Source organism: Ochotona princeps, chromosome 22 (assembly GCF_030435755.1).
Source record: "Ochotona princeps isolate mOchPri1 chromosome 22, mOchPri1.hap1, whole genome shotgun sequence".
NCBI lineage: Eukaryota > Metazoa > Chordata > Mammalia > Lagomorpha > Ochotonidae > Ochotona > Ochotona princeps.
Window position 1 is genome coordinate 21,500,474 of NC_080853.1, and position 68,223 is coordinate 21,568,696.

At 50.6% G+C, this 68,223-nt stretch overlaps 6 protein-coding genes across 9 annotated transcripts in view; 4 read left to right on the top strand and 2 right to left on the bottom strand.

Annotated features, from left to right (window-relative positions):
- The window catches only part of CPXM1 (carboxypeptidase X, M14 family member 1), a 6,537-nt gene extending 5,412 nt beyond the window's left edge, over positions 1 to 1,125 (bottom strand). Inside the window, exon 1 of the mRNA XM_004585672.2 lies at positions 770 to 1,125. Coding sequence (XP_004585729.2) covers positions 770 to 944 — 175 coding nt within the window. The 5' untranslated portion in view covers positions 945 to 1,125. The remainder of the gene's footprint in view (positions 1 to 769) is intronic.
- Positions 1,126 to 5,589: 4,464 nt separating this feature from the next.
- C22H20orf141 (chromosome 22 C20orf141 homolog) lies at positions 5,590 to 6,646 on the top strand. The gene is made up of 2 exons (XM_004585671.2): positions 5,590 to 6,295; positions 6,394 to 6,646. The coding sequence occupies exons 1-2, from the start codon at positions 6,030 to 6,032 to the stop codon at positions 6,629 to 6,631; spliced, it is 504 nt and encodes a 167-aa protein (XP_004585728.2). The 5' UTR covers positions 5,590 to 6,029; the 3' UTR covers positions 6,632 to 6,646.
- Positions 6,647 to 7,131: 485 nt separating this feature from the next.
- On the top strand, positions 7,132 to 8,150 carry TMEM239 (transmembrane protein 239). The gene is made up of 2 exons (XM_004585670.3): positions 7,132 to 7,267; positions 7,668 to 8,150. The coding sequence occupies exon 2, from the start codon at positions 7,679 to 7,681 to the stop codon at positions 8,135 to 8,137; it is 459 nt and encodes a 152-aa protein (XP_004585727.2). The 5' UTR covers positions 7,132 to 7,267; positions 7,668 to 7,678; the 3' UTR covers positions 8,138 to 8,150.
- A 7,879-nt stretch (positions 8,151 to 16,029) lies between these two features.
- On the bottom strand, positions 16,030 to 22,072 carry PCED1A (PC-esterase domain containing 1A). 3 transcript variants are annotated; one of them, XM_058679401.1, is made up of 8 exons: positions 21,859 to 22,072; positions 20,838 to 20,991; positions 19,997 to 20,076; positions 19,647 to 19,885; positions 19,395 to 19,545; positions 18,699 to 18,945; positions 16,756 to 17,031; positions 16,030 to 16,403 (listed from the first exon to the last, which is right to left on the bottom strand). In XM_058679401.1, exons 2-8 carry the CDS (start codon positions 20,959 to 20,961, stop codon positions 16,165 to 16,167), a joined length of 1,356 nt encoding a protein of 451 aa, XP_058535384.1. In that variant the 5' UTR covers positions 20,962 to 20,991; positions 21,859 to 22,072; the 3' UTR covers positions 16,030 to 16,164. The 3 variants fall into 3 exon arrangements, with proteins under 3 accessions (XP_058535384.1, XP_004585725.2, XP_058535383.1); XM_004585668.2 differs by lacking the exon at positions 21,859 to 22,072 and adding an exon at positions 21,295 to 21,527; XM_058679400.1 differs by lacking the exon at positions 21,859 to 22,072 and adding an exon at positions 21,075 to 21,244.
- Positions 21,564 to 40,614, top strand: VPS16 (VPS16 core subunit of CORVET and HOPS complexes). The gene is made up of 24 exons (XM_058679399.1): positions 21,564 to 21,820; positions 34,140 to 34,228; positions 34,506 to 34,603; positions 34,688 to 34,816; positions 34,900 to 35,044; positions 35,136 to 35,251; positions 35,347 to 35,469; positions 35,581 to 35,636; positions 35,928 to 36,017; positions 36,135 to 36,229; positions 36,358 to 36,434; positions 36,878 to 37,009; positions 37,098 to 37,225; positions 37,343 to 37,378; positions 37,575 to 37,683; positions 37,848 to 37,982; positions 38,086 to 38,194; positions 38,286 to 38,383; positions 38,490 to 38,597; positions 38,907 to 38,984; positions 39,074 to 39,243; positions 39,323 to 39,419; positions 40,120 to 40,223; positions 40,333 to 40,614. The coding sequence occupies exons 1-24, from the start codon at positions 21,675 to 21,677 to the stop codon at positions 40,475 to 40,477; spliced, it is 2,613 nt and encodes an 870-aa protein (XP_058535382.1). The 5' UTR covers positions 21,564 to 21,674; the 3' UTR covers positions 40,478 to 40,614.
- Positions 40,615 to 47,179: 6,565 nt separating this feature from the next.
- Positions 47,180 to 68,223, top strand: part of PTPRA (protein tyrosine phosphatase receptor type A) — a 106,946-nt gene continuing 85,902 nt past the window's right edge. The window contains exon 1 of one of the 2 annotated variants that reach the window (XM_058679882.1): positions 47,180 to 47,423. The gene's annotated coding sequence lies outside the window, so the exon portion shown is untranslated. The remainder of the gene's footprint in view (positions 47,424 to 68,223) is intronic. The other variant, XM_058679883.1, reaches the window with a different exon arrangement.

Consider the following 68,223-nt stretch of genomic DNA (forward strand, 5'->3'; position numbering starts at 1 on the left):
TCCTGGCGACTCTCTCCCTGGCCACTCCTCCTGCCCAGTGGTTCTGAGGCCAGCTGCTCATTCCTCCCTAGAGGCCTTGGGCTGCTTTCTCCTCTCCCACAACGAGGTGGTGCAACCTTCTTCCCTTCCTCTGTTCCCTCCCCCTCCAGTCCTGGCTCCCAGACCCTCTCCTACTCAGCCTGGCTTTGCGCCCCCTTCTGCCCTCTTCTTAGCTCTGGCCTCAATTTCTTCAGCAGGGAAATGGCGGGGAGAGGGCTGGAGCTGGAGGAGCCCCAGTGCACTGCTGTCTGCCCTGGGACTGCTAAGTCCCTCCCCTTGGAGCTGCTGAGTCAGCAGCCATTGCGAGTGTCTGAGTGTGCATGTGTGATTGAGTGTGTGCAGTTGGGGAGGGGGCGCCCCACGGGCTGGGGCGAGTGATGCCAACTGTAACCCCACAGGCTGGGGCGAGTGGTGCCAACTGTCCGTCTATCTGTGTGTGCATCTCTGTGTGAAAGAAAGAAACTGTGTGTGTGTGTACCCGCGCGCAAACGCATCTGGGGAGGGTGCGCCCCACCGGCTGGGGGGAGTGGTGCCACTCTGTCCCTGTATTCCTGTGTGCATCTCAGTGTGCATATGTGTGTATGAGAGAGGGGGAGAGAGAAAGATGTTGTTTGTGTGTGTGGATGTGTTTGTGTGTGAGGGTTGGGGAGGGGGCGCCCTCCCGCTGGGCCAGGGCCGGAACGTGGGGCAGCCTATCTGCCCAAGAAGCGGCATCAGCTCCACGGCTCACCGTTAGCCTTCTCCATCGGCGGCCGCGCTGGGCTGCTCCGAGGGGCGGGGGTCGAGCCCGTGTCTCCAGTGGTCGTGGGCGGCGCCAGATCTAGCCCGGGGGTTCCGGACGCCCCTAGCCCCTGGCCGACGGCTGGCGCGCAAGCGGCCAAGGCGAGGAGCAGGAGGCCCCGCATGGCTGGCGTCGGGGCGGCGGCAGCCGGTGGGTCTTCTCTTCCTGCCGGAGCGGCGCAGCCCCCCGCCCCTTCCTGCAGCCTCCGCCCGCCCACAGCTCGCTTGCAGGCCTAGGACCTGGGATGAGGGGCGGGCCCGCTGGTGCGAGAGGGTGTACCTCAGCGGCTGCGGGGACCCTGGGGACCCTCCCCCGGCGCCCATGCAGCACCCTTTCGGGCTGGGGCTGTTGGCCTCCCCCGTGTCCACTTTGGGCCAGCTGCAAAACCTCGCACTTCTATGCGTCCCAGGAGACGGTGGGTCCCGCCGTGTGCCGAGCTCCTACAGGGCGCTTTACCCGGGTCCTCCCATTGAACGGGTAAACTGAGGCTCGCAGCGGTGATCAAGCTGGGCAGGGTGATCAAGCTGAGACTTGAGGGGAAGGAAACCACGACCCGAGATGGAAATCCGTCCAGGGTCCCAGTACCCCGCCGCATGCCGGGGAGTGGATAGCGAGTCATGGGGAAACTGTGGCAGCGGGAGGGCCGGAGCTCCAGGAACACCGAAGAACAGCTCCGTGGGCACACTCCCCCACCTCTGCCCCAGACCGTGCGTCCCTTCCCCCACGCGCGGCCCCGCCTCCCGCCCTGCGGCTCCGCTCGCCTGACTGCCACGTTCGGGTTTACATAACAGGGAAGCGAGGCCAGAACCGATACCCGGCGGGGCTGGGCTGGGAGATGGTGGGGCCTGGGACTGGACGCGCCCCCTGCCCTCCCCGAGGAATACTGGCTCGCCCCCTCCACTCCCCTCAGGGAGCTGGCGGCCCTGGGTCTCCGTCCTTCCTTTGACCTTAGGTGGCCCCATCGTCCCTCTGAGGGAGCCCTTTGAGGAGGGTAGGGGTGTCTCTCCAGATAGAAGAAAGCGCATGCCCTGCGTGCCTCTGGCCAGAGTCTGATCTTCGTTGCTGTCCCCATGGAGGGAGACACCCAGAAGTGGCCCCGATTCCTCCCAAGCGCTAAGGGGGCTGTCAGCAGAAATCATTCCAATCACCACCACCCACAACCCCTCCAATCAGTATGCTAACCCGAGATCGCAGAGTCCCTAGAAAGGAACATCAGGGTGGCGCTCCAGGACCCGGTCGATCCCCATCCCCTCCATCCCCTCGGGGACGCAAGTCCTGGAGCTCTCCCCTCTTGGGGTGCCCCAGGAGAAGTGCTCAAAAGGGAGTCACGGCTCAGGGCGCATGCTCTGCCAGCTCCCTCCCTGGAGCTCGTGTCAAGTCCAAGGCACAGGGGAGGGAGACACAAAGGGAGCCACGCCGGAGCCGGGAGCGCGTGGAGGAAAAGCAGCCCAGCCTTGGACCGAAGGAGGGCGGCTGCGGCTTGGGCGGGTCCAACCTTCTGCCACCGCCCAAAAGCTGTCACCTCCCAGCCTTGGCCCCTCCTCCCAGGTGTGAAGGGGCCAGGCTAGCATAAGGAACTCGACTCCGGAGTTCCTCAGAGCCAGAGCGTCCTCCAGGCGGGCAGCAGCCCAGTTGTATCCAGTGTTCAGTGTTTGTTCACCTTCCAGCCTCTTGGGGACCAGGTTTTCCGCAGCCTTCTCCCTCTTGACAGTTCTCCTGGATACCTTGCCCCTGGTCACACTGGCCTTCTAGTTTCTGCTGCAATGCAACAGCCCCATCTAGCCTCCAGTCCCTGCCCTTGCCCACGGAATCTGAGCCGTGGAGGGTCAGACCTGCCTTGATTGTCTCCTGCTCACGAAGCCGCCTTCTTTTTTAAGATTTATTTATTTTTAGTAGAAAGGTAGATTTACAGAGAGGGGAGACAGAAAGATCTTCCATCCACTGGTTCACTCCCCAAATGACTGCAACAGCCTGAGCTGAGTTGATGTGAAGCCAGGAGTTTCTTCTGGGTCTTCCACATGGGTGCAGGGTCCCAAGGCTTTGGGCTGTCCTCTGGTGCTTTCCCAGGCTACAAGCAGGGAGCTGGATGGGAAGTGGAGCAGCTGGGACACAAACTGGCATCCCTTTGGGATCCTGGCATGTGCAAGGGAGGATTTAACCACTAGGCTATCGCACCAGGCCCCACAAAACCTTCTTAAGAGCCCTGGGACTACCGCAAGCCCTGCCCCACCATACTGTTCTCTTCCCCTTTCTCCACTGAGTCTTCAAGGCCTTCAGCATTACCCCAGATGCTCTTCTCTTATTCCCAGGCCCTGTCACCTGTCGAGAGGAAGCTCCCTTCTTGAAGAGGCTCTGTCCCTACATGTTCATGACTGCACCTAGAACAGCACCTAGTACTGAGTTAGTGCTCAGGAAGTCTGTGTAGATGGGCAAAGTTAGAAGGGAGAAAGGAGACTGAGATGGGAGTCAATGTTGGGGTCTTTTCATAAGACCCCTACTGCTGGAGTTATAGCTGCCAAAAGTGACCCACAGTTAATTATTATACTTGCGGCCGGCTGCTGGAAACTCCAAGGAAGATAATAAGACCTACGGGCGCAAGCCACGGTCAAGCGAAGCTTGACGCAGTGCATGCCAGTGCCTCAAAGCCTTTTGTCTTCATGGAAAACTACGTCAGTAAATGGTCACAAGGTAGTTGCTGTGGGGGGTCATGACATGGGAGCTAGACTGCTCGGCACCTGTGGCTCTGGGTGGATGGATTCAGTGTCTAAAAAACAAAGCCATAAGTCACTATGTGTGTTTCAGATTGTTCTTACTGATATCCTGCATTACTATATTGTCTGATGTTCTCCACAAGATCTACACTCACTTGTACTGTAGTCCCCAGACTGCACTTCTCCAGAGGCTTCCCTCCCTGCCTCCACCCCCTTGGTACACTTGGCTTTCCAGAGCCACCCTGCAGCTAAGAGCACATGGTAGCGTGTCTCCCTGCCCTGCGCTGGCCTGCCTCCCTCCTCTCCTGTCATTGAAAGCTGTACTCCAGAGAGTGTTCCCGCCATAAATTTCCATCACAGGCTCTGTTTTCAGGAATTGGGACACAACATTTGGCATAGTGCCTGGCACACAGGAAACAATAAAATGATTGTTGAATGAACAGGGAACTGAGAAAAATCACAAGCCAAATTCTTGCAGGAATGTGGGCAGAGTCTGGCACACAGGAAATCCTGAGAGAGGTGCTCATACCTGCTCCTGCCATACCTTGCCGTGGTGGGGAGCCTTTGCTGGTGTGAGTAAGACCCTCAGCTCTGCATGTGCAGGAGTGTAGTCTTGTGGTTGCATCCAGAATGGATCAGGGCCATGGGGACCAGCAAATCTTTTTTTTTTTTTTTTTTTTTTTTTTTTTTTTTTTTTCTTAAACCTCCATGCTAATTTGCTCATTGACAAAGATTCTGGGAACTTACACGAAGCAACAGTGTTGCTGTCAGAGCCTTTTTCCCCTGGGATGAATCCATGCCACAAGTCCAGTTGCTGGATAAGTGACAAGATCGGGGCAATGGTGCCAGGAACAGTGGCACTGGCTCTGTGGACGGTCAAGCCATCACCTAGGCAGGCCCTTCTGGAGCCAAAAGGCAGCCTGGTGCTTGTTCAACCTCTCCCTCCCTGGTGGTTGAGCGGCCACTGCCTCCCTTGGTCCTCCCCCATCAGTTCTCCTTCAAAGTATGACATGAGGACAAAGAGTAAGTTCTGTGAATTCTGACTCATCCTCATTCTTGGCTCATAGGTCAGTGAGACTGAGACAGACTGGAAGCTCTGCAGGCATCACCCTCTGACAGATTCCCAGTGGGGGAAGATTTCCTTCCCAGGTGGTCATTCCTGCATTCCATGTTTGTTTTCCTTACTTTTGTTCTCAGCAGGTGTTACCTGGTCTTACATTGCTATAGCGAAATACCTGGGGCAGACTAACTTTATAAGGAAGTTTATTTAGCTGATAGTTTTGGAGGCTGTCAATTCAAACAGAAAAGTGAAGGCTCTGGCAAGGACCTGTGGCACATCACTGTGCACCTGCTGAAGGAAGCAAACACATCTCAAAACAGGAAGCCAGAGAGAGCAGTGGTCCCCTATGACCTAAGCACCTCACTTCTTTTAAAATTATATGATTTCATTTTATTGGAAGCATAGGAACAAAGATCTTCCAGTTAACTAGTTGATTCCCTCAAAAACCTGCAACTGCCAGGGCTGGGCCAACCTGAAACTCAATCTGGGTCTCCCACGTGGGTGCCAGGGACCAAAGTATATGAGTGTCACCTGCTGCCTCTCAGGATGCCCTAATAGGAAGTTGGATCAGAAACTAGTGGCTGGGACCCTGACACAGGCACCCCAGTGTGGATTGTGGGAGTCCCAAACGAGGGTATTAGCCACTGCAGGGTCAACCACCTTGCCTGAGGCCTCACCAGTTTGAAGCTCCCACCACCTCCCCACGGTGCCACACCCTGAAAACCAAACCTCCCCCCTTAACCTACCATAAGGGGGGGATGTGAAAACCAGACCCAACCCATCACTTAATTTCCAGTATGGGGTTATTATATTGTAGTCCTCCAAGGTCCACATCCTCTTCCCCATTTCGGGAACTCCAGGGTTCATAACACCTCCCACAAAGCCCCTCCTGCCCCCACCAGAAGGAACGCGCCCGGGGCGTCCAGCCCCGGGTGACTTCCTGGCAGAGCCAGTCTCTGCAGTCCACCGCCACATTCCTGCAAGGCTCCACGGGCACCGCGCCCATCTCAGGAAGACAGCTGGGGACATGGGCATTGTCTTGATCTGAACACCTGGCTCCCTGGGAAGAAGATAATGTGAGGGTAGAGGAGCAGCAAGACAAGAGGGTGAGCATTCGTTCTCTGAAGCTGCCAGCTTCCTGGCTGAGCCTTCGGAGGACTACCAGCTGCTGACTGAGGCCAGGATAGCAGGGGCCCACCTGGTGATAGGTCACAATGGCCTAGCTGTAAAGTCCCCGGAATGGCTGGTGAAGTGAAGGGAGGTGTGAGCAGGGCTCGGTGGGTGAGTGTGTGTGGGGAGGGAGACATTCCCGAGGAGCCCAGCTCCCCACTCTCCAACTTCCGCCTTGAGTGTCAACTGGGGCCCTGCCCCCTTCCACCCTCCCCACACCCTCACTCTCCTCCAGCCCTAGCTCTTCCCATCACCTCCACTGCCTTCCATGACCCAGCTCTGCTTACCCAGGCCCAAAGCCCTAGCAGATGCACTCCTTGTCCCTGCCAGGGGCCTGGGTGCTGGGGAGGGGCCAGGGAGTGCAGTGCGGGCACATATGTCATGCTGGGAACCCAGTTGGCCCCGGCTCCTGGACAGTGCCCTAGGGCTGGGCGCGCTGGGGCTGACGGTTTGTGTCATCTTTGCCATGGTTGGCCCGGCCTTGCTGCTGCTGCTGCTGCTCGGCAGCTTCCTTGCCTTTGACTTGCTCCACAGGTAAGTAGGGCAGCAGCTGGGCAGGTGGACAGACAGGCGGGCAGTGGATAGGCAGGCTGGGATTGCCCTCCCTAAGCTGCTAACCTCTCTCCCTGCAGGCCTGCAGGCCCCACCCTGCCACAACAGCGACTTCTCTTCAGGGACCAGAGTCAGGGAGCCGGTGAGGGTCTGGGATGGCAGGAGACTCATCTCCACCTGTCGGGGCCTGTTCCCACACAGCTCAAGACCCAGGATGCACTGCTTGTGCTGCTCATGGGGCTGGGGCTGCTCCTGGTAGCCCATGGCATGCCCTTGACTTTGCTGGGCCTGGCTTTCTGCCTTCACCCTTGGGCCTGAATGTCCTCTCAAAATACACTGTCCAACCTCCTCCCTGCCTTGATCCTGAGCCATGGCATAGGTGGGGACAAGAGAAGGGCAGGGAGCACCTTCTTCCCATCCTGACCCTTGGAGGACCTCTGGTCTCATACCTTTGGGAATGGCACTCTGGATGTGAGTCTTGGGGCTGTAAGATAAGGTGGGATCCCAGGCAAGGAGCTCCAGGGTGGGGTGCATAAACCATCTCAGAGCCTGGGAGGCACCCTGAGGGCCTCCTTGCTGTTGCTAGAGAATGAGAGTCCCAAGAGAAGGACTTGCAGTGGAATGGGGAGGTACTGAAGTCGGTCAGCCAGCAGAGAAGAGAGGGAGCAGACAGAGACAGGGATTCCTACAACAAAGCACATGGAGCTGCACCACATAGTCCTGGTTTGGCCAGGCTTCCTTCACAGCAGGCTCCATGGGGAGGGACTCAAGTGAGTCCTCGCCTCGCAATGACTCCCTCCTCTCTTGATGGGACCCCACCCGACCCCAGCCCGGGTCACAATGGGGCTCCCCTGGGGAGAGTGGGGATGTTTCAGAATGGGGGACTAGGATCTGGCTGCCAGGTCGTCCTGAGTGTAGCAAGAGGCAACATGACTTAGCAGGCTCTGCCCACAGGTAAGTCCCAGCCCCCAGCCCAAAGCCCAACCCAGCACCCTAGTGCACCTGCATCCCAGGGCCTTGACCCCTGCGCCCCAGCCCACCCAGAGCCCAGGGTTCTGATGCCGGTACCCTTGTCTGCCCCAGGGCTTTGACCCCTAAACTCCAGCTATCCCTGGGAACCTGACCCCTGCACTCCAGCCTGCCCAGGGCTCTGACCCCTGAACTCCAGCCTGCCCAGAACCCTGACCCCTGCATCCCAACCCTCCCAGGGCCCTGACCCCTACACCCCAGCCCGTCCAGAGCCCTGACCCCTACACTCCAGCCTGCCCAGGGCCCTGACCCCTGCACTCCAGCCTGTCTTGAGTCCCAGGTATCTCCAGAGCAGCTCCTGCAGCTGGCCTGGTCCTCCCCACAGGTGCACCAGTCATGATGCAGCCGCCACGAGTGGAGACTGACACCATCGGGGCTGGCGAAGGCCCACAGCCCGCGGTGCCCTGGTCAGCCTGGGTCACCCGGCAGTGCTGGGTGCGCTGGTGTGCATGCTATGTGCCCCGGAGCTGGGCACAGTGGTGGTCCACGTCAGGCTGGCGGCAACCACTGCAGCGTGTGCTGTGGGGTCTGGAGGGCATCCTTTACCTGCTGCTGGCACTGATGCTGTGCCACGCACTGTTCACCACTGGCTCCCACCTGCTGAGCTCCCTGTGGCCTGTGGTAGCCGCCGCGTGGAGCCACCTGCTGCCGGCCATCCTCCTGCTGCTGCTCAGTGCCCTGCCTGCCCTGCTCTTCACAGCATCCTTCCTGCTGCTTTTCTCCACACTGCTGAGCCTTGTGGGCCTCATCACCTCCATGACTCACCCAGGCTACACTCAGGACTTAGACCAATAGAAGGGCAACCCCATTCGCTGCCTGTGTCTATTGAGCCCTGCCCTATATTTAAGGCCCCGGGGTAAGGGAGGAGAGTGGGGCAGGGCCTTCCTGCTGTGACAGATCCAGGAAGGCAGGGCCTTCCTGCTGTGACTCCAGCTCCTAGTGTGGGCTGTGGCACATGTAGTGTGGTTGGAGCCAGCAGTTGGCCTGGTCCCATCTGTTCCTATCTTTGGACACTTTCCTTAAACTGATACTGCAGGTACCTGGTGTGAGGGCCAAGAGGGGACAGGACAGATGGCTTAGCCAGGGGCAGAGTTGGTCTAAACCACCAAGAGCACCATCTGAATGTGGTGACACTGCTGGGGAATCGTTGGCAACTGGCAACATCTCTTCCCTCCCAGGTGTGCAGTTGGCTCAGCCTCAGACTCACTGAAAACTGCTACCTGGGTATCCCAAGCTTGTCTGTCATTCATCCCAGTCATTCCCTCTTTCCACTCCCAGGGGAAGAGTGGGCTCCAGAGCCCTGTTGAAAACAAGCAAGCTGGCAGAGGGCTGGCTGGAACCCCAGTGAGAACCTTCTGCCTACACTTACCTGCTCTGTCCTGACTTCCATCCTGCCTCTAGCTACCGTACGTCTGAGAGGTGGGCCAAGCAGGGTGTAAGTTTTCCAGAGATAAACCTCCTCCCTTTCCCAGAGCTCTGCAGTGTGATACAGAATGTCCCATGAGAAGTCCTGTTTGTCCCACCCACCCAGTGTGTGGCTCTGGCCAATTAATTCTTTTGAGCCTCAGAGTCAAGTGGGTGCCAACTCTGTCTCGAGGAGGTGGCAAGTCAGGGGACTTCCCTATTCAGAAAGTAGTACGTGGAGACCAAAAAGCTAGCCTGTGCTTTGAGCTCTAGAAGTAAAGGTGGTGGAACAAGAAAGGTGCTTTGCTAGGCTTTAGGGATGATGCTTGGTCATAGGGGATTTTTGGTTCTGAGATGGTAAACAGAGGCCGGAGGGTGTGGAAAAGATGTATGTGGTCATGTGCCGTGAAACTGCAAAGTGTACAGATATTGACTTCTTCTGATTATGAAATGCTTGCGACTTGGTGTCAGGAGATGTCTGCCCAGCTGTGCGAATGGGGAGAACACTGTGCAGGGTGTTTCCAAAACTGACCCAGCAAGCTGCCCTTGGCCCCTTCAGAAGGGCCTCGGAAGGTAGTGTCTCTTGATGCTCCAGACGCTGACCAATTATGCATCTGCCTACTCCTCCAAACAAATGCAAGGTCTGTGATGGACAGTTTTACCCCCTTGCTCCTCCACCTGTCTGAGGACCAGCAGCAGTAGAGGCTTCTCCTAGCAGCCGCTGAGACATGCAGAGTCACGGGTCCCGCCCCACATCTGCTGAATCAGCCTTTGCTTGCAAGATTCCCAGGAAATACACGGGAAATACCCTCAGGGGAAGAAAATGACGATGATGGCTGTTATCTGTGGGTGGGGGCAGGGAGATGGGAAGTGTAAGATGCCAGGGGCAAGAGCTGTGGAAAGGCAGCGCTGGTCAGGAGGGGCACAAACCACGTGGGTCAGATTTAACATCTGGGAATTGAGCAACAAGAAATGATACAATTATTTTTTGCACAAATATAAGATGCTTGCCAGCAAAACAAGACATTTCCTTTTTATGTCAAGATCACACAAAAGCAGATAAATGGAATGGAATGGACACTCGGGGTGTGGAACACAGATAAAAGGGGTCTTTAAAGGGGACAAATGACATCTCCATGACTCCCACAACTCCTTGAAATGTACACCAAGCCACCTGGGGAGTATACCAACATATGGGAGACCTGTCCCTCCCTCTCTTTCTAACTCTGACATTCAACTAAATTTTCTCTTAAAAAAAAATATTATTTGTTTTTATTGGAAAAGCAGATTTACAGAAAGAAGGAGAGAAAGAGAAAAAGATCTTTTGTTTGCTGGTTCGCTCCCCAAGTAGCCACAATGGCTGGAGCTGAGCTGATCCGAAGCCAGGAGCCAGGAGCTGCTTCTAGGTCTCCCACACGGGCGCAGGATCTTAAGGCTTTGGGCCTTCCTCCACTGCTTTCCCAGGCCACACACAGCGAGCTGGAAGGGAAGTGGAGCAGCTGGGACATGAACCAGACCCTGTATGGGATCCTGGTGTGTGTAAGGCAAGGATTTTAGCCATTAGGCTGTTATGCCAGACCAAGTAGTTAACTTTTATCTAGTTAAAGCAAGTTCCTTACCACACTTAGTTTACTAAATATTTGATCATGATTAGGTATTGAATGATAACACTGTTTTTCCCTCCTATATTATGAGTATTGTTGGTTGTTCTGCTTCATTTTGTTTGTACAGTAAATCACATTTTGATTTCTTATATTAAACAATTTTTATGCTTCAATATTAAACCACTCTAGCATTCCTAGGTGGGGGGGGAAGCCCTGATTTTTTTCTTAAGTGACATATAATTCAGACACATTTCACATTAATGTAAAATTGTAAATCTTGTGACCCAGCACTGACAGTTAAAACCATCTCCCCGCTCTCTGTAACTCCTTCAAAATAAGTGCTTGGGCTCTTGCATCCATGTGGGAGACCTGGAGGATATTGGCCTCAGCCTGGCTCAGCATTCTCCATTGTGGCCATCTGAAGAACAAACTAGCAAATGAAAGACCTCTCTCTCTGTTACTCATTTAAAACAAATCTTTAAAAAATTCTCGAGTGTATTGCTCAAAAAATTTGATGTGTGTGTCTTCCTAGGTCAACATAGGATTTTCCCATCAACCTTGAAAGTTCCATTATGACACATCTCAATTAATACCTTCCAAAGTAATTACTCTTCTGACATCCAGCTCCATAGATTAGCTTTTTCTTTTTTTTTTTTTTTTAAAGATTTATTCATTTTATTACAGCCAGATATACACAGAGGAGGAGAGACAGAGAGGAAGATCTTCCGTCCGATGATTCACTCCCCAAGTGAGCCGCAACAGGCCGGTGAGCGCCAATCCGATGCCTGGAACCTGGAACCTCTTCCAGGTCTCCCACGCGGGTGCAGGGTCCCAATGCACTGGGCCGTCCTCAACTGCTTTCCCAGGCAACAAGCAGGGAGCTGGATGGGAAGTGGAGCTGCCGGGATTAGAACCGGCGCCCATATGGGATCCCGGGGCTTTCAAGGCGAGGACTTTAGCCGCTAGGCCACGCCGCCGGGCCCAGATTAGCTTATTCTTTAACTCATTCAGAGTAAAAACTACCAAAAGAAATGCTCACTTGTGGACTGGCATTGTGGCTGAGTAAGTAAAAGCTGCTGCCTGCAACACTGACATCACATATGGACACCAGTTGGAATCCCCACTGCTCTGCTCTAATTCAGTTCAGTTTTTTTCGTTGTTGCTTGTTTCTGTTTTTTAAAGACTTCTCTTTATTTGAAAGGCAGATTTTATAGAGAACAGGCAGAAAGAGATCTTCCATCTGTTGGTTCACTCCCCAAATAGCTTCAATAGCTGGATTTGAGCCAATATGAAGCCAGGAGCTTCTTCCAGGTCTCCCATGCAGGTGCAGGGTCCCAAGACTTTGGGCCGTCCTCAACTGCTTTCCCAGACCACAAGCAGGGAGCTGGATGGGAAGCAGGGCTGCTGGAATTAGAACTGGCACCCATATCGGATCCTGGCACATTTAAGGCGAGGACTTTAGCTGCTAGGCCACCGCACCAGGCCCCAAATTTCTATTCTTATTGCTCATTACTAATACAGGAAAATTAAATTAATTTCTTTTGTATATTTACCTTGAATCTTAACCATGACCAGGTACACATTAGCTAAATTGCTGAATTCATGTTGGTAGCTTTTTAAAAACCATTTTAAAAAGATTTTATTTTTACTTAAATGTCAGAGTTATGAAGAGAGAGACTGAGATCAATCTTCCATCTGCTGGCTCACTCCCCCAATGGCTGCAATGGCCAGAGCTGAGCTGGTCTGAAGCTGAGAGCCAGAAGCCTCTTTCTCTCATGTGGGAGCATGGGTCCAAGGCTTTGGGCCATCCTCTGCTGCTTTCCCAGGCCATTAGCAGGGAGCAGGATGGGAAGTGGAACAGCTGGGACATGAACTGGTACCTATATAAGATTCCAGCACTGCAGTCCGAAGTCTAGCCTGCCTTACCACCGTTTTTACAGCTTCCATTGGGTTTTCTACATAGGTGATCCTGTCATCCGTCAAGAAAGGCAGTTTCTCTCTTGCTTTTCAGTGTGTATGCCTTTATTTATGTTTCTGTGTGACCGCAGTGACTAGGACGTCCAGCGCAGTGCAGAACAGAGTAGCGAGAGTGAATGCACTTGTTTCTGATCTTGGAGGAAAACTCACCTTTCACTGTGAGGTCAGCCAGGAGTGTCTTGCAGACACCACCTCTCATGATGAGAACAGGTCCTTTCATTCCTAGTTTTCTAGAGATTTTTTATCAGCATGGATATTGGGTTTAGTCAAATGCCTTCTTTGCTATCTTTTGAAGGGATCTTAACAAATTGTTCTAGCTTGATAATATGGTAAATTACACTAGTTGTGTCGTGAATGTTAAACTGGGGCGTGCTTGGTGGGGGTTATTTAGGGTTGTCCCGACTAGACTGTGGCAAGCCCTGGCTTGCATTAGGACTCAGTCTGTGGTGGTCTGGCTGGCTGGGCTGTAGCACCTGTTGGTTTGGGTGGAACTCATCAGGAAGCTGCATCTACCAGTGTGTGCTTTGGCTGTTCCAGGTTGACAGACTGAACCTGACCCTGCACTGGCTGGTGTCCATTAACAGTCAAGACTGAGGTCACGCCAGGTGAGGTTTCTTGGGGGACTCCCCTACTAAACTGCCAGACTTGGACCCTGGCCACAGGGAAAATCACAGGATGTGTGGTCTGACCTAGGAGTGTATGCATCAGGACTGGGCCTCTTCAGCTGCTGATGCTTGTGCAGTGGACAGCACGCTCAGATGCCAACAGGGGACATGAGGGCCAGCTCATCTAGGCCGGCAGATGAAGTCGAATGCCACATCAGAGGACAAAAAGCAAACTAGGTTGGACATCTCTTCTGGCCAAGCTTTGTAGCATGCTCCTGGGTCTGTGGATGCACTAAGGAGGTGGATTTAGTCAACCAATAGATCCTGAAAAGATTTTCTCAATTCTGGAGCAATGAAACCAACAACTTCTCAGAATTGTCAAAATCACTCAAGTAACATCCTTGGAACACTAGGGCATCATCAAATTACCACATACCCACCCCTGGTGTTGATGTAGTTTGACTACAAGGAGTGGCCTCCTCCTACTTCTCCCCTGCAGATACAGGAGAAGAGAAAAACCAAAACAAAACCATTTGTCCCACTCACCTTCCTTCACCTACTTGACTCCCACCCCCACACGGGTAGGCATCTCTTTCCACTATGTAAACAATATTAAAAAGAAAAAAGGAAACACCAAGATTCTTTGGATTAGCGGGCATCATGGTAAAATTCTTGTTAAATGATACATCAATGTTAAATGTTTTTTGAGACAATAGCTTGTTTTGGCTTTTTGTTGTTGTTGTTGTTAAGATTTATTTACTTGAAAATCAGTTACTGAGAAACAGAGAGGAAACAGAAAGCGATCTTCCATCTGCTGGCTCACTTCCCAAATGGCTGCACTGGCCAGGGCTGGGCCAGGTCAAAGCCAGCAGCCATGGACTTCTTCTGGGTCTCCATGGCTGGTGCATTACCAGGGAGCTATATGAAGGATTATACTATTGTAACAACATGGGGAAAATCAGTCAGGAGGAGGGGAATTTCAGGGGAGAGAATCCTAGACTCTATGGAATTGTATAAAATTCAAAATAATAAATAAATGTACTATCAAGAAAAAAAAAAAAGCTTCCTCCAGCAATGCCAGCATTCTCCTATGAGTACTGGGTAGAATCCCAGCTGCTCCACTTCTAATCCAGCTCCCTGCTAATGTGCCTGGGGAAGCAGCAGAGGATGGCCCAAGTGGGAGACCTAGACAGAGTATCATGCTCTTGGCTCCCACCTGGCTCAGTTCCTCACCTTTGTGGCCACTTGGAGAGTGAACCAGCGAATACAAGGGGATGGACAAACTCTCCTTTTAAATAAATGCATACATCTTAAAAAGAAAAAAGAGGTGGAGCAACGGGGACTCAGATCAGTGGCCTTTACCTGTTATGCCACAATGCTGGCGCCAAGTTTTGGCCTATAAGCAAATATGGGACTCACATAAATGGAACAACATAAGATGTTCACACTTCAAAACAAAGGCCTTGGAAACAATGTAAATCAAGTGATGACTGCATTAAGGCTGCTTTTAAGTTTCATTTTCCCCAGTTATGACTGAGTAAAATCTGTAACAGAGTCAAAATTTTTTAAGGCTTTTGTATTTTATGCCTATATGACCATAAACTGAAATTACCTCCTTTATTTTACTCTTAGGATAAATTTCACATTTAAAGAAATGATGCTATCTTAGTGAATCTGAAGCCATGTAGGACAATTTAAGGACAGAAGGTCTTGGAACAGAGAATAGATGTTATAAAACCTGTATGTAACATCAGTCACAAAGTGGGTAAAAACCAGAAACAAAGAGGTAGAAAGTTGAGAGACTGAGCATAGCAAACAGTCTCCAGGATGCTATAGAATGAGAGTTCTAGAACGGATGTGCTTTTAAGGGAGGAAAAAAGCCTTGAACAGGCCTGGTAGGCAAGGTGCCAGAGAGAAGGCCCTGTGGGGCTGGGAAACTCCTGCTCCTGCTGTCTAAAAAATTAGTCAGCAACTTCGGGGAAAAGGTTGCTGGGGAGGAAAGGCAGGCACGAGTGAGGAGGGACTGGGCAAGCTGGCGAAGCTCAAGACAAAGTGGAAACCGGCTGCTCCAAGGAAAGGATTCTGTTACTGTGAAACAAAAAGTGTACTTTTGCCAATCTTACCTCCCTCCATTCAGTGCTTGCAGTGTTCTCTTCCGCTGAAGCAAGCCAAACCTCTTTGTTTCAAGTTTCTCCGAGTATCTTCACACACTCTCAGCAGGCTTCCTTGTGGAGGTTTTAACTCACTGTGTCTGTACCAGTTTCCTGGCACCAGTGGGTGTTAGCAGCTTCCTTTCATTCGCATTTAACCTAACAGACCGCTGGTCATGGTCGACACCATTCTGATGTCATGCTCTGTCTCCTCTCATGGGATGCTATGTTCTTTGCTGAGGTAAAATTTTATGAGTACAAAGTCTATGCAGGAGCTGCGCATCCCTCACCTCCATCCACTCTACAAGGTTACTTAATGGTCTTCACGTTACCTAATTGTCCTATTCCACATTACTCCTCAGTCACTGCCAAGCTCCACCTTGCACTTCACCCCATTTTAGTCACTCAAAGAGGCTACTGGTAGGATTGTGAACCACCTGTCAGAGCCAAGTTCCTGCCGCTCCACCCCCATCCCTGTTTAGCACCTACCTTGTTCTTTCTCCCCTAGTTCCTTGGCTGTCTCCCCACCCTCAAGCTGCTGCTCTGTGTTCACTTTGCTCCCACTGATCAGTTCCCACTTCTCATTGAGTTTCCACCACTTGCTCCACATCCCCTGCAGACCAAACATTATGCAAGATAAGGCACATGTTTTTCTCCAGGGCCAGAGGAATACTCAGTGCACACACAAATCCACGAGACTAGCAAGTACCCAGATCCAAAATTCCACAGATAATTTCAACTCAGTCCTTTTTGTTTAATCCCAAAGAGCTGCTGACAACAGGGGACCCCACCCAGATCTGTCAAGTACACAAGTTCTGGCGAGGGTGGAGAGCAGTGAGACAGCACAAGAGCACGTTCAGCGATTCCCTAACAGGGGGCTCCGAGGTTCAAGGCAGCTCTCAACACCACAGTTTTGGGGACCCACTCCCTGACACAGGACATGTCACTCTGCTCATCCATGCCTTTATTGGTAATAGCAATGGGTAAGAACAATGCCAGGCCCAGCAGACAGCCTGGTCCAGTGCCTGGGGTGGTGGGCAGGCCCTGCATGGCCACCAGCACATCCCACTCCCAGGTCCAGGCTACCCAGGCCAGGTCCCGGAATGCGCAGACCATCTGTCCAGTTTATATGCCTGGATCAGTTTGTCTGAGTGTTTGGGCCGCTGCCTGCAGGGCACCCCAATTCTTGGCACCTGGTAGGGACTTCTGGGAATGCAGCGTGGCATCCCCCGGTGGACCACTGGGCCCCGGTGCTGAGCCTGGGGGCCAGGGACTGGAGACGGCAGGAGGCCAGGCATAAAGTTTACTCCAGGGCCACATCCTACAAAAGAACCAGCCATCAGTCATCATCAGAGCAGGCTTTGGGCTGGGGTGGGGAGCACAGCTCTGCTTTCAGGCAACTCCTTCATGGTAGGTTTCTCTGGGCTTCAGCTCCCCCATCTGTGAAGCAGGGGTTACCACTTCCCCAACGTGCAGACTGGGAGACTGTGACAAGCATAACCTGACTGATCAGTCTACACATGCTGTACCACATTGGGGACTGCTGTGACCAAACCCATCTTGGGGTACAAGGGGTTATCCAACTCTTCTACACTCATCTGGGAAGGAGGTTGGGCTGAGAGAGGTGTAGGGAAGGCTGGGAGAGGTGTGCGGGCAGCTGCAGAGACACCTACCGAAGTGGGGCGGCATCGAGAAGTCCTCCATTGGTTTAAAATTGAAGAATTCATGGGGTGGGAAGGTCTGGCCTGGGAAAGGGGGGGCATCCTGGGGCAGGGGGGGGAACAGGGGAGGCGGCGAGGGTTGAGGAAGGGAGTAGCGGAAAGATATGGGGGGAGGAAAAGGAGAGGGCAGGGGTAGGGGCCAGGCCAGCTGCTCCCCGAAGCCTGGGGGGTGCTTATGGCTCCCCTGGAACGGATGATTCGTCTTGGGCCAGTCCTCAATCCACGGGTCTAGGAACGGGATGGGTGTTTTAGATAGGTCTGGGCAGCCAGGCTGCCCTGAACTCTGGCCATTCACACTTGCGCAGTTCGCTCCTGCATCTCAGAGAACTGGGCCAAGAGGCCGGAGTACCCAGTTCATCATTCCCTCTCACTCATGCCACGCCCAAGGAGGGCTGCTTCCCTCTTGCCTCTCAGATCTCCCCCTGCGCTGACCTCATCCTCCCTTCCAGAGCTTTCTGCCTTCATCTGCTCAGCTGCATCTTCAGAGCTTTGGCTCTCCCCAGCTTCTCCCCACAGACCAATAAACAAGCTGGACATGAAGACCCCACCCCTTCCTTCTCCCACTAGTGTCCCTTGTCCTTCCTCGCTTCATTAGGAACCTTTTGCTCAGTTCTCCCATTCCCTCACTAGCTACTCACTGCCTCTTTGACCCTGATCCCATGTCCTCAACACTTTTCCTACTGTTACTGCTCCCTGAGCACTTCCACAAACTTCTTTCTTTCCAAGTCCCGTGAGATGGCCCACAGCCTTGCCTTCTTGAAGGGCCTCTCCCTCTTGCTTCTTCTGTCAGCAGCAATGTGAGCACTGTTCTGCTCTCTCCAGCCCCATCTACACCAATACTCTTGACTTCTGTCTCTTGGGTGTCACTGACTTCCAAAGATCTGCTCTGACCAACCTCACCAAGTTATCTGCACACCAAATCCACCCTTACTTTTCTCGTCCCCAATTTCTGTGGCTCCAGTTGCACTTAGAAGGCCTAGGCTACCACAAAATCAGCCTTCCAACCTTCAGCAACCCCTTTCTTTGCTGGAGATCGATTTTCTCATCTAAGGAATAAGGAAAGTGGAGTACTACTGGATCAGAATCCTGATTCACCAATTCCTGGCCACCAAGTCCTCGAGCTCTGCCTCAGTGAGATCCCTGCTCCTCTGTGTCACTTGTGTTCTGTGTAGGCACTGTGCATGCAGCAGCAGTGCCAGCAACCGGGGTCACAAGGGCTGAGCTGAAAACAAGGAAGGAAACTTGCCCGGGGAGCAGCTGACAGGGGAACCATCGGCCATCATGGCCCCTCTGGGAGCATGCAGGGACTGGGAGGCAGACTGGGAGCCAGACATCACAAGGAGCAGCGCCCCCAAACAAGTAGGAGGCTGTCACCAATGACTGACGAGATGGGGCAGAGGGGAGCTGCACCTGTGCTGACCGGTGACCCTGGGATTCTGAGACTTGAACTGAGGTGACTTTTGGAGACTGTCTGTTGAGCCCACCCACACAAGACTGACCTTCCAAGTACCCCTAGGATACACCTCTGTGCTCAACAGGCCTCCAGTCAACCATGCATCCCCAATCCCCCAGCTGATGGGTTTCTTTGCTTCTGCTAAAATGCCTGGGTCTGTCTCTGCCCACTTACACACCTCTATCCCTAACAAGGAGTACTCCAATTTTCCATTCACCTTAGGAGCCACTATATGCGCTTGCTCATGTATACAAAGCAGACTACATGGCCAGGTTGCAGAGAACTGGACTAAAATATCACTCCTGTGACCTAACCATTCTCAGGGGGTGCAGGAGGAGCACTCAGGAGTCCTTGCAGCTCTTGAAGGGACCCCAACTCTGCCTTGTGACACTGCAGGAGCCCTGGGAGCACAGCCACCCTTCCCCCTTGGGGCAGGGCTCACCACGGGGACTGCCCCGCTTTGGCAACTCCACGCCCCAAGCATCTGCCACATGGTTCAGCAGCAGGTGTGAGAGGTGGCGGTGTGCGTGCTGGTCCCAGTGGACACCATCTCGATGCCTGTGTCGTACTGCATGTCGGAAGTGAAAGTGGAGGTCCAGGACATCGAAGCAGTGGTCCCCAGCCAGTGTGGCGCTGTAGAAGTTCCCTTCAACCACGTCCCGCCGCAGAGTGCCCGCAAGGGGCTGGAGCTAAGCGAAAAAGGACAGGGTCTGGTGCCATGGCTCAGTGGCTAAATCCTTCCCTTGCATACTCAAGATCCCATATAAGCACCGGTTTGTGTTCCGGCTGTTCCACTTCCCATTCAGCTCCCTGCTTGTGGCCTGGGAAAGCAGTAGAGAATGGCTCAAAGCCTTGGGACCATGCATTAGCATAGGAGACCTGGAAGAAGCTCCGGGCTCCTGGTTTGGACCAGTTTAGTCTCAGCCATTGTGGACACTTACAGCATGAACCAGTGGACAGACAATCTTTCTGTATCTCCTCCTCTCTATAAATCTGCCTTCTTGATAAACATAAATAAATAAATAAATAAATAAATAAATAATAGAGCCACAGAATGAAGCAAGATCAGGCAAGGGGAGTCTCCTATATCCCAGCTAGCTGCCCCCACTGCCCAGCCTGAGGGGCCCCAGGCACTTGCCTCTGGCAGGAGGAAACCCCCAGTGATGCGCTTTCCTAGGGGCATTGCCATATTCCACACCAGCAGGCAGGAATCCGGCAACACTTGGTCCAACCGCACAAACACTCGCTCCAGGTTCTCCCGATAGCTCTCCATGGAGCAGCGGCCATATCTGTCCGAGAAGGAATAGGTTGGGCAAGAACACGGGGAGAACGGCCTCTAGGCCATTCCACCCCCACCCTGCCTTAGCATCTTCCTCTGCCCACCCCCAACCTGGAGAGATCCCAGAGGCAGGAGTTGATGATGACCAGGTCTGGGGTGGGCCCGTATGTCAGCTCCTCTAGGATGTCCTCCAGGTACTCGGAGTAAACGCGGGTGAGGAAGTAGAAGCGTACAAGGTGGTGGCCGGAGCCCGAGCAGAACTGGCGGACCTCGCGGTACTGTGTCCCGTTGTGCAGCTCACCCAGCTGGCCCCCGGCCACCAGCTGGTCCTGTTCAAAACTCAGCTCCCCCTGCCCCCCCGACCCTGTCAGACCCAGGCTGGCGGGGGGAGGGGTTGAAGACCATGCCAGGCTGGGGTCTGCCCCCGCCCACCATGGGCCTCATCGCTCATTGTCTCTCACCTTGGCTTTCAGCTGGGCAGCTGTGAGCAGGCAATCTCTCTGGAGCAGAAGCACCAGGTCTTTGTACACAGCCCGTTGGACTGTGGGGAGACGGGGACCCCGCTAGGTTGAAGACACCTCCCCTCACCCCAGCTCCTCACCCGTCCAGGCCCCCTGCCCTGCACCAGCTCTGCACAGCTCTGACTTTTAGGCAGGAGAGAGGATGAGAGTAACAAGCCCTGGAGCTGAGCGGGCACTGGGGCCCAGCATGTGAAGCTACCATTGAGATCACTTCTCCTTCAAGTGCCTGGGAGGCACCTGCTGGCGCACCTGACCCAGATTTCTGATAACGCACCTAGCAGACAGCCCAGGATGGCCCAAGTGCTTGGGTTCCCATCAACCCCACGGGAGAGTGAGATGGAGGTCCTGGCTCCTGGCTTCAGCCTGGCTTACCCCAAGCCACTGTGGCCACTGGGAGGAGAGTGAACCAGTGGATGGATGCTCCACTCCTTTTTCTCCACAAAAATAAAAAAATAAACGCCCAGGCGCTGCCTCTGTTGCATCTAGTATGCCCCTCTCTTAGCTGACTTGAATATACTCGGTAAAATCAAGATCATTTGGCAAAAACTGGCCAACCCACCAGGGAAACCCAAAACACAACCCACTGTTCCTATGAGGTGAATTACAGAGGAGGAAGGGTGACCGATGTAAGGCACTTGGGGAAATTTAAAGAAGGGAAAATCAGCCAGATCAAAGCAGCTCAGAAGGTGGGAAGCAGTCTGAAACAGAAAGCAGCAACTGGAACACAGGAGCACGGGTGTGTGGACCAGGAGGCGTCATGCTGGGGCAGGGGGACACTCACTGGAGTCCCCCAAGATGACCACGAACTTGTTGTGCAGCAGCTGCTGGACTTCCGATGCCTGGAAGTGGACCATGGCACTTTGCGGAGGGCGGCGCGCCTCCTCCCTCTCCAGACAGAAGACCATGCTGTCAGTGAGGACGATGACGAGGACGGGCTATGGGGAAAGGCCATTAAGCTGCGCCATGGCAGGGACTCTGGGCGGTACGGCGCCATGGCCGACCTCCACCGAAACCGGACCCGCGCCAGTCGCTCCTGGGCTGTTCAGGTCCACGGGGGAGAGTCGGCTGCACAAGGCGGCCATACGGACGCTGGCACCCGAGCTGGCGGGAGGAGGGCAGCGGGCCCGCGGGCCTCCGGGTACACCGAGGCGCTTCCCGCGCGGCGCCGCCCTACGCCCCGCCACGTGCCCGCCGCCGCCCCGCGCATGCGCACGCGCCCGCTCGCTGGGGCCCATTACCGCGTCTCGGGGCTCTGCGCAGTTCAGGCGCCAGCAGGGCGGCCCGGCCTCATGCTCCCGCACCCTGTCGGGAGGCCAGTCGGTTCTGCAAAGCCTCCGCCCCGCAGAGCCAGTGCGTCCCGCTTAGCCGTCGGAGCGCTGCCCGGGACCCGGCGCGCTCCATGCGTGCGTCGCGAGTGGACCCGACGGCGCTGCTCACGGCTCTCACTTCCGGTCACCCATGTCCCGTCCTGCGCGACCCCCAACGCCCCAAGAGGAAGGGAAGGCAGAGAGGGTGGCCACCGCGTCGGGGTAGGACTCAGGGACGAGCCCACCTGGGCAGAGGACGCGAATGCGGCTGCCCAGAGTAATGATGGCCGTTCCGGCGGCGTCGGCACGTGATGTGGACGGGCGGAAGCGGAAGTGCCAAGCTGGGACCCGCACCCGGTGGAGGTGGCCTCCTCTGCACTGCTTGGCCGCCGCCCGCACCAGCTATGGATTGCTACACGGCGAACTGGAACCCGCTCGGGGACTCTGCCTTTTACCGGTGAGATGCGGCGCCCTCCCGCCCAACGCCCGGCTTACCCGGCTCGCCGGTCTGCTGGCGTTCCCGGGCCGAGCGGCCGGCGCCTCTTCCCTGAACCTGTCACTAAAACGCACGGCGGCCTAGGGCCGGAGCACAGGCTCCCGAGGAGGAGGCCCGGGTCCGGGAGGGATGCTGCGATGGCGCGCAGGGAGGCCGCCTGCGGGGACCAGCGAGCGCCGGGGCTCCTGCCGCAAAGTGCGGCTGGACTCAGCCCACCCGGGCGCTCCGAGGGGGGCGGGGCCGCGCGGCGGGCGGGCGGGCGGAGTGACCGCGCTTTGGAGAGTCCCAAGTCACAGATCTTTCCAGAGTGCAAACCCATCCCACGAGGACTCCGGGGAGGACCTTTCCAGTGGCTTCCCTTTCTATAAGGCAGCAACTGCTCGTGGATCCTGTGTCCGTCAGTGGGCCTCGCTTGTCTTCTGCCTGCCCCCGATTTGTGTTTTAGCTGCATGGAATTGCAGAGCTGACACAGCGTGAGCTTCCATGGGTCCCTGTGTGTGCAGCAGCCTGTAGCTCCTTCGGGAGCACTGACATTCCCCATCTTGTCTCACCCATCACGAGTTTTTGAAGATCTGGCTCATGGGCTCCTTCCGGAACCTTCATGATCATCCTTCCTGTAGAATCCTTGGGGGTTTAGAAGACCAAGTGCTGAGGTCTGTTAGGGTAGTGCAACAGGCTATGTTTACACAGCTTTCTTCTGCTAACCTTGCCCCCCTGGGTGGCTCACAGCACGGTTCTGGCCTCTAACTCTAACACATAATTATAAGCGAGCTTGCTCCACCGCAGTGGAAATGCTTGAAGGATAGGTGTTGGTAACTGTAGCCCAGTAGTTTTTGAAAAGCGTTTTGTTCTTTACAAGGAAAGATCATGAAAAAGTTCACTTTGGTGTCTTTGTGCTAGTGAAATTATAACCTAGTCTCATTCATATCTTAACATTTTGAAGTATAATTTTTGAGAGCCTTCTCAGCTGGGCGATGCCTTGTGATGATTTTGAGAGGTCTGTTGACTTGGTTACTTACGAATTCTTAGGAGTATGCTTGCGCCATATGGAAGGGGTGCAGAACCCTAGTTAACAATCAACAGGAAGCAGTTTCACCCGTGTCGGTGCTGAGGCAGTAAGAGCTGACGAAAGTGGCATGGCCGTTGGTGTGTACACACCAACTAGCTGACACAGCTTTTGGTTTTTTGACTGTTCACTTGTATTCCTTTCAAAAAACATCTGTTACCTACCCTGGTTTGTTCAGATGAGAGCGTCCCCAAAGGCAGTGGCCTCCTTGCCACAGAGCCACTGCTCAATGTATCAAAGTTTAGCTGTGCTGGTATCCCAGCAAGGTTTGAAAAGAACCTTTGTGCTGAGTGCAAGCCCTAGGAAGGATCTGAACTCCCAACCTACCATTAAGCAGGCTGTTCTGCTGGAGAGGAGCAGGCGTCCAGGCCTTGCGCTACAGGACATCGGTGCTGGCCGGGGCTGGCAGATCCTGAGCCTTTCTTACACACTGGATGCTGTGCTGAGCACCTCGTGGGTGTTAACATGCGTTACCCACCCTGTCTTCCGGATGGAGGAGGAGGCCAGGCGAACAGCTGCAAAATGGGAAAGCTGAGATTCGAACCCAGGCAGCCAGCCAATAGGGTTTCTTTTTTTGAACAGAAAAATGTAGGAGCACCTTGTAGCTGCTCCATCACAGTGGAAATGCCTGAAGGACGACAGAAGTTTGGCTCTGGTGCTGTGTGTACATAGTCATGCCCAAATAAGGAGTGAGTGGACGATAAGAAGGTGGTAAATGATCTGCTGGCCAGGGTTGCTTCGTATCGGAGACAGTGTTCTGGAGAACTCTATGAATCTGGGGAGCAAGGCGATGCAGTGGTGACCAGTTCTTAGGTGCGTCCATTTTTTATTCTAAACATGTAACTTGGACTAGTCCTGTTAGTTAATTTGGCCCAACCCTTTGCCAGGCTGAGCATCTAAAACAGGCATAGACTGCCTTCCCAAATGAAGCTCGCAGTCCGCACGGGAGACAACTGACCGCTACACAGCACTAGATCATCACCGTGAAGGAAAGATAGAGGGGCATACAGCACATGGCGCTTGAGGGGTCAGAGGTAGACATAACGATTCCCGGTCCAGGGGATGAGCAGAATGGGGTGCAGGGAGAGGGGAAAGAGGAGAACTTGTACAAAGGTCCTGGGGCAGGAGGGATGGCAGCATCCCAGTGACCCAGAGAGCACCTTAGGAGGCAGGAGGTGAGATGAGATTGAGGCTCTTTTTGTCGGGGTGATTCCCTTCAGGGCCTTGCAGACCACCTTTGGAGGACAGCAGGCAATCTAAACCGAAGGCTCCTAGCCAAGGCTTGCTGTCATTGAATTACAGAGCATGGGGGCGGGTGTTTGTGTGTTTGAAGCTCCTTCTAGAGGCAGCAGGGAGAGTAAGTGGAAAGAGCAGCAGGAGAGGCTGATGGGGAGCCTGCAGGAATGGACCAGGGGAAGCCTGAGGGTCCATGGGCCCTGAGGGGCACCAGTGGAGGTGGCAAGAGGGGCCCAACTGAGAGCTGGGAGGGGGAGAAGAAGGAGCAGAGAATCAATGAAGCCACGAGGATTTGGCTTAAAATCTAGAGATGTGGGAGGGAGGGTCTTGGTTTGGAACACGTGAAGTTTCAGAGAAAAGAGGCGTTATGTGCATGACATGTTCCTGAAAGCACTGACAGAAGGGCATGTAGTGCTGATGTTTTCACTTTGTTTTGCTTTTTTGTAAATGTGAACTTTTTTTTAGAAACGGATTTTTTAAGAGTTATTTAATTTTTTTTTTTTTTTTTGAAAGGCAGATATACACAGAGAAGGAGATGTAGAAAGCTCTTCTGTCTGCCGGTTTACTCCCCAAGTGGCCACAATGGCCAGAGCTGAGCCAATCCGGAGCCAGAACCAGGAGCTTCTTCTGGGTCTCCCACGCGAATGCAGGGTCCCAATGTTTTGGGTTGTCCTCTACTGCTTTCCCAGACCACAAGCAGAGAGCTGGAAGAGAAGTGGGGCAGCCGAGCAACGAATTAGCACCCGTACGGGATCCTGGTGCATGCAAAGTGAGGACTTTAGCCATTAAGCTGCCATGCCAGGGCCGTAAATGTGAACTTTTAAAAAAAATTGTGGATTGGGCCTGGAGCGGTGGCCTAGCAGCTGAAAGTCCTTGCCTTGAACATGCCAGGATCCCATTTGGGCACAGGTTCTAATCCCGGCAACCCCACTTCTTATCCAGTTCCCTGTTTGTGGCCTAGAAAAGAAGTCGAGGACGGCCCAAGGCCTTGGGACCCTGTACCTGCGTGGAAGATCCGGAAGAAGCTCCTGGCTCCTGGTTTCGGATCAGCGCAGCTCCAACTGTTGTGGTCCCTTGGGGAGTAAAACATTGGACGAACGATCTTTGTCTCTCCTACTCTCGATGTATCTAACTTTGCAATGAAAATAAGTAAATCATTTTTAAAAAATTGTGGATTAATGTTTATCATCTTAACCATTTTTGATTATCTGGCTCAGTGATATTAAGCCTATTCACAGTTGTGTACAACCAATTTCAAACTTTTCATCTTCCAAAACTACAACGCTATTCTCATTAACTACTAAGTAGCCCTTCCGTTCATCTGTCAGCCTCTGGCATCCTTATGAATTTGATTACTCTGGGTATCTCATGTAAGTGGATTCATAGTTTTTGTCTTTTTGTGACTGGCCTGTGTCACTTAGCATAGTGTCTTCACAGGTCATCCATGTTGTAGCACGTGCAGGATTTCTTTTTCAAGGCTGAGTAATATTCCATTGTGGTCTGTATACCACATTGTGCTGGTCCACTGACCGGTCAGTGGACCCCTTGGCTATAGTGAAGGATGCTGCCGTGGACACAGGTGTGTTCTGGTGGCTCTTGAAAGCTCTGCTGTCCATCCCCAGAAGTGGAATGGCTGGACTGCGGGGTGCTTCATGTCTTGAGGCACTACTGAACTGTCTTCCGTAGTAGTTGCTGTGCTGTTGTACATTCCTAGCAATGATGCCTAAAAGTTCTTTTGTAGCAGCTTTTGGAGACAGGCTGGAAGCATGGGTGTTTCAGGAGGACCACCAGGGGTTGTGGGCTGGAATTGTTGGCTTCTTCCTGAAGACTAGGCGTCATGTGCCTCCTTCCGGGGCTCTGTTCTTCTCACACCCTGAAGCACCGGGCTTCTCCAGCAGCCACGCCCCTGGGATTCCTCCTGTGCTTCCTGCAGGGGCTGGCACAAGGCTGTCCAAACAGCATCGGCCTGATAACTTCTGCTATTTTCACTGCGGGCGCCAGGAAGTGGAGGAGAAAGATGTGTCTGGCCTTGCTGGTTGCGGCCCTGGCTTTTCCTCCCCTAGACCTCACTCCTCTGCCCTGCTGCCCTCCAGAGGCTGACCGACCTGACCTACACCAATGCTTGTGATCCCTCCAGTGGGTGTGTCCCTGAGCTGCACCTGCAACCACGGGCCTTCCCACCCGCACACCCACCCACAGGACCCCTCACCAGCTGCAAGGACAGCCGAGATCCTTCAGGCGCTGTCTGCCTTTCCCTGACAGCCTTACTCCTTTGTTCTCCAGCTGCAGTGGCCTGGCCCAGGACATCTTCCTTGCGCCAGCCCTGTCCATCCCTGTACCCGGGAGCGGTGTGCTGCTCTGTGGGTCACTGAGCAGGCAGGTAGGGAGTGCTGCTGAGCCAGAACTGCCAACCCCAGCCAACGTCAGCCAGATTCTCGCAGCCCCGACGTGGGAAGTCAGCCTCCATCCACGCGCCCCAGGGCTCTAATTTTTAAAACCACCTGCAGGAACAGCTGTGAACAATGACAATATTTTGGAAATTCTGAAAATCGAAGCCTCTGTCAGAGCTGTCTCCTTCCAATAGCTGACTTCAGCCGTGCTTCCTAGAGAGCTGGAAATGATTCTATGGCAGGGCCTGGGAGTCCCCTGACCCAGCTCACCTGCGGCCCTGGCCTGGGCCATGCCTGCGCTGGAAGCATGTGCCAGCGCGCAAGCCCTCCTCAGCACAGGGTTTCTCCAGCTGTCATCAGGAGCCTCTGGCTGCATGCAGGTTCCCAGGCCTCTGACCTCTGGGCTGAGTCTTGGGAAGTGTGTTTATACTGTAGCAGGCGTCCGCATGAGTCTTTGCTGTGGGAATGTGTGAGGAACGCTGCCCTGTCTTATCTTCCACCATCTCCACCCCCTGAGTGCAAGGATGTAAATCTCAAGCATATACACAAATTTCTTATCCTAACAAAAGGCGAAGCTTCCGCATCCCACAGGCTGCTCTTCTTCAGCCCATCTCTCCACCTCCGGGTAACAGACTGAACACTTCATCCAATCTCGCTTCATTTCCTTTCTTCCCACTGGCGACATTATTCTCAGTGACATCTTCTGCTTGCAGCGGACACCCCACAGGCCCCCTCCGAGCCTGGATCCCTGGAGCGTGCGCCAGGAAGGATCCACGGCCACTGGGCAGCCAGGAAGCAATTCGCCTGGGCACAGATGAGGCCTGTGAGAGCCGTGGCTGGTGTCAAGTGAGTGGACTTGCCACCAAGCCAGGACAGTAGTAGGAGTGAGCAGTTTCTGTGTGGAGACAGCCACGAGAATGTGGCCACCTGCCCAGGCCCACCCAGGCTGAGGTCATCAAGGAGTCGGGCCTTCTGGGCGTATGGTTGGAGCAGAACACGCCAGCACTGCGGATCGCATGTTCCTGCACCGTCCTTACAGCGCCCTCTACTGGGGATGCTCAGCCCGCTCGCTGCCGGGCTCCCAGGGAAGGGGGCCGGTGGAGCTGAGGCAGTCGGGTAACTGGCATGGCCCACCTTTTGGCTGCCCAGCTTCCACAAGCACCCTTCAGCACCCATTGGAGCTCCTTTACTGCATGATAGTTGTTTCCCTTGAACAAGATAGTGCTCTTAAAAGAAAAGGATTCTTGCCAGTGGAGAAGCTGCGCAAGCTTCGCAGTTGCTGCTCAGGGCATTGATTGCCCCTCACATTGGGTCACTGTCCCACTGATATCTGAATTAGAAAGTTAACTTCTAACTGTGTGTAAAGTTAAAATGGGCAGCAACAAGAAGATAATGGCTAATGTATACATGAAAACATGTGTAACAGATATGGAGGGATTACCCAAAGTGATTACAGCCTTCATTTCTGTGATTGATCACAAGTCATAGATGAGACCCAGAGCTCCTTCAACTCCCCATCCTAAGTAACCCTGCTGGGGCCTGGCGTGGCAGCCTAGCAGCTAAAGTCCTCACCTTGCATGCGCTGGGATCCCGTATGGGCGCCAGTTCATGTCCTGGTTCAGGCGTTGCAACCATTTAGGGAGTGAACCCGCAGATGGAAGATCTTTCTGTCTCTCCTTCTCTGTAAATCTGACTTTCTAATAAAAATAATTAAATCTTAAAAAAAAAAAAAACAAGTCCTGCCATCAGGCAGCTCCCCCACTGCTGTGGGGTCTTCGTAACTGGTGGGTGACCCAAGCCTTGGAAACTCAGGGATTCTGCTTTTTGTCGCTTGGCTGCTGAGGTTTTTCACTGGGCTTTACTTTTGTGCAGGCGTGGAAATATCCGGTGGTGCCCTCGGGGGTCTTCCTGGCTTCCACACATGCCCCTCACCTCTGTCATGTGGCAGTAACTCTATTTCCCCTTTGTAGTCAGCCAGTGGGTTGGCCCCAATTTTTAAACCTGTTGGTTTAGTGGCATGAGAAGCCCGGCAAGGTTAAGTGGCACTCTTAGGTTCCAAGTCAGTGAGTCCATTGTCTCCTCTCCTGGGGGAAACCTCCTCACCTACCAGACCAAACTCTTCAAGCCGACGGATCTCAAAGTGACTGGGACCGGAAGTAACCTTTTTGTGGGATGGTTACTCCATGGAATAGAGTGGGGAGTCCCTCCCACTTGCAGCCATGGGCCCTAGGTCCCGTATACTGTGACTGTGGGAGACACAATACCATATAATGGCGCCTGTAAGAAAGAGCTCCATCCCGGCTGGTAATTCCAGTTTAGCCACTGGGTGGGTGCTGGTGAGTGCCTGGAGTACATGGTGAGAGTGGTGGATTTACATTGGTACTTTCTTTTTTTTTTTTAAGACTTATTTATTTTTAAAATTTATTTTTTATTGGAAAGTCAGATATATAGAGAGGAGAGACAAAGATCCTCCCTCCGATGATTCACTCCTCAAGCAGCCACAAATGCCAGAGCTGAACTGATCTGAAGCCAGCAGCCAGGAGCTCTTTTGGGTCTCCCACGCGGGTGCAGGTCCCAAGGCTTTGGGCCGTCCTTGACTGCTTTCCCAGACTACAAACAGGGAGCTGGATGGGAAGTGGGGCTGCTGGATTAGAAACAGTACCCATATGGGATCCTGGCGTGTGCAAGGCGAGGACTTTAGCTATTAGACTACCAGGCTCCCAGATGCATAAAGTCTAATAGAAACTCCCCCCTCAATTTTTTTTTCCTTGGGGGTAGAAATACAAATCTCTTCATCCTGCATAACAGAAGCTGCCCAATATAATCAGCCCGGCCCCTGAGGGATGGCACTGAATTGAAGCCATATGTTGGTCTGTGCTATTGGCACATGAAGCACCTGGCAGCGTTGGCCAGGTCAGCCTTGGATAGAGGGGCTTCCAAGGCGTCTGTGCCAAGGGAGATGTTGCTAAGGTTTTCCAGCCAAGGCAGACCAGTGTCCTCAGAGACAGGAAGGCAAGCTGTTTTCACTGGGAGGAGGCTCAGAATGATGTGAGGCCACACTCAATGTCACCTAGGTCTAATCGGATCTGCCTGCCACGTTTCAGGATCGTGTTGTTTCTTGATCAGTAACTTCTCTTTTATATGAGAAATGGCATGTCTGTGAATTCAGCTGTCGTAGTTCAATATCCCGCACCCTTAAACTTTGAGTTTGAATTTTCAGCAGTATCAGCTGTGAGTTCAGGGCCTATGAGATCCTCTTGGGGATGTTAGAGAAGCTTTCTGCTTCTCAGCATATGACAGCTAAAAGTTACTGGACCTGAACTCATTATTTTCTCTTAAATAGATAAATACATTCAGAATAATCTCCTGGAGCAGGCACTGCTTGCGACATGTGCATCTGTATCAGAGTGCTGGTTGGAGTTCTAGCTGCTCCACTTCCACTCCAGCTTCCTGCGAGTGCATCCTCATGGGTGATGGTTCAAGTCCTTGGGCCCTTGCTGTCCGTGCAGGAGATCTAGATGGAGTCCCGCGTTCCTGGCTTTGACCTAGTCCAACTCTGCTTGTTGCGGGCATTTGGGGAGAACTCCTTCCCTCTCCCTATCCCACTTCCCTCCTTTCAATCATATGAAAATAAACTTTTTTTTTTTTTTTTAAGAAAAAGAGAAACAGCCCACCTCATACCAGAGTCTCTGTCGTCCCAACTTCCTTGGAGTTGAATGTGAAAGTCACTCCCAGAGCACGTGTTTCAGTTGACACTTCATCACAAAAAACTGCAGTCTGATGCATTGTGATGCTACCACATCCAGGCTTACTGGCAGCTCTCCCCTCGCAGAGAACGCAACACCAAACCAGTTCCCACATTCCGTCTGCGGGGCCATCACTGGGAACTGCTCTCTGTTCCTCAGCCGAGTCTGGATCTACTCCACAGACTTCAAATGGGAAAGTCAGCGTAAAGAATTCCTGTGATGAAAGCGCATAAGCCATAAGCAAATTCCAAAGATAGTCCCAGGAGGAGGGAGAATACTTGAAGAATGACAGACTTGGGAGGGGCCTCTCCCCAAACTGAGACTCAGAGCTCATTGGAGACTGGTTGCATCTCACTGGACAGCAGAAACGGTGGCCAGTTTGCCCAGGCCAGAATTGGTCCACAGTTTTGGACACATAGGAAGCAAAGGTGGATGCAGGCAAGCTGCAGCTGGTAGCCCCAGGATGTGGGTGTGCAGTGAAAGTGTGTCTGTGGCAGGCAGTAGACCTGAAACATACGCTGTCCATCAGGCAAACCGCAACCTGTGACTGGGTGGATGGAGTGGCAGAGGAAGTCAGCAGGAACAGACTCAGCTGCAGGCGGGTTGCAGCCTGTGGCCAGACATCTGGACATGTGGAGGAAGTGGGGTCCTGTGTGGGCAGGAAGCCTGGAATTCCAGATCTGAGCAGAACCTGAGTTATCTAGCCAGGGCCCTCCAGGCACGGGGCTGAGGCTCAGCCACACCAGCCTTCCACTTTCCCTGGGACATGAGGGCTCCTTCGCCTCGGGAGTGTCCCTCCAGCGCCCTCTGCCAAGAAAACTCTGCATCACACCCACTGCAAAGAAATTTACAGGGGTGATGCTGAGCGTTGCTAAGGACACGTACTGATTGTAGGTGAATTTGGAACTGAAAGGCAGTAAATTGATAATTGGCATGCTAGGTCTGTGTGGATATCTTTACATCAGATTTTTCACCCAGTGATTTTAGTGGCAAATAGTCATATGGGCCAGCATGATGGTTCAGTTGACTAATTCGCTACGTGCAAGCACGAAGTTCCCATAAGGTCATCAGTTCATGTCCTAGATGTTCTACTTCCCATCCAGCTCTCTGCTTGTGACCTGAGAAAGCAGTAGAGGGTGGCTCAAAGCCTTGGGACCCTGCACCCACGTGGGATACCCAAAAGAAGCTCCTGGCTCCTGGCTTTGGATTGGCTCAGCGTGGGCCATTGCAGCTACTTGAGGAGTGAGCCAGTGGACAGGAAGCTCTTTCTGTCTGTCTCTCCTTCTCTCTGTGAATCTGCTTTTAGATAAAAATAAATAAATCTTTAAAAAATTTCTGTGCATTTGTATGAGGAGACTTCAAAAAGTTTGGGAAGATTGAATTAAAAGCTTATTTTGGTGCAAAAATCTAGAAATTTGTTTATAGTTTTTTTTTTCATGATACACACTTCCTCCGAGTTTTGTGCAGATTCTTCATAGATAATTTTGTACTGTTTCTCCATGTCCCTTTGTATCCTTAGGGAAATTTAATTTTGTAAAATTTTTCTTTATGCTTATTTTTTTCGTGTGTTAAAGTATATTGCTACCATGATTAGAATCTTTAAAAATGTTTTTAATTGATTTTTTTCATCTACTTGAAAGGGAGAGAGAAAAAGAGCTTTCTTCCTTTGGTTCACTCCTCAAATGCCACAAACAGCCAGGGCTGGGCCAAGCCCAAACTAGGAGCCTAGAACTGTAACTGGCATTCCTACACTGGTGGTAGGGGCACAGGAACTGAAAGTGTTGCTGGCGTTGTGGCATAGCCTATTAAGGCACAGCCTCTGACACTGGCATTCCATATGGGCACCAGTTTGTGTCACTTCAATCCTGCCCCTGCTATTGCATGTGGGAAAGCAGAGGAGGCTGGTTCGGTACCTACAGGAGACTCCCGGAGGAAGCTGGCTCCTGGCTTTGGTCTGGCCCAGCTCCAGCTGTTTGCTGCCTTTTAGTGAGTGAACCAGCAGATGGAAACGCTCTTGGGTCTCTCTTTCTTTGTCTCTTTTTAAATCTACCTTTCAAGTGATAAATAAATATAAAAAAAAAAGCAACTTGAGTCAAATCTGCTGCCTGCCAAGACATGTTAGCAGGAAGCAGAGTACTCAGGCCTCCACAGGTGCTCCCGTGTGGGATGCAGGCATCCCAGGTGGTGGTGTCACCCCTCAGTCACTGCCCACCCTGATTAGAATCCTTTATTTCTGATTGGTGGTTGATTCTTGCTGTGGTGTAAAACACAGATTGATTGTGTTGCTCACTTATGGAGTTTTTATTAATTGTTCTACACACTCTTGTATTTTCTCTGCCTTTCTTCTTCTTTCTGTTTTGAAAGGCGGATTTACAAAGGGAAGAAGTGACAGAAAGATCTTGCATCTGCTGGTTCATTTCCCAAATGGTCACAGTGGCAGGAACTGAGCTGATCTAAAGCCAGGAGCTAAGAATTTCTTCAGGGGTCTCTCATGGTTGTAGGGACTTGAGCCACCCTCCACTGCTTTTCCTAGGACATAAGCAGGGAACTGGATGGGAAGTGGCACATCCAGGACATGAACTGGCATCTATATGGGATGCTGGCACTTGGAGGTGGAGGATTGGCTGGTTGAGCCACCTTGCTAACCCCTGCTTTGTTTTTCCTAAGTAGACAGTCACATTACTTGCAAATACAGACTCCATATTCCTTATCCAAAAGGGCTTGGAACTACAAGTGTTTAAGATATTTGGAGTCTTTCAGATTTAGAACATTTGCATAACCTTTACTGATTGAACATACCTGATGTGTAAATCCTAAATCCAAGGTGCACCAAAGACAATCCAAGATAGTCCAGAAGTTTTGGATTTCAGATTTCGGATTTCAGATTTGGGATGTTCCTCCTGTAGTGATAATCTTGTTCTTTCCCCCCAAAATAAGCTTCTTTATTCCTTTTTTTCAAATATATTTTTTGTAGAACCAAAATAATTGTGTGTTAAGTAGAAGGTAACGGTGGGCATCTTCCTAGCCATCAGTGAGAAGGAACTACAAGCTGCAGCACTGTCCTTAAACAGTGTCGAGGCTTCCTGGCATCATGCCCGCTCCTCTGTGCCTTCTGCTGCCCCCTTTCCCCTGGCTTTGAAACATCAGATGATGCCATGCCTCATGCCCCCTCCTCTGTCTTTCCTCGTGGTCCATGTGTGTCTGACGGCATGCCTCACACCGTCTCCTCCGTCTTCCCTTCTGGTCCATGTGCTTCCCCGACGGCATGCCTTACACTGTCTCCTCCATCTTCCCTCATGTCCTGGGTATGTCTCCACGACACAGTCACCTTGAGCCTGCTGCTGATTCTCCCCCACCCCTTGTAAGTCAGGCCTCCACAGTTGAGCACCTCATGGGAAGAGCCTCTCTAACTCAGCACCTCCGAAACTCAGCTGGACTCATGGCTGTAAAGGCTACAGCCTGATTGGTGGTTAAGAAAGACTCTTGTCCCGGAGAGGCACGTTCCGAGGGTCTTCACTCTGGCTAATGCTGGCCCAAGACAGCCAGCCCACCTTAGTTTTCTCTCAGTTGGTGCCTTGGATGTTGGCCACACAGCCTGCCTTCCTCAGGAGCTCATGCGCATCTGGGACACCAACCCCAGAAACCACAACCTTCCCTGACAACCAGTTTGTTCCCTCACCTGCTGACTCTAGGCACCTATAGGAACCCCTGGCCCAGGGGCCTCCTGCCGTCCTCCCTGATCCTGCCTCGCCACTGCCCCCTGGAGGACAAGCAGGCACATTAGGAATTCCTCTGGTGCTCAGGGCACCAGGGCTGATCTCTGCTTGTCTCTGTGTGGGCAGGAAGTATGAGCTGTACAGCATGGACTGGGACCTGAAGGAGGAACTCAGGGACTGCCTGGTGGCTGCCGCACCCTATGGGGGTCCCATTGGTAGGTTACTGACTGCTAGTGCATGCTATGGGACAGTGGGATGAGTTTATTGCCCTCGATTTCTTGGGGCGGGGGGCTGCCTGTCAGGTGCTACTTGCTGCCAGTCCCACGCCCCCAGTGGCTCTCATGAACTCTTCTTCATGTGGTGTGGGCCTGAACAGGTAGTGTGTGAGGCCAGACTCGAGTGACACACGGTCTTCTGGCTGAGGGCCCTAGTCTACCGGCACATGAGGTGGTCCTAGGGGTGTTGGACAACAGGCCTGTTCTCAAACTGCAGCGCTGCTCAGGAACCCCTGGCGGAAGGAGAAGGCTGCCAGCACGCGGCCAGTGCTGGATATCTACTCTGCTTCGGGCATGCCTCTGGCCAGCCTGCTGGTGAGCATCCCAGCTGGCTTGGGGACTGGGTGCTGGGCACGGCCCCCTTGGACAGAGCATGGTCTCAGGCACCTGTCTCTGCAGTGGAAGAGCGGGCCCGTGGTGGCCCTGGGCTGGTCAGCGGAAGAGGAGCTGCTGTGCGTGCAGGAAGATGGTGCAGTGCTTGTCTATGGGCTCCACGGCGACTTCCGGAGACACTTCAGCATGGGCAACGTGAGGACCCCCAGCGCCTGGGAAGGGAGGTAGAATTTCAGACCGTGTGGCTCCCTTGACCCATGCATGGCCTTTCTCCCCAGGAGGTACTCCAGAACCGAGTTCTAGATGCCCGAATCTTTCATACTGAGTTTGGTTCCGGGGTGGCCATCCTCACAGGGGCCTACCGCTTCACACTTAGCGCCAACGTGGGTGACCTCAAGCTCCGCCGGATGCCCGAGGTGCCTGGTGAGCTGACTGACCGAGATAGCCACTTCATGTGTGGCCTCAGACTGTGACGTTAATGGAGGTCCTGAGGTTATTTCCTCCCCACCCCCAGGTTTGCAGAGTTCACCCTCCTGCTGGACCACACTGTGCCAGGACCGGGTGGCACACATTCTTCTGGCTGTGGGGCCCGATCTTTACCTTCTGGACCATGCCACCTGCTCCACCGTGGTGAGTGGGAATGAAGTAGAGGGGTAGGGGCAGGCAGTGGGAAGACCCTGAGAAGTCTCTGTAACTGAGGTCCTGCCTGCCTCCATCTGCCCCAGACGCCCCCTGGCCTGGCCCCTGGCGTGAGCAGCTTCCTACAGATGGCCGTCTCCTTCACCTACCGACACCTGGCACTTTTCACAGACACAGGCTACATCTGGATGGGGACAACATCACTTAAGGTATGAACCTGGGACCAGGTTCAGGGAAGGTTTGTGGGAGGAGGCGGGGGACTGTTTGCTCAGATCTCATGACTTCTGGGCCAGCACCATGACACCCCTGTACCCTTTCAGGAGAAGCTGTGCGAGTTCAACTGCAACATCAGGGCTCCCCCGAAGCAGATGGTCTGGTAAGAAATGTGGGTGTGGTGCCAGGGGTGGGGTGTCACACAGCCTTGTTTCCTGGGAAACCCTGGTTTGTCCTGACTCCTGCCTTGGCTCTTGCCTCCTCTGCCAGTACATGCTTGGCCTATATGGGCCGCAGCCGCCCTTGAGTGGTCTGGCTGCAGCTGGAGGAAGGAAGCAGACAAGTCGGTATGTGGTCAGAGGAATGGACTGCAGGGCTATTCCAAGGCCTAGGGATGTCAGTGGTGATGTGGGACACAGGCCTGCAGGTCTCACATGTGGGCTGCTGCCTGTAGGTGCAGCCGTCCTCGTAGCAAGGAGAGGGCCGTCGTGGTGGCCTGGGAGAAGCGGCTGATGGTAGTGGGCGATGCACCTGAGAGCATCCAGTATCCTTGGAAGCAACTTGTGGGATGTGCGGTGGGACGGACGGACGGAGAGGGTGGGGTTTGTTGCTTGCCCTACTCCATCTCTGGGTGCTTGTAATAGCCTTGACTCAGGCTCGGGTTCGTGCTAGATGAGGACTCTTACCTGGTGCCCGAGCTCGATGGGGTCCGCATCTTCTCCCGCAGCACCCACGAGTTCCTACATGAGGTTCCAGGTAAGGCCCTCCCTGGGCACACAGGATCCAGCTGCTCTGGGCCTGTGCCCTAGGGCAGGGGCAGGGAGTTGTGGCTGGACTGAGGGCTTCTCTGCTCCCACCCTCCATTGCTAATTCCCTCTTCACAGTGGCCAGTGAGGAGATCTTCAAAATTGCCTCAATGGCTCCTGGAGCTCTGCTGTTGGAGGCCCAGAAGGAATATGAGGTAAAACCATGGGCCTCTCTTCCGCTTCCCCTTCCCTACCTGCCTTCTCCCTGTCCTTGTGTGTGTGGGTACAGCCAGGTGCCATCTGTCAGGAAGAGGGGTCAGGACTGACAAGACACTGGGATGGACTGGTGAGAGATGGCTCCGCTGGACAGAAGTGATTGGAGTGTCCTTCATCCGGTGTCAGGAAGGGGCAGAGTGTCCTCATTGTCCCCAGCCAGTCACAAGACAAGTCAGCGCTGTCGCTGGGAGTACTAAAGACCCTCCTCCCAGGCAGTTGTGGGCTAGGGTGCAGTGGTCACCTTAGCTGGATCAAGTGGGCTGGGAAAGATTTGGGCCCCTGTCTGTGCAGCCTCTCCAAGCCAGCCCTGAGGAGCTAGGGGCCAGGCACTGGAATGGGCTCCACTCGGTCCTAACACTGCATTCCTGGCCCTTCCCCCTAGAAAGAAAGCCAAAAGGCGGATGAGTACCTGCGGGAGATCCAGGAGCTGGGGGAGCTGACTCAGGCAGTGCAGCAGTGCATCGAGGCCGCAGGGCACGAGCACCGTCCAGACATGCAGAAGAGCCTGCTCAGGGTTGGCCTGGAGGGCAGGGCTGCAGGGTGTCGGGGAAAGGGTGTGATGAACCCGGGGCAAACATCCATTGCCCTCTGGCTTCTTGTAGGCGGCCTCCTTTGGAAAATGTTTCCTAGACAGATTTCCACCTGACAGCTTCGTGCGCATGTGTCAGGACCTGCGAGTGCTCAATGCCGTCCGTGATTACCACATTGGGATCCCTCTCACCTACAGCCAGTATCCTCATGCATGACTGGAGGGTTCTGACAGCCAGGAACGGCAAGGGAGGGGGCTGCAAGACCTCAGCACATAGGGCTAGTCTCCCAGCTGGATCCTTAACCAAAGAAAATCCAGATATAAGCAGCTTACTATCCAGGTGCTGCTGGACAGGTACAGCAAACCTGGGGATACTGTGAGGAGGCCTATAGGTGGGCTGGCAGTATGCCTTTGGTGGGGTCAGTGGTCATCACTGCTTCTGACCTGTTTCTGGGATTTACGGGTCCTGGGATACAGACTGGGACCACTCTGCCCACTTGCTCCGTATGCTTTTTTTTTTTTTTTTTTTTTTACCCCTCTTGCCTGCCAGACTGGTGTTGCGGAGGCTTTACCCACTAGCCATCCAGATTTGCGAGTACCTGCGCCTTCCTGAAGTACAGGGTGTCAGCAGGATATTGGCCCACTGGGCCTGCTACAAGGCAAGTACATGGGGTGAAGTGCAAGGGCATGCATTGGATTCCGGCCACTAGTAAAGCATAGAAATGACATATCTAAAGGGGGAGTGGGGTCTGAGCCAGGGCTTGAGGGAGTAAGAGATGGTAGCTAGGTGTGTATATGGCACCACTCCTCCGCCAATCTGCAGGTGCAGCAGAAAGATGTGTCGGATGAAGACGTTGCTCGAGCCATTAACCAGAAGCTAGGGGACACACCTGGTGTCTCCTACTCCGACATTGCTGCGCGGGCCTATGGCTGTGGCCGCACAGAGCTGGCCATCAAGGTGTGAGCGCCCAGGCCCCCCCAGACAGACACTTATGGGCTCTTCAGGGGTGTTTGAGGGCCCCACCCTAGACCCTCCTCTTGGCCTTCCCCCCACCCCACAGCTGCTGGAATATGAGCCCCGCTCGGGGGAGCAGGTACCCCTTCTCCTAAAGATGAAAAGGAGCAAATTGGCACTGAACAAGGCCATTGAGAGCGGGGACACTGACCTGGGTGAGTAAGGTCTAGATGAGGGCAAAGCCCAGGGCCCCTTGACTGAGCAGGGGACTGGACTGGAGTGCCCACCCACCTTCCTGCCCTACAGTGTTCACAGTGCTGCTGCACCTAAAGAATGAGCTGAACCGAGGAGACTTTTTCATGACTCTCCGGAACCAGCCCATGGCTCTGAGTCTGTATCGACAGGTCTGTGTATATATGTGTGTGTGTGTGTGTGTGCTGGGCGGGGCGGCCAGGGAACCTCCTAAGCCCTTGGGGTAGCCTTGCTGACTGCTCACCTACTGTGTCCCAGTATTGTAAGCATCAGGAGCTAGAGACGTTGAAGGATCTCTACAATCAGGATGACAATCACCAGGAACTGGGCAGCTTCCACGTCCGAGCCAGCTACATGGCAGAAGAGGTCTGAAGTCCATGGGGCGAGTAGGGGAACCGTCGTCAGGGGCCACTGATAGATTCCTCCTACAAAAGTTTAGGCCTTCATATTTGGTGCATGCCACATCTAGTCCTTCCTGTTGAGGGAGGGTGTGGAAAGATGGAAGCCAGGGTGGGGGTTGGTCTTCATGGAGCAAACAGCCTACTGGGACATCAGGGCTCTACATGTAGTGGGTATGGCTGCTCTTGATGGCCCTGGACACAAGACTCAGGGAGGCCAGGGATGGGGAGCCAGGGTCCCATGCTCTGTGAGCTCAGGGCTCCCTGGTCTTTGTAGCGGATCGAGGGCCGAGTAGCAGCTCTTCAGACAGCAGCAGATGCCTTCTACAAGGCCAAGAATGAGTTTGCAGCCAAGGTTTGGCCCACTTCTCTCTAACAGTCTCTATCCCTCCCTTGCTGGTCCTCCCTCTTTGCACCTGTCATCATGACTTTCCTCATCTCCAGGCCACAGAGGACCAAATGCGCCTCCTCCGGCTACAGCGGCGCCTGGAAGATGAGCTAGGGGGTCAATTCCTAGACCTGTCTCTACATGACACAGTCACCACGCTCATCCTTGGTGGCCACAACAAGCGCGCAGAGCAGCTGGCACGTGACTTCCGCATCCCTGACAAGAGGTAGTGGGACCTAGGCTCTGTGTAAGTCCTCGGATAACATGCCTATCTTGCAGCACCTCCAAACCCAGCTTTCCTGCAGGCTCTGGTGGCTGAAGCTCACTGCCCTTGCCAATCTAGAAGACTGGGAGGAGTTGGAGAAGTTTTCTAAGAGCAAGAAATCACCCATTGGCTACCTGGTGAGATGGAATCTTCTCTCCAGCCACCTACAGTGAGGGTAGGGTAGTCCTGGGGAGGGGTCAGGCAGGGAGCCAAGCAGGATGGCCCATTCTTGTACTGTTCAGCCATCCCATGTGGTTCACAGGTACTTCCTGTGTATACACATGCATGGGCAGACAGTCCCGTGCTGGGTGCATTGGAGGCTGATCCACATCCTCCTCCAAATGAGGATGCCAAGCATCTCCCAAAGAAGGCCACAGGGCACCCAGTGTGCCCGTGGGAGAGTTCTGTTTGAGCCAGAGCCTGAAAAGGCCTGAAAGGACGCAGCTGTGAGGCCGTGCAAACTAGTGAAGAAATTTGCTTCCTGTGGCAGGTGGTCCTGAAGGTGGAGGGTAGGTTTGATAATGGCAGTCATGAGAGAACACATAGGACCTGAGAGGACAGGTGGCAGAAACACCTGTTGTGTGGTATGGTGGATAGAGGGTAGAAGCTTGGGAAGAGCTGGTTTTGATGCCTTAACAGGTCTTCTGCGAAGGTTGTTTCTGCTGTGAGAGTGGTGAGATTGTTGACATGCAGATGGGCGGGGGCAGGAATCATACATCCTGACAGGTTCATAACATATATGTGAGCAGTGGGTTGGGGTTTTTACCCACAAGACAGGAGATGGGAGGGCTGTGCCTTATCTTCTTCCTCCAACTCTTCCTACCCTCTCCTGCCAAGCCTTTTGTGGAGATCTGCATGAAACAACACAACAAATACGAGGCCAAGAAGTATGCTGCCCGTGTGGGTCCCGAGCAGAAGGTCAAAGCCTTACTTCTCGTTGGGTGCGTCACCCGAGAGCCCTGTGGGTGGTCGGTGGCTGAGCCAGTGGGTTAGACCCCATCTGTGCCCTTGGGCAGCATAATGCAGTCTCCGCTCCTGCTCCAACCACAGGGACGTAGCTCAAGCCGCCGATGTGGCCATCGAGCACCGGAACGAGGCCGAGCTGAGCCTTGTGTTATCCCACTGCACTGGAGCCACCGATGGGGCCACAGCGGACAAGATTCAACGGGCCAGGGCACAAGCCCAGAAGAAGTGAGGAGCCCTGCCTGCACTTTACCCCGAGTGAGGGGCTCCTCTCCATGGCCCGCTCGGCTTGGTAAAAGAGTCACCATGCAGTGGAGAACTGAGCTGGGCAAGCAGGAGGGCTGGTTGTAAATAAAGGTGGGACACTTGAGGCTCTTCTCTTCTGTAACCCCGCCTAAGCAGAAGCAAGCTTGAGGCAGAAACACTAGGCACTATAGCACACCTCCATGTTTGTGTGCATGGTGGAGCCAGAGGTGGGGGCTTCAGCCATTCTCATTGGAGACCCAGTTCTCTGAAGTTCACTGCCCAGGGAGATTTGGGGGGAGAAAAGGCATAAACTCAAGCTCTGACTTCCCAGGAACTGCACTGAAAAGAATTACATGTGTACACACACATGTGTGTGCCATGCTAACCCCCTTACCCTTGTGACTTCATTTATTTTTCATGATAGCCCTGTGAGATAGGTAACATCACTGCATTTGGTGTTAGGGCAACTTGAGACCCAGGTTAGTTGGTAACAGCAAATAGGTGGCAGAACTGGCATTTGAAGCCCAGGGGCCAGCTGCGCTAGAACCAGAATGGGTATCTGAGCAGAGGAACCCCAGGCAATGCTCTTGGCTTGATAGGACTAGTGGGAGGCCTGTGCCCGGTGTGGGTCAGAGGAGGGGCTGTGGGCTCCTTCCGCACTGGAGACCTGGTTCCCCTGGCCTCCTTTGCAGGGCCTCATGGCCCTCTACCCTCTTTCTCCAGCCTGCTGTCCACACTCCCCTGGACCATGGCCTCATGCCCCGTGCCTATACCCAACACCGGGGTTATTGCCTTTTTCTCATGTGGTCCCCTTTTGTCAGGGAGGAAACTGAAGCCCTGAGTGAGAGCAGGCCTCCCCGGAGTGTCACACCCAAAGGGCTGACTGCTTTTACAAAGAGGGAGATTGAGGACTCGGGAAAGTACTGCTTTTCCTATCCTTTTTCTCTGTGAAAATCCTCTAAGAGGTCATAAATCGAGCCCGGCACGATAGTGTAGGGGCTAAAGTCCTCGCCTTGAATGTGCCGGGATCCCATATGGGCACCGGTTCTAATCCCGGCGGCCCTGCTTTCCATCCAGCTCCCTGCCTGTGGCCTGGGAAAGCAGTCGAGGACGGCCCAAAGCCTTGGGACCCTGCACCCACATGGGAGACCCTGAAGATCAGGCTCCAGGCTCCTGGCTTCAGATTGGCTCAGCTCCAGCCATTGCAGCCACTTGGGGAGTGAACCCTCAGACGGAAAATCTTCCTCTCTGTCTCTCCTCTCTGTATATCTGCCTTTCCAATAAAAATAAATAAATCCTATAAATAAAAAGAGATCATAAATCACATTATAAGACAACCATTTGTTAACACCATTTGTTATGCGGGTCAAGAAACCAAACAGGACACAACAGGGATGGTTTGTGCTTACTCCACAAAGTCTAGGGCATCAGCTACGAAGCTCGGGGGTTGGGAATGACTTGAAAGCCAGGAGCTGAACCAGCTGAGGCCTTGCTTACATGGCGAGTGTGAAACTGGCTATTTATCACCTCTCAGCCAGAACACTCTCACAGCTCAGGGCCAGATCCCAGGGACAAGCAGCCCAAGAATCTTCTGTTTGTCTGTCTGCTTCTTTTGTCTTTCTAGATCTGCTTATTTATCTGAAAACCAGTTAGAATCTTCCATCTGCTGGGTCACTCCCCAAAGGGCTGCAGTGGCTGGAGCTGAGCCAGCTCAGAGGTAAGAGCTTCATCTGGTTCTCCCACATGGGTGGAGAGGCCTAACAAGTCGGTCCACCCTCTCCTTCTTTCCTAGGTGCGTTAGCAGGGAGCTGGATGGGAAGTAGAGCAGCCGGGACTTGAACACTTTACCTGCTCTGCCACAGCCCTGGCCCCTACTGTTTTTTTCTAACTTAGCTTTGGAATTCATAGTGTCATACTTGTCATCTTGTGCTTGTCAAAGCAGTTAAATGAACCCATTTTCTAATTTCAAGGGGACATAGATTATCTCTTGATAGTGGAACAGCAAGGTTCTAGAAGTACAACCAGTATTTGGAATCAGCAAACACCACTAAGGAGCAGATTCCCAGTACTGAAGTAATCGTTCTGGGCTTTTTTCCCTCCTGAATCTTGGTCCCAAATGTCCTCACTGCCCTTGGTAACTCTTCAATGCCTTTTAAAAAAAGTCTTCTCTGGCTTTCCTGGTTCTTAGAGTTGTTAGCAAACAATGCAATCTTTCCTCTCTGCAAAGGAAACTTGACCAGTGCTTTTGGAATGTGCACAGGGGCAGGTGTGTGGCACAGGGGTTAAGTTGCTTCTTGGAATGCCAATACCCATGTGAGAGTGCCCAGTTTCAGTCCCAGCGATTCCATTTCTGATTCAGCTTCCTGAGAATGCTCATCCTGGGAGGCAGCCGGTTTGGGTTTAAGCACTTGGTTGCCCTGCCAGCCACATAGGAGGCCAAGACTGAGGTCCAGGCTCCTGGCTTCAGCCTAGCTGTACTCTGGATATGCAGCCAGCTGGGAAGTTAACCAGTCAATGGAAGATTCCCTCTCCATCACTCTTCCCTTTTTCCCTTTCATATAAAGTGAAAAAAATTGAAAGGAAGTTCACAAGGGCCAGTATAATGGCTGAACAGGCTAATCTTCCACGTGCAAGAGCAGCATCCCATGGGGTACCACTTTGTGTCCCATCTGCTCCAATTCCCTCAGCTCCCTGCTTATGGCCTGAGAAAGCAGTGGAGGATGACCCAAGAACTTGGGACCCTGCACTCACATGGGAGACCTGAATAAGCTCTTGGCTCCTGGCTTTGAATTGGCTCAGCTCCAGCCATTGCAACCATTTCGGAACTGAACAAGCAGATGGAAGATTTTTCTACCTTTCCTTCACTCTGTAAATCTGATTTTCCAATAAAATAAATTTTTAAAAAAGAGAAGTACACAATAAAAAGCCACATCTCCATAGTGATGTAGCACATGTTTCCTCATGCACTATACAGGCGTTAAACACGGTGCACATGATGCTTCAGGACTATATGGAAACTTTGACACATTTATATAGACATGATGATTGCTGCTGTATTAAAAATATATGCCTGCAGAGAAACACTGGAATTGTGTATGAGGAGAGTTCCTTGAAAGCTAAAGATGGTTTTGTGTGCTCTCACAGAGAATGCCTGTGTGAGCACCACCTGCTCTACCACTGAGATTTTACTTGCTTTATGACACATCTATCCATTGATCCACTAATCCACCCTTTTATTCCCGCATTTCAAAAGTTCCAGACATCAGTAAATCTCCCAAAAGTTCATTATGTTTGCATTTTTTAATTCTTCCAGGCAAAATCTGCAATATGATGAAATGCAAAAGTATACATTTGTTACACAACATACATCTATAAATATTGGTATTTAAATGTCAGGGTTTTTTTTTTTTTTTCAAAAAAAGATGTATTTATTTTTATTGGAAAGGCAGATTTACAGAGAGAAGAGACATAGATCTTCCATCCACTGGTTCACTCCCCAAATGGCCACAATGGCCCAGAGCCAAGCTGATCTGAAGCCAGGGGCCAGGAGCTCTTTTGGGTCTCCCATGCTGGTTCAGGGTCCCAAGGAATTGGGCCGTCTGCTGCTGCTTTCCTAGGCAATAAACAGGGAGTTGGAAGGGAAATGGAGCAGCTGGGACATGAGGTGGTACCCATTTGGGATCCTGTGTTTGGAGGTAGGAAACTAGCTAGTTGAGCCACCATGCTGAACCCAGGACTTTTTTTTTTTTTTTTTCAAATTTTAATTGATCAACTGAAACTAGTGTCAATTGTGTACATTAGAGGAGCCCGAGCAACCTTGGTACCTATAATGATAGAACTGGGATTAGGGCCAGGATTACGGGGCTGAGGACAGGGAAGCTCCTAGCAGTTCTCCTAGTTTGGGATGTCAGTGGTAGCACAGGGCCCAAGTCTCCTTGGCTCTCATTTGCTTCAACTTTCTTGCTGTCTTGCTGTATTTTCACTATAGCACTTAGAAAGCTTTTTCTGCTCACTTATTGTCTGGCTCTCCATCTGTAATATCCAGGGACAGCAGAGGCCTCTTCTTCGATGGGGAAGGGACTGCCTAAAGAAACCAGAGTCCTTGACCCCCATCCTCCAGCTATGCTTCCAACCTAGGCCTTTGCTCATGGAACCTGTGACTGTTGGGGTACCTGTGGAGTAGACTGACAGGTGTGCCTACTTGTGTGTGCTCTCATGGGCCAGCACTAAAGCACAGCTGGGATTGGCGTAACTAAAGCTGTTGTGGGCTAAGGAGTTGATTCGTGCTCATTGGGATGGGCAGGAACAGGAACTGGGTTTGTAGCTAAAAACACCTAGACTAATTGGACCCATCTGTATCCAATATCCTGGCTAAGTTAGGACTGGAGAGGGGGAAGAGTGTATAAGGAGAGGTGAAGTAGCAATAAAGAGAGACTTCACAGAGACTTCCACCATCACTGGTCTCCTGTAGGTGCTTCATCCCCAGACCCTCTCCCTGTCCACATAATTGGCTCTGCTGGTCGGAGCATACAGCCCCCTATGGGTGGGCCCTCAGGCATAGAAAGCATGGCTCCCCTCCTTGACTTTGGCGACAGAAGTCAGGAGCTCTGGACATTAAGAGAGGTAAGTTAGACTGGGGGTGCTGGGCAGGTCTTCACAAGCAGGTGGAGATGATGATGAATCTGTTCTCTCCCATTGGTAATGTGTGGTTGCAGAACTAACTACCTGGGGTCTGTGGAGGTGAGAGGGGTCACCCTGCCACTTGTCAGAAGGCCTGTGCAGGCCCTGCAAACACACACACACCCTCTGTCCCCCATCCCCCACCAATGCGCTGACCACAGTGCTGCTGTCTTTGGGGGAGAAGGAACTTGAATTTCCTGAGCATGGCTGGTTTGCCAAGCTGTATGTGCTTGTAGTTCTCCATCTAGTTCCAGGAAAGAGTGGCAGAGGGAGGCTCTGGTCACCCAGTCCATGGCTCTCTGAGGACCACACCCGGCTACAGCATTGCCCAAGAGTGCCTAGATGGGGCCAGGGTCCTTTAGTAGTCTGAAGGACTAACACACATTATAAGACTTATTTTAATTGTATCAGAATACAAGTAGCACATCAAGTCCTTTGTCTTTTGTTAGTATGAACTACAAAAAGAAATTTGCTGGAGATTGGCTCAATTGTTAATCCTCTACTTGTAAGCACCAGCATCCCATATGGGCACCAGTTCGTGTCCCTGTCTGCTCCACTTCCCACCCAGCTCCCTGCTTTGGCCTGGGAAAACAATAGAGGATGGCCCAAAGCCTTGGGACCCTGCATCCTCATGGGAGACTTGGAAGAAGCTCCTGGCTCTTGGCTTCAGATTGGCTCAGCTGCAGCTGTTTTGGCCATTTGAGGAGTGAACTAGAAGTTGGAAGATCCTTCTTTCCACTGTGTAAATCTGCCTTTCCAATAAAAATAAAATACGTCTTAAAAAAAAAACCCAATACATAGTGTAGTAGGTTAGCTGTGGATACCGTAACACTGAAAGTGGGGTTTGCTGCACCCACAGTCATTATTTGGGAAGAGGGGTTGGCATTTTGGGGCCAGGTTTTTCCCTTTTCCATTTTGTGTGCAGAGTTGAAGGGGGTGTGAAGTGAATGCTGGCCATGTTTATAAGGACTCTGGCCTTGCCCCAGCTGCCCCAGGGGGCTTCACAGGACACGCCTGTGGCCCCTGCGCCGCTGGGCGGCAGTGTCCATCAGGCAGCCCTGCCTGTCACCTCCCTCCCCCGCCCCCACCTCTGGGCTGGCCCTGCGGGAGACCCACCGGGAGAACTCCACTTCAAGGAAAACTTCCCCACCAGGGAGAGGCAGCCCTTAGCCAGACTGGCCGGGCCAGCATTCCCAGGCCTCCGTTCCCTGGGCAGGGGGTGGCAGAGGGTCCTCTGGAATCTGCCAGGACACAGACCGGGTGCTAGGGGGTGCATGTGAGTGGGCAGGGAGGAATGTCCTGCACCTGCCCCTTGGCAGATGCATCTCTGGGTTCCGGGTGCACTTTGATCCTGCCCTCCCCTGCAAGGCCTCCGGTAAAAGCACTCCCACAGGAGAACACCACGTGTTGCGCCCCAGTGCGTGCATCTAGTGGGGGTGGGGAGAGATCCCCGGGGCCTGGGTGGGGATGGCGTGGGCTGGCTTGAAGTAAGGCTGGGACCTGTGGAGCCAGTCCTGTTTTAGGCGCCTGACAGGTTCCTATCTCCCCAGCGAGATCCCTGGTCCTCAGAGTAGCTTGCAGCAATGAGGCTTCACGGGAATCGCGTGTGGCGCGGGATGTGCAGTGCCAGCCCACCCTCTGTCGCTGAACGCTGTTGTGGCTTGTGTCGGGCCTCAATCTCCACATCTGTAAGTTGGGAAGAACGCCTACTTCCAGGGCCCCACGAACTGTGGAGAAGCCAGAGTTGTCCAGCAAGGTAGTTCCGGGACCCAGCTTCCCAGACTGAGTGGGTGGCCGTGGGGGCGAACTGGCCGGGGGGCTGTGGGCGAGCTGGGAGAACTGGACTCCACGCCCCACGGCCGGGTGCGCAAGGGTGGGGCGCGCGAGGCCCGGAGACACCCGCTCGGCGCCGGCCAACCAGCGCCAGCCTCTGAATGGCCAATGAGAGCGCGCCTTACAGCCCAGGCCGCGTCGGGAGCGAGGCTGCGGCGAGTGCAGCGCTGACAGGGACGCGCGCGCGCGCGCGATCGAGCTCGGACCCCGGGCCGCCGCCGCCATCACCGCCGCCCGCCCAGTCGCCCCTCAGCCGCTTCCCCTCGCCATGGAGGCGAGGCCGCCGCCGCCGCCGCGGGACTGCCAGCCGCGGGCCGGGCGGCGGCCCTGAGGGCGAGTGGCGGGCCGAGACGCCGCGGCGGAACCGAGGCGGAGCCGCCGTCCCCCGTCCCCAGCGGTCCCGCCCAGCGCCGGGCTCGGTGAGTGCTCGCGGCCGCCGCCCGGGGTGGGCTCCGGAAGGCGCGGGGCGGCTCCGGGGCGCGGTGGGAGGGGTCCTTGGCCGGAGCCCTCTTTCCCTGGTGGATTCCCTTGGGCTCGGGTCACGCATCCTTGCGGGGTCCACAAGGGGGAGGGGTGCCCAGAAACGTGCGGGACTGGGCGACCACCCGTCTCGACTGCCCGGGAAGTTTGCTTGCGTCCTTCTGGGGCCAGGCCGGGGCGCTGCGTGGTTGATTCTGAAAGGACTGAGTGGAACGGCGAGATTAGAATTGCTCCGTTTCAATTAATGGGAGGAAAAAACTCCCGGTTGGAGAAAATTCACACTTGGCGGTGGCCAACTTTTCTTTCCCTTGAAATGCTCCCCAATCTCCTACGGGTCCCGCTACCTTTTGCAGCCCACTCCCAACTGTTGAAGCGTCTCAGAAGGGATACAGATCGGCTCAGAGCTGCCCAGAATGCACGAACAAGCGAGTTGGGCACGCAGGCCTTTAAAAAAAATGCTCAGTAAATGAAAAATTTGTTAAAAAAAAAAAACAACTTAAATCCGTTCCCAGTTGCATTTCCTAAAAACGAAAATAATAAGGGCAGAGCTGAGCCCCATGTTGAGGGTATTTTATTTTTTAGGAGTTCAGTGATTTTTCTGGGGCGGGAAAAGCAGAATGTTCAAGACCACCGTAGTAGGGTGCTGCTTCTGAAGCCAGGCCCCCATAGGATGGGGATTGCACATCTCCCTGGAGTGCTCTGGCTTCCCACCTGCTAGCTTGTTGAGGCAGCCCAGGATCCAGAAGATGGTGGGTGAGAGGAGGATTGACTGGGAAAGGGCTAGAGCATCTTCCTGCCTGGCCACTCCTTTCAAAAACACAGGTCTGATGCTGTCACTTGTTTACTTAAACTCCTTCGCCTTCCTTTTCCCATGGGATGTGTGGAGGCCACAACGCCCTATCTGGTCGTGCAGACTGGCTTGCCCCTACTTACCCCTTTCCTCGTGGCGTCCTCCTTCCCGACATCCCCTACATTTGGCATGTTTCTCTGAGCACCTTTGCCTGCCAGCCTCCGTCACTTCTTGGAGAAGCTGCTTGGGGGGCTCGGAGAATTCCTCTCGGTTGGATGGCCTGCTTGGGGTGTGTTCTAAACCTTTCCGGGTCTCGGATTCCCTATCTCCACCTTTCCATGCCACCTGTAAGTAGTCAGCAGGAACTGGTAGGTGTCATGTCCTAATGGCCTGACACCTGCTTTGCTGTCCCTGAAAGACCATGTCCTCTGCCTGGCCAGGGTGGCTTGGCTGAGGGGTACGCTGTAATAAGGCCTGTGGGAGTCAGGAGACTGCTAGCTGGGAGCCTCTGTGCCGCTTGCTTCCTGTCTCGGTGAAATTGGAGCCAGGAGAGCCAGCCTGCAGAAGTCCATTTCCACATCTCCCATTTGCTAGGCCCAGTGCTTGGGGTCCAAAATGCAAGGGAGGAGGTGGCATCCTCGCCTTTGAGGGGCCCACAGGGTAATGCAGGGCAGGGAGATAGGAACAATTACACCTTGCAGGGACTGTGGGAGCGTAACGATAATGATAGCTCTTGTCTTTTATTTGCTCTGTGACAGGCTGCTTAATAAATATTTTCTGATAATTTTCTCACTTCATCTTTTCAATGGTCCTGTAGGGGCTTACACCTCCTCTGTAGGGCTGGAAACGGAGGCCACAGGGTGGGCAGCCAAGGAAGAGTGAGGATTTGAATCCTGGCAGTCTGTTTCCAGAACCTTTGCCAGGCGCTACCCTCCCTGGGTGGTAACCAGCAAGCCTGGGAAGGAGGGAGGGAGGGAGCAGCACAGACAGGCTGGAGGTAGAGGAGCCCACTGCTGTTGGGAAGCAGGGCAGAGGTTGAACAGAACCGTATTGGGTAGGGGTAAGGGTGTGGGAGAGGGGGGCAGTGTATGGGAGGTCGGGGACTGCAGCTGGCTGGGCTTTGGGAAGGTTACCAAATCCCCCCAAAGTAGGATGGGATCCCTTTAAACCCTGAGGAGAATGTAGAGGGAATCCTGTTCAATGTGGGGAAAAGACCATAAACGGATTTGGGAGAAAAATGCCCAAAATGCAAAGGAAGTAGGTCTTCCTCCCTTCCCTAGCCCCGGGACTCCCGGAACTCCCAGCTTGCCAACCTCCTCCTGAGGCATGGCTGAAGTTTCTGGTTTCTGTGACCTTACAGTGACACTGTTTCTTTATTAACATGTGCCTACCTGTCCTTCCTCCTCTCAGCATGGTGCATACCAGTCACCTATTCTTCTTAGCCTGTTAGAGACATCAGTCCTTATTAGTCTGTGTGTAATTCATTCTTACATGTTGACATTCTCTTACTTGTTTCAGTCATTTGTATCTAGTCTTCAGGTTGAACAACATATAACTTGTTTCTGGGTTCTCTCCTTTACAGCAATACAATGAATATCCTTGTACGTGCTTTGTTATTGTTACGTGGCCATGTGTAAAGTTATCTGAACAGTATAGCCTTGGAAGTGGGATCACTGGGGTAAAGGATAGGTGTAAAATATATAGTCCAGTTATCACCCCTTCAAGAGGGATGTACCAATTTAAAAAATTTTATTTTTTAAGTGTTTGTTACTTAAGTTAGTCCGTGCAGGTCTGTGAGTGGGATGGAGAGGGATGGGGTGGGAAGAAGGTCAGGGAGAGAAGAGACCCTGCCCGTCCTCCTGTGACCTGTAACTGCACAGGGGGGAGGGGAGATACTGTGCTGCTCCTTGCTGCCAGATCACATCAGTGCCAGGGGACAAGAGATGGCCCCCTGATGTTGGCCCAGGGATGCTGATGGGAGAAGGGGGGAAGGAGAATGTCCTGAGACTGTTACTTGAATAGTCTTGATTTTCTCTTTAAAAATACATATATATGTATTTGTAGGGCAGAGTTACAGGAATTGGACAGGGAGGGAAAGAGATCTTTCATCCATTGGCTCACTGCAAATGGTTGCAACAGCTGTGGGTAGGTCAGGCTGAATTCAGGATTCTGGATTGCCATCTGAGTTTCCCACGTGAGTGGCAAGGTCCCTGATCCTTGGGCCATGCTCTGATGCACTTCTAGGCACATTAGCAGGGACTTGGTGAGGAAGTGGAGCAGCCAGGCCTGGAACCAGTGCTCATATAGTTGACCAGCATCTCAGCTAGCAGCTTAACTTGCTATACCACGGCACTAGCCAGCCTAGATCGTACAAATTTATCCTCTCGTCTAAAATGTGTGACTCAATGGATTTTCCTCAGAGAGTTCAAGAAGATCTCCCGGAATGCTTTTCCAGTTTGTATGTATCGACTTTTCCCCAGGCCTCTCCCACTCGACAGGGAGACGTTGAGCCCAGAAGAATTAGAGTGACTTGTGCAAGATGACCACTGTGGGTGGTAATGGGTTATTTTTTTTTACAACTGTGATATTTATATTTGCCCAACACCTTTCACAGGAAGTGCTCGGCGACGATTTGTAAACATTGTTGTGTTATTTTCTCCATCTTCATGTGGAAAAAATGAGATTCAGTGGAGTTTGAATTCTAAGCAGGAAGCTGGCCAAATATAGAATCTTGTCTTTTTATATCGAGTGCAGTAACTAATAAATGTTTCCAAATGCCAAAGCTGAAGAAATATTATTTTTAGTGAATCCTAGTGCAACAAAAATAGCAGTAATATAACACTAACGTAATAAAATGGAACAGCAAAAACCCAATGTTAATATTCTAATATGTTCTCTATAGAAAAAAATACATTAAATGTATAACTTATTTTAATTTACATTCATTTGTGTCAGTCTTGCAGACAAATTTCTGTAGTTGCTTAGTATGTACAGAATATGATTCAGAGGTTTTGAAAAGCATAACATTTTTATATTTAGTCACCTGTGTGTCTTTGTTATTTTAAGTTGCAATATTGCATGCATTGACACCCATTGTTTGTGTAGTATTTTTTTTATTCTTTCCTGATAAAAATGGTATTTTGGGGCCTGGCATGGTGGGTCAATGGCTAACTCTTCACCTTGCAAGTACCAAGATCCCATATGGGCTGCACTTCCCATTGAGATCCTTGCTTGTGGCCTGTGAAAGCAGGGATGGCCCAAAGCGTTGGGAGCCTGAAGTCATGTACGAGACCTGGAGAAAGCTCCTGGTTTCAGATCAGTTCAGCTCTGGCCATTTGGGGAGTGAACCAGCGGATGGAAGCTCTCTTCTCGTTGTCTCTCCTTTGTCTGTAATTCTGATCTGCCTTTCCAATAAAATAAGTCTTTTGTTGTTGTTGTTAAAAAGGTGGGTAATTTTATAAACCCGATCATCCTTTTTCAGCTGCTTCTTTCTTTGGGATTGCCTTGGCCTCGTACCCCTAGTGGTCTCAGAGTCAGAGGATGCTGTTCCAGTGCCAAATTACTACCTGGAGAAGTGGAACTGCTTTGCAACACCATTAGCAGTTTGTGGGAGCCTATTTCCTGACAAGCCAGCCAGTGCTATTTAAGTAAAACGTAATACTTCAGTAACACTGCATCTCTCTTAAATTAATAATTTACATTTCTTCAGAAAAATCACTGGTAGCTCATTTAGACTTTCAGATACAGTGCTATTCAAGAGTGATATCACAAAAGCCAACTTGTGGTGTGGTTGATGATAGAAATAGTGTGGAAGTTTAGAATGGGATCACAGTAGTGTGGGTTGGAAGACTGGATGTGGTTCAGCTAAATGTATTAGGCTGTGTGCCAGGAACTGAGATACCCCAGAGGAGGATGTGATGTCTGTCCTCAGGGGACTGAGGGGTTCGTGCAGCAGACAGACATTAATCACCTTACGGTAATTACAGATCCGATGGATGTGATCAGAGGAAAAGAATGGGGTGTCTTGGGAACACCAGACAAGTTCAGCAGTTAAACAACACTTGCAAAGACTCGGCTCTGGGAAGGCATTTGGTGGCCCAGGCAAGCGCTTCTCTAACTGAAATGTGCACAAGAGCCATCTGGGAATCTTGTTAAAATGCCAAGTCCTGATTCAGTTGGTCTAGGATGGGACTTGGGATTCTGTATTACTAAGCAGCTCCTGGGTGAGGCAGATGCTGCTGGTGGGTGGGTCACACTTGGTGCAGCAAAGTTTAAATGAAAATTTGGTTAGCACCTGAAGCTGGCTGATTGTGGCACACAGTGACATTAGAGCAGTCATTTCCACTTTAGATTCACCTGGGGATTAGCACAAGAGTTCAAAGCCCCCACGCCCAGACTCCCATTAATTGGTCTTAAGTGGAGGCCTGATAATATGCTTTTAACTTCCTGGGTGATGCTAATGTACAGCTAGGCTTGAAAAACCACCTGACTGGAGAGGGGCAGAGTCGGCAGGTGGGAGAGGGCTTCTCAGCCTTGCAAGGATTTTGGACTTTATCTTGAAGGTAGAGTGAAGCCAGTGCTTGTTAAGGCTGAGAGTGAACCGATCTGATCTGTGATTGTGGAGTGTTCATTGTGGCTGCAGTTCAGAACAATGGCTTTCAAAGTGAGATAAGACAGTTTGCTGGGATCCTAAAGAAAAGTAATATATATTTTTTTTACTGTTCTTAATCTAAAAGATAAGAAAGGGGCAGGCATTTGATGCAGCTGTCCAGACTGCTTCAGAGACCCACATTGTGTATTAAAGTGCTTGAGTTTGAGACCTGACTCAACTTCCAGATTCCAGCTTCCTGCTTAAGCACACTCTGAGAGGCCATTTACCTGAGTTCCTGCCATCCATGCAGCAGGCCTGGGCTGAGTCCCAGCTTTGTCACTTCACTTGGGCCATTCTTGTCTGTGAAGACATTTGGGGAGTGAACCAATAGATGGAGGATATTTGTCTCTCTCTGAAATTCAAAGAAATAGACAAAAATAGAAAAATAAGATTAACTATGTAGTTTAGAGGTTGTTAGTGGTTTGTAGGTCATGGGATCTGAATATGATTACTATAGTACTTGGAGCAGCCTAAAGGAAGAGTCCACTGTGCAGTTAGAAGGTTCAGAGTCATGTGTTGGCTTTCAATGTATTGCAGTTTTCATTCAGTTAAACTAAGGCTTACAAAAGGCACCTGCAAAGAAGGTCCTAATAATGCCAGCACAGACGGACAAACAAGATGGCAGAGCTTCTGGGAACTCTTGGTGGGCTGGTAAATCAGATTAGATAAGTAAGCTCCTGGCGTGGGCGCTGGGCCTGGTGATTAAGCCATTGATTGAGATGCCTGTGTCCCTCCTCCTGTGCTGGCTCCAGTTCCTAACTCCAACTTCCTGCTGCTGTAGTAGCTGGGAGGCTGTCATGATGGCTCAAGTAGTTGGTTTCCTGACGCCTCTATGGGAGACTCTACTGAATTCCCCAGTTGGGCAGGAAGCCAACAGATGGGACTTCTCTCTGTGTCCCTTTCTGTTTCTAAAAAAATAAAATAAAATAAAATAAAATTCCTTGTCCTTTTTGTCTCTTTCAAATAATTGTAAAATAAAAATCCAAGGGCTGCCATTGTAGCATAGTGGGTTAAGCTGCCACTTATGGGCCCGGCGGTGTGGCCTAGCGGCTAAAGTCTTTTCCTTGAAAGCCCGGGGATCCCATATGGGCGCCGGTTCTGGTCCCGGCAGCTCCACTTCCCATCCAGCTCCCTGCTTGTGGCCTGGGAAAGCAGTTGAGGACGGCCCAATGCACTGGGACACTGCACCCGCGTGGGAGACCCGGAAGAGATTCCGGGTTCCTGGCTTCGGATCGGCGCGCATCGGCCCGTTGCGGCTCACTTGGGGAGTGAATCATTGGACGGAAGATCTTCCTCTCTGTCTCTCCTCCTCTGTGTATATCTGGCTGTAATAAAATGAATAAATCTTAAAAAAAAAAAGCTGCCACTTATAATTCAAACATCCCCTATCAGAATGCTGTTTCAAGTTCCAGCTGTTCTGTGTTCAATCCAACTCCCTGCTTATGGACCTGGGAATACCATGGGTCCAAGTGTGTGGGTCCCTGCCACTCATGTGGGGAAACCCAGATGGAGTTCCAGGTTTGTGGCTCTAGCGTGGCCTAATTCTGGCTGTTGCAGGGATTTGGGAAGTGAACAAGAGGATTGAAGTATTTTTCTGTCACTGAGCCTTTCAAATACATATTTTTAAAAAAAATAAAATTTAATAATTATCTCAATGGGAAAGTATCAAGAAGCATGTATGAAATGCACTTATATCCTCTGTCATTATTGGGAGTCTTGCTGGAAGAGTATTTTGATCACAAGATATTTGATAAAAGAGAAAGATGTAACAAATACTAAGATAAGCTTCTGGAACAGAAAAAGTTCTGGAAGAAGTTCTGTGTTCTTCTGCTTCCTGCCTTCCTTCTTTCCTTTCCTTTCTTGGTAGAATTACAGTGGGGGGGGGGGGGGCTGGACCATGGTATAATAGGTTAAGTGTCTGCCTACAGTGCCAGCATCCCCTATGGACACTGGTTCACTTGCTGGCTGCTTCAGTTGCCATCCATCTCCCTGAGGTGTCTTGGAAAAGCAGCAGAAGATGGCCCAAGTCCTTGGGACCCTGCACCCATGTGGGAGACCTGGAACAAGCTCCTAGCTTTGAACTGGATGAGTTCTGGCTGTTGCAGCCATTTAGGGAGTGCCATCAGCAGATGGAAGATCTCTCTCTCTCTCTAGATCTGCTTCTCAAGTTAAAGAATACATAATTATATTTTTTAAAAGAATTACAGCAGAGGAGATAAATATCTTTTCAGTGATATTTAGAATTATAGGCTTTTCACTTGAATACTCTAAAAAATTCCATTAACAATGATTACAATTATATTTAGAGCTTTCTCATTCATTTTAAAAAAGATTTATTATTTTTATTGGAAAGTCAGATTTTACAACGAGAAAGAGACAGAGTCTTCCATCCTCTACTCCACTCCCCAAGTGACTGCAATGGCTGAAGCTGAGCCATCCGAGGGCAGGAGCCTCCTTTGGGTCGCCCACGTGGATGCAGGGTCCTAAGGCTTTGGGCCATCCTCGACTGCCTTTCCAGGTCACAAGCAGGGAGCTGGAAGGGAAGTGGAACAGATAGAATACAAACTGGCATCCCCATGGGATCCTGGTGCATGCAAGGTGAGGATTTAGCCACTAGGCTACCACACCAGGCCCAGCTTTCTCATTCTTATGAAAGACAAAAAGGCACATACAATTGGCAGGTCCTTCCTGTCTGCACCCCTGCCAAGGCCCACTTAAACAGAAGCAAAACCGATATAATAGATAAGAAATAATAAGTCAGGAAACCAAAGACATTCCTTTATCAATAGATACTGTTGGAAGACACACAGAAATGTTGCTGAAACGTGGGTAAACAGTATGTTAGAACAAATTTTGCACTGTGGGAGGTTTACCATACAAAGTCCAGAAGGTGCTAGCGTGCCTGAGTATTGCTATATTCACTTAATAGGTGAGTTCCAGAAGAAAATCTGCTTTTGTAAGCTCCTAGAGAGTTAAATTAGAGAAGATATTTTTTTAAAAAAATCATTTGTTTATTTTTTAAAGATTGATTTATTTATTTAAGAGTCAGAATTACACAAGGAGACAGAGAGACAGATCTTCCATCCACTGATTTTTCTCCCCAAATAGCTGCAGCAGCCAGGACGAGACTGGGCCTTGACTGAGCCAACATCAGGAATTAGGTCTCGTACTTGGGTGAAGGAACTCAGCACTTGGTCCATCCTCTGCTGCTTTCCCAAGCCTTTAGCAGGGAAATAGATTGGAAGTGGAGTGGCCAAGACTTGAGCTGGATCACATACAGGATGCCGTTATTGAAGGTGGCTATTTAACTTGCTATACCACAACGCTGGCCCCTGTTTGTTTTTAATTGGAAGGCACAGAGACAGAGATCTAGCTATTGGTTCATTCTCCGCATGCTCACACTGGTGCAGACTGGGCCAGCCTGGAAGCAGGAGCCAGGCTCTCAATCCAGGTCTTCCATGTGAGTGGGGGGGACCCAAGGCCTAGAGTTCTCACCTGCTGGCTCCCCAGTGCACATTCCAGGCAGCTGGCATCAGATGCAGAATTTTGAACACCTGGCACCTTGATATGGGGTGTGTCCATTCCAAGTGTGATGTCTTAACTACTGCACCAGCCTTCCACCCCGGAAGATTTCATCTTAATGTTGAACGATTGCCCTGGTAAGAATACTGGTGTGTAAGATAATTGACCAAGTGTTAACTACTGACAAAGCAGCTGCTTTGACTGAATGAAAAAGTGAAAGTTACTCATTGCCTCTTCATGGGCAAGCTGTTGAATCAATTTATTTGTTATCTTGTGGTAGGATTCTTGATGTATGCTGTTTCCTTTTAAAAATGCCAACTTTTGTGATTATAATAGCAAATGTAATCTAGAAAATTAATATCCTTCATCTGTCTCTTCAAGTAAAGGTTTATTTTAGCATTGAATGAGAAAATAATTACATTTTTCTTAAAAATAAATGTGCAATGAGAGCATTTTCCTTGCTTGTGATCTTTTAAAATAATGTTTATTGAGATACAATTTATATACCATAAAATTTGAAGTGTATGATTCAGTGGTTTCCCAGAGCTGTGCAGCCATCATCACTCTCTAATTAAGAACATTTTCATCACCCCAAAAAGAAATCCTGTACCCAGCAAATTCACTCCTTGTGCTACCCTCCTTCCAGCCCCTGGCAGCCACTAATTTTTCTCTCTGTGAATTTGCTTATATTCTGTACATATCATATAAATGGAATCATATGATATAGCTGAATTTTTAACAATATTTTTGGGGGACTCATCTGTGTATTGTGTATCAGTACTGTATTCCTTTTTATGATCAGATAAAACATTTTCATTAGATGGAGATACCATGTTTGTTTTATCCATTTATCAGTTGATGGGCATTTGGGGATGTTTCTCCTTTTGGCTAATGTGAATAATGCCTCTGTGAACGTTGATGTACAGTTTTTCTTGTGGATTTGTGTTTTTGTTTCTCTAGGCTATATACCTAGACATAGAACTGCTGAATGAAATGCTAACTCTAACTTTTTGAGGAGCTGCTAAACTCTTCTTCAAAGTGGCTACCATTTTCCATTGCCAGCAGCAATGCACAAGGGTTCTGGTTTCTCTGCATCTTTGCCAAGGCTCATTATTCTTTTTTTATACTACAGCTACCTCCCTGAGGGGTGAAGTCATAGCTCACTGTGGTTTTATTTGCATTTCTGTGAAGATTAATGATGTTGGACATCTTTTTGTGCGCTTATTAGTCGTTTGTACATGTTCTTTGGAGAAATACCTATTTAAATCCTTTGTCTCTTATAAAATTTGGTTGTCTTTTTGTTACTGAGCCCTTGTATTATAGGTACAAATCTTTCCTTAGTTATATGCTTTGCAAATATGTTCTCCCATCTGTGGATTGTATTCTATGCTGTGGACATACGTATCCTGTATATATATTATCCTGTATCCTGTATGGAGTAGAATTGCTGAGTCAGATAGTAACTCTTTGAGGATCTGCAGCTGCACCATTTTACGTGCACATCAGCAGTGTGTGAGAGCTTTTGATTTCTTCACACGCTTATCAGCACTTGCTATGGTGTATCTTTTGAACTTTACTCATCCTAATGGTGTGAAATGATACTGCATAGTAGTTTTATTTGCATTTTCCTGATGGCTCATGGTCTTGAGGTTTTCTTTCATCAAAAAACAAAACACAGGGGGTGAGTTGAGCAGTACCTGTGAAACCTTCCTGAAAAGTCACCTGCCTGTTTCATGTAAGAGGTGCTTAAGCTTGACATTTCCAGTAAGAGTTTCGTGTTTGTTAGGAATAGTGTTACTGAGCAGGTTGAGATGTGCTTTATTCTTTTTGCTGCTGGGGTCAGGAGTGGGTGAGAGGAGTCAATTTGTTGTCCCTGGTGATAATGGAAAAGATTGCTTATATGTTCACACTTAATTAGTTTTCAGAGGTCAGATTTTTTTTATAAAGATTTATTTATTTTTTTATTACAAAGTCAGATGTATAGAAAGGAGAGACAGAGAGGAAGCTCTTCCATCCGATGATTCACTCCCCAAGTACGCTGCAACGGGCCGGTGTTGCGCGGATCCAAAGCTAGGAACCAGGAACCTGCTCCGGGTCTCCCACGCGGGTGCAGGGTCCCAGTGCTCTGGGCCGTCCTCGACTGCTTTCCCAGTCCACAAGCAGGGAGCTGGATGGGAAGTGGAGCTGCCGGGATTAGAACCAGCGCCCATATGGGATCCCGGTGTGTTCTAGGCGAGGACTTTAGCCGCTAGGGCCCTAGAGGTCAGATTTTGTAGAGCCAGGAGTAGTTAACGGATCAGCTCAGTTTTGTATGTCTGCAAGGTCAGAGGGAGCCTTTGGTGCACTGTAGGGGTTACTTAAAATTGAGTTTCAGTTCATTAAGTGGCAAATTGAAACTCTAGTTTATCTTTAGTAGTAAGGTTGTATTTTTATAAGCATAGTAATTTTATGTGGAAATAAGAACAGTAACTTCCTTTCATTCTTTGATTGAATGTTAATTTAAGCTTAACAGATTGAATGCCTCCAAAACCCGTACTTGATGAATTAAATTTTCTTAGAATTTTACAATCAGTCATCTAACAGTCTGTCCTTGACAGGTTAAAGTTGCCACCTTAACAAGCAGATTCTTAAGCAGTTGAGCAATCTGTGATAATAGAAAATACAACTCGGAAACACTAACAAAACAGATTCTCTTAAGATATCCAGTGTTTTTCATTAGATGTTTCTACATTCACAGTACTCAAAGAGGTTACATCCTGGGGCCAGCACTGTGCTGGTATCCCTTGTGGGTACTGGTTCTCGCTGACACGCCTCTGACCCAGCTTCCTGCTGCTTGTGCCTGGATAGGCAGCAGAGGATGGCTCAAGTCCTTGGGGATCTGGAGGAGGCTCCAGGCTTGTTGCTTCAGACTAGTCCAGCTCTGGCTGTTACAGTTATTTGGGGAATGAACCAGTATTTCTTTCTCTTCTTCTCTCTGTGAATCTGCCTTTCAAATTTAAGAAAATCTTTTTTAGGAAAAAAAAAGGGGGAATGCAGCACAGTAGCCAAGTGCCTAAAATCTTCGCCTTGCGTGTGCCAGGGTCCCGTATGGGTGCCGGTTCATATCCTGGTCACCCTGCTTCCTATCCAGCTGCCTGCTTGTAGACTGAGAGAGTGGTGCAGGACAAGCTCCTGCGTGGGAGACCTGGAAGAGGCTCCTGGCTCCTGACTTCGAATTGGCTCAGCTCTGGCTGGTAGGGCCACTTGAGGAGCGAAACAATGGTTAGATTGTTCTGTCTCTCCTCTCTGTAAATCTGCCTTTACAATAAAAATAAACAAATCTTAAAAAAAGAAAAACAACCAACATATCCTAGGCAAGTGAGTGGCCTCGTGGTTATGACATTGGTTGAATGTATGGATCCACATCAAAGTGCCTGTGTTGAGCTCTTGCTGTGACTTCCTGATTGCATTTGGATGAGAAAGCAGAGGGGTGATGTTGGGCTGTCAGGTGATATGCTGGTTAGGACACCTGTGTCTTAAATCGGTACCTGGGGCTCTGCCTTCTAATTCCAGCATCTGGCTACTGCAGATCGTGGAGGACAGTGACGGTAACTGCAGTAATTGAGTTCCTGCCACCCACATGGGAGACCTGAATTAAATTCCTGACTCTGATGAGTGATAACAGTTTGGTAGGCATTTGCCTCTCAGGTAAAACAAAGTTTTACAGAGACAGTTTATTAAAATAAATGAAAAGTTGGTCCTGGTATAGTGGCTCAACAAATTAATTCTCCACCTTCAAGCACGATCGTCCCATTTGGGCACTGGTCATGTCCTAGCTACTTCACTTCCCATCCAGCTCCCTGCTTGTGACCTGGAAAAGCAGCAGAGGATGGCCCAAGTCATTGGGCCCTTGCCCCCACATGGAAGACACAAAAAAGCTCCTGGCTCCTGACTTTGGTACAGCTCAGCTCTGGCCTCTTTGACCATTTGGGAAGTGAAGCAGCAAGTGGACGATTTCTCTGTGTGTCTCTCCTTCTCTCTGTAAATCTGCCTTTTGAATAAAACCAAATGATTTTAAAAACAAACAAAAACTTTAAAAATGCATATCCTAAATCTAATTCAAAAGTATTGGTAATATGAGTTGGATACACCTTTTAGTTACTTGCATGTTTCCACCTTGGGTTATAACGTCACACAGTTAAGGAGGGTAGTTTCACTGTTTCAAAGAGCCAAGATTTTTTGATTGAAAATGCAGTTACTTATTGATGAGAGATCCAAGATGGTGAAAAGGGAGCTAAGGATTCTATACATATTTTATAGATAATTCTACTCAAAAGATTCCCCTCCTTACATTGGATTCCTGGCTATAGCATCCATGGTTTGTTTTACAACCTTCTCTTGTACATCTTCTTCCCCCAGATTAACTTTTCGATCAGTTTTTTTCCCCAAAATTAAATTCAACTTTGTGTTTCCTTTAATTCCTTGGAAGGAAAGCTCTGCTGGATGAAAAGTGGAGTAGCTGAGGGCCCGGCGGCGTGGCCTAGTGGCTAAAGTCCTCGCCTTGAAAGCCCAGGGATCCCATATGGGCGCCGGTTCTAATCCCGGCAGCTCCGCTTCCCGTCCAGCTCCCTGCTTGTGGACTGGGAAAGCAGTCGAGGACGGCCCAAAGCTTTGGGACCCTGCACCCACGTGGGAGACCCGGAAGAGGTTCCTGGTTCCCGGCATTGGATCGGCGCGTACCAGCCCGTTGCAGCGCACTTGGGGAGTGAAACATCGGATGGAAGATCTTCCTCTCTGTCTCTCCTCCTCTCTGTATGTCCGGCTTTCCAATAACAATAAAATCTTTAAAAAAAAAAAAGAAAGAAAAGTGGAGTAGCTGGAATACGAACTGGTGCCCTTGTGAGATTCCTACTCATGCAAGGCAAGGATTCAGACACTAAGCCATTGTGCCAAGCCCCATTCTCAGCCTTTTGTGTCTCACCATGTATGCATCTGTGCCTGGGTTTCAACTTTCTTGATAATTAGGATAAAATTTGTCCCCAACACTGATCTAAGTGATAACAAACAACCCTCTGGCCTTCCCCCTTGGGCTGTTTCTTGGTCTCCTACCACAGGCTCAGAACTGACCTTATGTTCCCTTAAGCTGTATTATTTTTATAATCACTGTCTTGATGAATGACACAATGCAGTGATGGAAACTTTGTTTTCCTTTAAAAGGAGTCTTGGCACTAGCGTTGTGGTGTAGTGGGTAAAGCCACCATTTGTGACACCTGTATTCCATGTGGTACCAAGTGGCCTGAGAAAAGCCGTTACACCCAATTGGGGAGTGAAACCAGCAGATGAAAGATCATCTCTCTTTTTCAGTAACTGGCTTTAACAACAACAACAAAACCTTTAAAAAACTGGGATATGTGTATTGCAAACTTGACCTAAGCCGTGATTTTGTTGTAGATCTTACCACAGCATCGCTCACCGCAAGAAGAGTCCACAGTGACCTAATGAAAGGCAATTTTCTACGTAGGATTTCTCATAATTAAATTGTGCTGACCCAGGCAGAGAAATTTTCGAAGTATGAAAATAGTTGCTGATTAAGGACAAATAAAACTTACCCTGGAAATGTCTAAAGACAGTGCAACTTTGAAGAGTGTATGTATGGAGCAACTGCAAGCAGGCCAGCTTGTGCAAGAGTTCAGCGGGTCAACTCCCAAGCAAACTAGTAGGCCTGGTTTCCCGATTCTCTCCCATTCTCATTCAGTTGAATGAGTTTAGTCTGAAAATAATAATTGTCAAAGTTCAAGTATGCATGTTGTCATTATAGCTAAAGAGAGATGTAGGCATGTTTCTGCAGAATGCCAGCTTTTTAACAACATCATTTCTGATGAGTCCAATAGGACAACTCTTTAGGAAAAGATAACTCTAAAAAGCAGAATTGTGGTGTTTGAATAGAACTGTTAGGTATTGACATCCTGCAGAAAATGATGATTCTGATTTTAAAACTGCTGATCTGAAGACGCTTTTACCAATACTAATTTACAAGTGAGACAGTTGTTTTTAACTTCTTAAATCGATATCATTGGTAATTTAGATTTTGGCGGTAATTGTTCTTAATATCAAGGCAGTTTTTATCAGTCACAGGGGAGAGAACTTGCTTTCCTTTCACATTTGGGAAGGTTTGATCCCGCAGATACTGTGAGCAGTGTGGCAGGAGTCTCTTGGATCCATGCCTGCTTCTGAGGGCAGTCTGGCTGTAGCCCATTCGTAAGGTGAAGGGGGTTGGCTTCTATTCTTGTCTGTGAAGAGAGTCTTTTATTTTCTCTCTTAATGAATAGATGTGAGTTTCTATCTTTTTCTGCATCTTTCAGTATTCTTATGATTTTTCTTTAAATTTTCAGTGTGTATTAAAAACAATTTTATGAGAATGTTTTTTGAAGCTCATTGTTGTTTAAATCATATTATTCATAAGATTTGTCATTTTAACCGTTTGAGTTTACAGTTCAGTGTTCATTCACATTGTTGTGAAACTGTCAGTACATCCAACTGCAGAATGGTTTGGTGTGTTTTCCCATAGCAATTCAGACTATTTTCTAACTTTTCTTGTGCTTTTCTTCTTTGATTTGTGAATATTTGTAAGCACACCTTTAATTTTCAAATATGGGATTAAAGCTGCTGCCTGCGGTGCCGTACTTATGAAGTCCTGGCTGCTGCACTTCATGTCCTTCTTCTTCTTCTTCTTCTTTTTTTTTTGAAGATTTATCTATTTTTGTTGGATTATTGGAAGGGCAGATCAGATTTATGGACAGAAGGAGAGACGGAGAGAAAGATCTTCTACCTTCTGGTTCACTCCCCAAATGGCCACAATGGCTAGAGCTTGCGCTGATCTGAAGCCAGGAGCCAGGAGCTTCTTGGTCTTCTACATGGGTGAAGGCTCCCAAGGCCTTGGGCCATCCTCTGCTTTTCCAGGCCAAAGACAGGGAGCTGGATTGGAAGTGCAGCAGCCCGAACACGAACCAGTATCCATACGGGATCCCAGTGCTTACAAGGTGAGGATTTAGTTAATTGAGGCATTCCTTGGACCTGCTCCTCTTCTGATCCAGCTCCCTGCAAGTATGCTGGGAAAGCCCAGAAGATGACCCAAGTGCTTGGGCCCCTGTAGCCACAGAGGGGATCTGGAAAAAGTTCCTGGCTTCTGGCTTCAGAACAGCTTAGTTCTGTATGTCTCACCCTCTGTTTCTGTAGCTTATAACTGCCATTCAAATAAATCTTAAGAAAAAGTAAAAAAGGAGTTACAGAGAGGGAGGGAGGGACTAAGAAACAGATTAATTTTCTGTTCACTGGTTCACTCCCCAAGTGGCTGTAGTGGTTATGGCTGAGCTAGGCCGAAGCCAAGACCTAGGAGTTTCATCTGGGTCTCTCTTGTGACTGCAGGGGCCCAAACACTTGGACCATCTTCCACTGCTTTTCCCAAGTCATTAACAGAGGGCTAGGTTGGAAATGGAGCAGCCAGGACACTAACCAGTGCCTATATGAAATGCCAGGATTTCTGGTGACAGGTATTACCCACTGTGCCAGCCCCTTAGTTATCATTTTCTAATGTTTTGTAGTTTAGTTGCATATGATTAAAGAATATGCCGTGAGGGCCCGGCACAGCAGGCTAGCAGCTAAAGTCCTCACCTTGCACACACTGAGATCCCATATGGGTGCCGGTTCTAATCCCGGTGGCCCTACTTTCCATCCAGCTCCCTACTTGTGTGGGAAAGCAGTCAAGGGCGACCCAAAGCCTTGGGACTCTGCGCCCACGTGGGAGACCCTGAAGATCAGGCTGCAGGCACCTGGCTTCAGATTGGCTTAGCTCCAGCCGTTGCAGCCACTTGGGGAGTGAATCATTGGACAGACGATATTCCTCTCTGTTTCTCCTCTGCTCTATATATCTAACTTTTCATTAAGAATAAATAAATCTTTAAAAAAAAAGAAGATGGCCTATATGCTTTCCATCCTTTAAAAGTGGTTAATATTTGCCATTTGGAGTAGTATACTCCCACCCAGATGCCATAGTTGTTAGCGTTTATCACAGTTACTTTCACTTTCTGCACTTGACCCACCTTGTTTCACGCGGGTCAGGCTCCTGATTCAAGCTTCTTGCTAATGAGAACCCTGGGAGGCAGTGGTGATGAGTTAAGTAGCTGGAGTTTTGCACCCACAGAAGAGACCTGGATTCCGTGCCTGGCCTGGCCCGGCCCAGTCCCAGTGGTTGTAGGCATTTGGAAGATCTGAGTGTTCACATCCCAAATAAAAATAAATATCTTTTTTTTTTTTTTTAAGAAAAGCAAACAAAAACAGTAGTCTGTTTCTCCTTCTGACTCCTCAGGATCTGTGCTTCACATTTGGTTATTATCTCTCTCTGGTCTTCTTCAGCTTTCCTCAGCCTTGCCTTCCTTCAGTGATCTTGTCCTTTCTGAAGGGTAGGCTGGTTACTTTGTAGATGTTCTTCCTTTGGAGCTAGTCTGATGTTTTCTTATGCACAGACTTCGGGTATGTGTTTTGGGCGGGGGTGCCATAGACATGCTGTTGTATTCTCACTGCATTGTATCAGGAAGCACATGTCAACTTGCTCATCACTGGTTATGTCTGTGTGATCTCTCACTTCAGACGTTGTCTGACAGGTTTCTGTAAATTTAGTTTCAAAGTACTTTATACTTACTAATTTATACAAAGTATTCATTTGGTGGCGATACTTTAAAATTTTGTAAATAGCTCATTTTCATCATATTTTCAGTTACTAGTGTTAGCATCTATTTGTGATTCATGCCTGAATCAGTTATTACAGTAGTGGTTAGCAGATGGTGAATTTAAAAAATTTTCGTTCCTTCTGCAATAATCATTTGGCATTTCATTATATTAAAAACCTTTCTGTCCCCCACCTTTTTTTTTTTTAATCTTTTGAATATGAGCAGTTGGCCTAGTGATTTATCATTTGTGAACTATATCAGGGTGCCTGGGTTTGCGTCTTGGCTTTGCTTCTGGTTCTAGTTTTCTGTTCATGCAAACCCAGGGAGGCGGCAGGTGTTAGCTCAAATACTTGGGTCCCTTCTACCTTCATTGGAGACCTGGATGGAGTTAGCAGCTTTGGCCTTGGTACAGTCAGCCCTGGGCATGCTGGCATTTAAAAGTGAACCAGTGATAGGTGAACTGTCTCTCCTCCTGTGCTTCTCAAATTAAATAAATAAAAATCTTTTAAATATATCTCTGTGGATTCACAGATTCCTATTTTACTCATTTTTAACATGTATTTTTATATTCATACTGTCCTAGATTTGACTGATGGGAACCCTTTCAAGTTGGTTCCTGTGTCCTTTTTTCATGCCTCCATTGTACTTTTTTATATATATTAATTTTTGGCACAACAAGATTTTCTGTGATCATCCTGTACTTTTGCCTTCTCAGTCCTGTAATTAACCATTGTAAAGGAACTCTGGTTACTTTTATTTGAAAATGCAATTTGAAAACAAAATCTGAGCTTTTCCCGTGCTCTTAGGCTCTGTGGACAGTTTTCAAATATTTTTTTAAATGTGCCTGGGATTGAGATGTAACTGCCAAGTGATGATGCAGAGATGTCAGTACCATTTAAGGTTGACTTCTTACAGTTCTTCAGAAGCAAACAGTGCCCACCGTGCTTCCCGGGACCACGTGGGGAAGTGCTGGAGCTGGCCAGCAGTCAGCCAAGGAAGGTGTGGTGAGAGCTTTCTTTCCAAAAGTTGCTAGGAAGGGGTGCCTTTTACTGATCAGAGAGTGACACGCAGATGTCGGAGTCTGGTTGACCATGAGTTTGTCCTATGCTTTCATGGTGTCAAATCATCAATTGCAGAAATCAGGAATGGTTGTTACAGGGGCTGACATTGCAGTGTAGCACATAAAGCTACCGCCTGTGACATCACCATGTCATATGAACACAGGTTGATATCCCAGTTGCTCTACTTCCAGTGTAGCTCGCTGCTAATAGTGTGGGAAAAGCAGCAGAAAAGGGTCCTGCTACTCGCATAAGAGATCCTGATGCATCTTCTGGCTTTGACCTGGCCCTGACCCAAGCCATTGGAACCATCTGGTTAGTGAACCAGCAGATGAAAAATTTTTCTCTGTGTGTCTCTCGCAAATAAATAAATAAATCTTTTTTTTTTTTTTTTTAAGAATGATTATCGCTGCAGCTCCCATTGATATGTATGAGAGCCAAATGGGATGTGGATTGGACGGACTGTTCTGCTGCACATACCGGCATGTACAAGGGGTGGTCTGGTGGTGGTTATTGGGGGTCACTCCAACTGGGCTACAGTTCCTGCTGGTATGGATGAGTGCAGAGTCTGTGGTGGGCAGGGTTGGGCAGGGCTGTAGCATCCGTTGGTTTGTGTAAGAGATGGGACTGGGGACAGAACTGACCCAGCAGCTGCAACCACCCAGTACCTGTGTAAGCTGATGTGGGTGACAGACTGAGCCAGAGCCTACACTGGTTGGCACACACAGGAGTCAGGTCTAGGGTCACCTCTGGTGAGATTTCTCTGGGTACTCGCCCAACTGAACTGCTGAACTCAGAACTCAACCACAGGGAAAATCACGGGATCTGTGGTCTGACCATGGAGTGCATGTGTCAAAACTGGGCCTCCTTGGTTGTTGAAGCCAGTGCAGTAGACAGCATGCCCAGATGCATGTGGGAGACATGACAGGTCATTAAGGCCTGCATAGGACGTCAAGTACCTTGGAGGCTAAAACAAATCAGATGACTCTCCCAGCCAAGCGCTGACAGCAAGAGAGAAAGAGAGACAAAAAGATCTCATCTGCTGAGTGGATGAAATGGCCAGAGTTCACTCCCCAGATGGTCTTAATGGCCAGAGCTGAGCTGATCGAAGCCAGGAACCAGGAGACTCCTCCACGTCTCTACATGGGTGCAGAGACCCAAGGACTTGAGCTATCTTTCTGATACCTTCTGAGGCCATAGGAAGGGAACTAAGTAAAAGTGGAGTAGCTGAGCATCAACTTATGTTTATTGGGATGCTGGAGCTAGCTGGTGGAGGATTAACCATTTGAGGCATCGTGCCAGCCCCAAGAATGTTTTTTTTAAGGCTTATTTATTTTTATTTGAGAAGCAGATTTACAGAGATAAAGATCTTTCATCTACTGGTGGTTCACTCCCCAAATGATTGCAACAGCCAGAGATGAAAAAATCGAAAGTCAGGAGTAGGCGTTTCCCCCAGCTCTCCTATTTGGGTACAGGGGCTCAAGAACTTGGACCATCCTCTGCTGCTCTCCCCGGCCACAAGCGAGGAGCTGAATGGAAAGTGGAGCAGCCAGAATAGGAACTGGTGTCCATATGGGATACTAATGCTGCCAGCAGAGGATTCCCTCTTAAACCATCGCACTAGCCTTGTCTTAAGTTTTTGCTTCCTTTGAAAATTAATTCTAGTCCAACACCACTGGGTTTTTCCTAGTTATTCCCCCTCAGTGTTTGTTTTCCTTCTCAGACACTGAACAATCCAATTCTATGATCTTCTTATGCCACTGCCTCGTGAGTAACAGTCTCCTGACAGTGGCAGTCATCTGCTTGGCTCTCGCCTCATTGAATGTGCTAGCTGAACATCCACTTAAGTCTGAGGCACTGTTTTTATGTGCAGATATGTCTCACTTTGCATGGTTCAAATATTTACAAATTTTTGTTACCATGGTTTAATTAAATAACACCAGTTCCTAAATAACAATTCATAAAATGTAAACTGTAACTTGTGATCAGAACAGCTTTTCCTGGTTGGGCATT

Coding starts and splice junctions, on each gene's coding strand:
- C22H20orf141 (XM_004585671.2), top strand. CDS start 6,030: ATGACCCAGCTCTGCTTACCCAGGCCCAAAGCCCTAGCAGATGCACTC. Junction 6,296..6,393: donor GCCTTTGACTTGCTCCACAG/GTAAGTAGGGCA, acceptor CTCTCCCTGCAG/GCCTGCAGGCCCCACCCTGC.
- VPS16 (XM_058679399.1), top strand. CDS start 21,675: ATGTGGACGGGCGGAAGCGGAAGTGCCAAGCTGGGACCCGCACCCGGT. Junction 37,379..37,574: donor ATCCAGGTGCTGCTGGACAG/GTACAGCAAACC, acceptor CTTGCCTGCCAG/ACTGGTGTTGCGGAGGCTTT. Junction 37,983..38,085: donor GCACAGAGCTGGCCATCAAG/GTGTGAGCGCCC, acceptor CCCACCCCACAG/CTGCTGGAATATGAGCCCCG.
- PCED1A (XM_058679401.1), bottom strand. CDS start 20,961: ATGGTCTTCTGTCTGGAGAGGGAGGAGGCGCGCCGCCCTCCGCAAAGT. Junction 19,546..19,646: donor TGCCTCTGGGATCTCTCCAG/GTTGGGGGTGGG, acceptor CTTCTCGGACAG/ATATGGCCGCTGCTCCATGG. Junction 17,032..18,698: donor AAAGCGGGGCAGTCCCCGTG/GTGAGCCCTGCC, acceptor TCCCGTTCCTAG/ACCCGTGGATTGAGGACTGG.
- TMEM239 (XM_004585670.3), top strand. CDS start 7,679: ATGATGCAGCCGCCACGAGTGGAGACTGACACCATCGGGGCTGGCGAA.